This window comes from Pseudochaenichthys georgianus, chromosome 16 (assembly GCF_902827115.2).
Source record: "Pseudochaenichthys georgianus chromosome 16, fPseGeo1.2, whole genome shotgun sequence".
NCBI lineage: Eukaryota > Metazoa > Chordata > Actinopteri > Perciformes > Channichthyidae > Pseudochaenichthys > Pseudochaenichthys georgianus.
Genome location: NC_047518.2, coordinates 4023689 through 4095777, shown reverse-complemented (window position 1 = coordinate 4095777; position 72089 = coordinate 4023689). Strand labels below are relative to the sequence as shown.

General features: G+C 44.7%; 2 protein-coding genes and 1 long non-coding RNA gene across 3 annotated transcripts in view; 2 read left to right on the top strand and 1 right to left on the bottom strand.

Annotated features, from left to right (window-relative positions):
- Positions 1-34164: 34164 nt before the first annotated feature.
- On the top strand, positions 34165-36038 carry ldlrad4b (low density lipoprotein receptor class A domain containing 4b). The gene has a single exon (XM_034101823.2). It carries the CDS (start codon positions 34165-34167, stop codon positions 34768-34770), a length of 606 nt encoding a protein of 201 aa, XP_033957714.1. The 3' UTR covers positions 34771-36038.
- A 3047-nt stretch (positions 36039-39085) lies between these two features.
- Positions 39086-52096, top strand: LOC117461363 (uncharacterized). The gene is made up of 4 exons (XR_004553689.1): positions 39086-39362; positions 39474-39528; positions 50298-50441; positions 51623-52096. It is a non-coding gene; the product is annotated as an uncharacterized lncRNA (long non-coding RNA).
- Positions 52097-68653: 16557 nt separating this feature from the next.
- The window catches only part of fam210ab (family with sequence similarity 210 member Ab), a 3696-nt gene continuing 260 nt past the window's right edge, over positions 68654-72089 (bottom strand). Inside the window, exons 2-4 of the mRNA XM_034102310.2 lie at positions 70287-70721; positions 69999-70110; positions 68654-69776 (exon numbers count right to left, since the gene is read on the bottom strand). Coding sequence (XP_033958201.1) covers positions 69462-69776; positions 69999-70110; positions 70287-70687 — 828 coding nt within the window. The 5' untranslated portion in view covers positions 70688-70721 and the 3' untranslated portion in view covers positions 68654-69461. The remainder of the gene's footprint in view (positions 69777-69998; positions 70111-70286; positions 70722-72089) is intronic.

Here is a 72089-nt window from a genome sequence, read left to right as displayed (position 1 = left end):
GTAGCCAGCTAGCTGAAAACACCAACAGTAGCACACAACATTATATGCCAAGATATACACCATACATACCCCACACCCTGCAGAACCTCCATAACATGTACAGATGCGATTATGGACCTTTGAGGTGTAGAACGGAAGAAGACTAAGTTATTTCTACCTGTAATAAACTACTACTGTTTGATGAAAAATCAAATCATGGTTTGCTATGTATGAATGATATGTTATAGGAGCAAATAATTCAGGGAAGAAAGGCTACTAAGTATTTCCATCAAACTTTATTTTTACAAATGTACAAAATGAACATGTGTAAATATTAGGGATGCACGATAATTATCGGCCCGATAATTATCGGTCCGATATTAGGAATTATGACGTCATCCCGATAAACCGATAACAGTATTAATAGCCCCGATAATATACAATATATTTTTTGGGTAAAAAAAAGAAAAAATACTGCGGTGTGGGTGGATTGGGATGAGGGGCGCTTGTTTTTCACTCGGCTCCTCCCGTTTTGCCAGTACTGTGGTGTTAGTGGTTTAGGAAGAGGGGAGTTCTTCACAAATCCAGCGCTCCCTAATACTTCGGACCTGATCAGTCACCTGAAACATCGCCATCGCTACGATGGTGTGTTAAAAGCGTACGAAGACAATAATACAATACTGTGTGTGTGTGTGTGTGTGTGTGTGTGTGTGTGTGTGTGTGTGTCTGCGCGCGCGCGTTGGAGCTATGTGCAACTCAAGGCATATGCTCGAACCGGAGCTGCCTGGACGCTGCAATCATGTTGCTGAGTGTGCTGACTTCTCGTACAATGTCCCGCTGTCTGGCTTCCTGCATAAAGTCAAGTGCTCGGCGCAGTTGTGTGGATAGAGCGCTCCTCTGTTTTCATTTAAACAGCTCCTTATATCCGTTAGCGCAGCTAGCTAGCACCAGATGCTAACAACAACAATGCACTAAGGTCTCTCTCTTGCTCGCTCGGACCACACGTACACACACCCTCCCGGTCCTCCAGATGGCCAGTCGGTGCCTGCCGGTGAGCGTGGAAGTGTGGTCTGCCACAAGCGGGCGGCAGGAGCGGGGCTGTCAGCATCAGCTTGTAGATGGTATTTTAAACTCGATGCGCTCTGAAGCTACGGGGCAGCCGAGGAAAAAAAATACACATGCGTTAATCGCGTTAAAATAATTAGTGGCGTAATTTTAATTTTTGTTATCGGTATCGGTCTTGAGAAGCAGGAAGTTATCGGTATCGGTTTCAAAAAACCAATATCGTGCATCCCTAGTAAATATACATAATATATACACGGTATATCATCCATTTCACCCCTTATAGGCGTTTTCGGCATCTTGCCTAACGCAGCTTTATAAGCTGGTGCTGGGGCTTCTTAGAACGAGGCATCAGAGTGGTCATCCCGTCATGTGTTGTCCGCCAGATACGCCAGGAGTTTCCTGATCTGGCAGGACGAAATCAAATGCAAATCACAAAATATTAAAGAAACTTAGTTGTTTTAGGTTCGTTAGCTTGCCAGCTAGATTAATATGCTGACCTACGTTTGCTAGTTCAGTGTAATATGCCAACCTACTATGAACAACAGCTAGTAGTTCATATTAGGCTAGCAAGAACATGTTTACAATCGCAATCTTATACGGGTAGTTTGCTACGTTCGGTCATTCATTGGAGCTCGCATAAAAACAATGTTTTCCCTAGCATGTCTAGCTCTTAGTAGCCTTCTTGTTTAGCTCGGTAGCATACACGCTAGGAACGGTAGCTCGGTAGCATACACGCTAGGAACGGTAGCTCGGTAGCATACACGCTAGGAACGTCAACTATAATGTAATTAAGTTTAGAAACTGACCTACGGTAAATCGCGTGTGGTGCAGTGTTGGGATCAGGGGGTCACAGGTTCAAACCCCACTGCAGTCAGCATGTCGTTGTGTCCCTGGGCAAGACACTACCCCAAATGGCTCCTGTGGGGATTGCCCACAGTATTGAGTATGTAAGTTGCTTTGGATAAAAGCGTCTAACAAGTGACATGTCATAATGTAATGAGTATACTGTCTGTCACCCGGAGTATACTGTCTATGACATAGACTTACTAGATTTACCGTACGGTCAGTCGCGAAACTTAATTACATTATAGTAGAGATGTCCCAATCCGATCACGTGATCGGGGATCGGAGCCGATCACGTGATTTTTAAAAGATCGGAATCGGGAGAAAAAGATCGGGAATCCTTTTTTCCTTTTATAATTTAAAAAAAAATTATTTTATGTAATGTTACAAAACAAAAATGACCATGTTCACGTCTTAAAGTCATCCTGAGGCCTTAGTTTTGGTTTAAAATTACGCAACATGTGTTCGTCGTCCATAACATATGTCTGCCCAGTGCCCATACCATAACTCCACCACCACCATGGGCCACTCAATTCACAACATTACCCTAACCCTAACCCTACCCCTCACACCAGATACTGACTGGTTTTCGGACCCCCCCAGACCCCCCCAATAAAGCAAAACTGCACGTTTCAGAGTGACCTTTTATTGTGGCCAGCCTAAGGCACACCTGTGCAATAATCATGCTGTCTAATCAGCATCTTGATATGCCACACCTGTGAGGTGGGATGGATTATCTCGGCAAAGGAGAAGTGCTCACTATCACACATTTTTTTCAGATTTGAGAACAATATTTGAGAGAAATGGTTATTTTGTGTATATAGAAAATGTTTTAGATCTTTGAGTTCATCTCATGAAAAATGGGAGCAAAAACAAAAGTGTTGCGTTTATATTTTTGTTCAGTGTAGTTTAGGTAGTTTGAGAGGTAATTAAAATAGCTACGTGTGATATTCTAACCTGCAGTGTGTGTTTTGTCCGCTCAGCGCTGCATGTGATTATACAGAGCTGCGTGTCGACTCGTCAGCAGCAGCTGATCTCTCTCTCCCGTCAGATTAGACTTCACTCGCGTTTATGTCCATATCAATCAGATCCAGCTAGTTCTAGCTAATGATATGACTACCTGCTTATTAAAAGACACCTAAACAATAAGCGTCGCTATGCAACTGGGTGAGGCCACAAAGTATAGCACAGCATTATGCATTTGTCTACATGCCCACCGGAACCCCGAGGCATTACCAACAGATCAACGCACAATCAACCCATACAGGACATCTCTTTCTCCACATTAAGTGTTAGACATTAGAGTTGACTATTCTTGTCAGTCACATACTCTTTTGTCTGTCACATAAGTGGCGCAACTGAAGCGATATTGCGCTAAAGGGAAATTATTTTGACCGGACACTTTGACCGGAGAGATTTAGATTTGCCGGTCTTCAGCATATTTTACCGGTCATAGTCCGGTAATTACCGGCTAACGGGAACTCTGGTAGCGATACCCAGGAAGAAAACATTGGAAATCCAACGAGGCGTTTTGGGGAGGTATTTTCTATGTTAGAGTTTTACTCCCTACAGGGTGTACTTTGAGGGTTTGTGACTCTGCAGACCGTTTACATGCATAAAAACCTTCATAACACACAAGGGGACAGGTAATAACCGGAAAAGCATGACATGGGACCTTTTAAAATATGCCTGAAATAAAATACCGATTTAGATGTATAACCATAAAACTGTAAAGTACAGAAAACTTACATTTAAAGTTTGGTAGCAAATCTCAACAAATATCAAGCTAGACCCAGCCATGACTTAGGCTGTGGCCACACGAGGACGAAAACGGCTAAACGCATAGGATTAACGCAAACGCAATCGCAAACAAGCTTCCGTCCACACGCAATAGTCATCCGGATAGTGTCCACACGAGACCGCTCCGTTTAGCTCCGACCGCTGGAGAAGCTGCAGTACATATGCCGAGCCTGTACGTGGCGCTGTAACTTCCTCCACAAAAGCAGCGAAGAAGCATGGTTGTCATGGTTTCCCTTCTGTTTATTCTCCGCGGTGGGGGCCGAGGGAACCGGGCAGAGTTTTTCGCCAGTCAGCGTGTATTAAAGTTTAAATCTTACGGACAAAATTATAAAAGTGCCGGTCAAAGTCTTCTTTGTTATTTATTGAGCTTTAAAACAAATGAATAATGACTCTATATATTATAATAATATAATACACGGAGCCTCTCTTTCTCCTCCCTCTCTTCGGACAGCGTCAGTGTCTGTCTCATGCAGCAGCTGATCCAGTAATGAGTGACCCGGCCGACAGTAAAAATAAACATATTTATAACTAGTTTAGTTTGAGAGGTAATTAAAATAGCTAAGGGCGATGATCTGACTTGAAGTGTGTGTTTTGCTGCAGCGGGAGGAGCTGCAGGTGAGCAGAGCTGCGTGTCTCCGTCCTGTCAGATTAGACTTCACTCGCGTTTAGGTCCATATCGAGAGAAAGATAAATAATCTGAATTCAGGGTGCAGTTTACTTTGACGCGGGGGTGAGCAGCAGAGGTGGGGAGAGGCGGGGCTATTGCCTCATCATTATCAGAAAATGATCGTATAGGGCGTACACACGGAGCCGTTTGACCCCCCAGAGCGTTGCGTATGCCTTTCTATCCACCTTGGGACCCGTTATCGTTTCCTCAGTCGTTTAGTGCCGTATTCGGTCGTCCTCGTGTGGCCGAACGGTCTATATGACACTAAACAGTAACGCAAACGACCGTTTTCGTCCTCGTGTGGCCGCAGCCTTAGAATAAAAATATGTTAAATGTGTCTCAAAGTACAGAATATATTATCAAAGAGAATATCCTCTATCATCATCCAGGTTCATGCACTTGGCCTCTGGGAAAGGGGGGGGGGGGGGGGGGGGGGTGGGGGTGGGGTGTGTGTGTGTGTGTGTGTGTGTGTGTGTGTGTGTGTGTGTGTGTGTGTGTGTGTGTGTGTGTGTGTGTGTGTGGCAGCGGGGGCCAGCCAGACGTAAACGGCCTGATCTGTAATCCTGTTAGTGTGTAGGTGGCAGCAGGGTCATCTGTCAGGCCAAACACACATACGCACACTTGTTGACTCTCCATCAGACACATACACAAAGATGTACACATAGGCACACACATTTACACCTAGCTATAGGCACAGACACACACACACACACAGGCACTCTTAGGCTCAGCCAATATTTACCCTGCAGTCTCCCGCCAGACAGCCAATCCAATCTCTCACTAAGCTCTTTGTTGTTTGTTTGGGGTTGGTTTTGCCTCTTTATTTTGTTTGTAGAGGTGTTGTACATTTGGAATTAGTTTGTTTTTTATTTAGTTTTATTATTAATGAATTTCAATAATGAGCCCTGGAAAAAAAGAGACTTCAAACTCAGAGTCTGAGACGTGAAAAGCAGAGACCTTGGGGAGGGGAGTGGCAGAGACAACCTACGAAGGTTTAAGAAAAAAAAAAAAAGGTTTTTGGGTTTTTCCTCCCAGACAGATTTATTCTACGATCACTGCTCCTATAATTAATTTCTGAGGGAATTTCTACGCTTGGTTAGTGTGTCTCAGTGGAGCGCTATGTAGTCTGCCACCTCTCCTGAGCTGAGTGTTATGGCAGTGAACAGTGGTGCTCAACATGCGGGGGTTAAGAAAGGGCTCCTTGTTTCAGTCTGAGGGTCCCCAGACCCTGTTTTTACACTGTGAGCTGACCTGCTCACACACTATGCGGGCCCCAGCAGCTTTAGCACATGTTCTGGTACAGAGCACTGCAAACTATCCATATTGTAAAGTCATCTGAGAGGATATTGGTTTTTTCTCAGTTACATTAATATAGCAGACTGCTGAAATATTTAACTAGCCAAACTATGTCAGCGTAAGTGAGTTTCAAATTTCTGACCAACAGTCCAACCACCCAAGAAAACCAATGTACTATTGCACAGTGAAGTACATTCAAATAGGGGAAGATCAGGGACCAGTTCTGTTAAGCCTGGGGCCCCTGCCCCCGGGGGCTAAAAATAACAATATTCACGAGACTGTGTCTCAGGGCTTCTTAACATTTAACAAACTATGAATGTGTCATACCCACTTAATGGGAAGAAACTCAGCTAACGGACGATATGAACCAGTTTTACCGAAACAAAACACAACTCTTAACACCGAGCCTTTGAATTAGCACTAAGCGAAAGGGTGCTAACGCACTTGGCACATAACTCACGGTAGCAATCTTGTATACTTCATGCAACCTGCACAAACAAGATAGCATATGAAAGCTGAGATTCCACAGATTCCAATGGTATAAGCATCATCACTGTGCGACCAGAACTCACGGCAGCGAAAGCCAGCAAAGACAACACACAACTTCACTTTACGTGGCTAAAACGGCAAATACACTGAACAAAAATATAAACTTAACACTTTTGTTTTTGCTCCCATTTTTCATGAGATGAACTCAAAGATCTAAAACATTTTCTATATACACAAAATAACCATTTCTCTCAAATATTGTCACAAATCTGAAAAAATGTGTGATAGTGAGCACTTCTCCTTTGCCGAGATAATCCATCCCACCTCACAGGTGTGGCATATCAAGATGCTGATTAGACAGCATGATTATTGCACAGGTGTGCCTTAGGCTGGCCACAATAAAAGGCCACTCTGAAACGTTCAGTTTTGCTTTATTGGGGGGGTCCGAAAACCAGGCAGTATCTGGTGTGACCACCATTTTCCTCACGCAGTGCAACACATCTCCTTGGCATAGAGTTGATCAGGTTGTTGATTGTGGCCTGTGGAATGTTGGTCCACTCCTCTTCAATGGCTGAGCCAAGTTGCTGGATATTGGCAGAAACTGGAACACGCTGTAGTATACGCCGATCCAGAGCATCCCAAACATGCTCAATGGGTGACATGTCCGGTGAGCATGCTGGCCATGCAAGAACTGGGATGTTTTCAGCCTCCAGGAATTGTGTACAGATCCTTGCAACATGGGGCCGTGCATTATCATGCTGCAACATGAGGTGATGGTCGTGGATGAATGGCACAACAATGGGCCTCAGGATCTCGTCACGGTATCTCTGTGCATTCACAATGCCATCAATAAAATGCACCTGTGTTCGTCGTCCATAACATACGCCTGCCCATACCATAACCCCACCACCACCATGGGCCACTCGATTCACAACATTGACATCAGAAAACCGCTCACCCACACGACGCCCCACACGCTGTCTGCCATCTGCCCTGAACAGTGAAAACCGGGATTCATCCGTGAAGAGAACACCTCTCCAACGTGCCAGACGCCATCGAATGTGAGCATTTCCCCACTCAAGTCGGTTACGACGACGAACCGGAGTCAGGTGGAGATCCCGATGAGGACGACGAGCATGCAGATGAGCTTCCCTGAGACGGTTTCTGACAGTTTGTGCAGACATTCTTTGGTTATGCAAACCGATTGTTGCAGCAGCTGTCCGAGTGGCTGGTCTCAGACGATCTTGGAGGTGAACATGCTGGATGTGGAGGTCCTGGGCTGGTGTGGTTACACGTGGTCTGCGGTTGTGAGGCCGGTTGGATGTACTGCCAAATTCTCTGAAACGCCTTTGGAGACGATTTAAGATTGAAACTCCTGGCAGGACAAGCTCCAGCTCAATTCTCGCACTGAACAGAACAAAGTGAGAGAGGGACTGCAATATAAGAGGGAAAGAAAGAGAACTTTCAAACTGTTCAATGGTTATGATGTGTAAAGACTGATATTGTTCTATAATCGTCTGAAACTGTTAAGTCATGATGTGAAACGGTTAAAAAAGAGAAACTCAAGCTGCTGCTGCTACACTTTATTCATCTAAAATTAAGCACTTTTGCTAAATGCAGCCCGAGAGGAACATTACACATATCCACAGTATTTACTGTATATCTGTTTAGTTCAAAGTTAATTGACAATAAATATTGTTGTTTTTTAATTGTACTTTCTTTATTTGGCAGTCAGCTGTTGATTACATGCAGACATTGATAAAGCTGCAGCTACTTCAATACATATCACACTAATTCATGAAGCAAGTTAGACATGTTGAAGCTCCGGACCTTTGCATGGGGACATTTTCTCTAACTGGACCTCGTTGAATTTTAGTTGAATACCCCTGATATAGAGTGTATGCGAGCTTCCGGTTTTGGGCATGCTGGCTGCGCATAACTCATTCACCAATGGTAATGTTTAGATGGATTTAGGAACTCCCTCTCGATTCTATTGGCTCTAACAGTTCAACTACTTCATCGTTATCAGAAAATGATCGTATAGAGGCGATTACACGCAGCCGTTTGACCCCCCAGAGCGTTCCATTTGCAGATCTATCCACCTTGGGACCCGTTATCGTTTGCGGGGTCGTTTACTGCCATATTCTGTCGTCCTCGTGCGGCCTTAGTTTCTATCAATTGTCTAATCGATTATTCAACTTTGCTGCATCTCTATATTGGAATATTTAACCCACAATTGCATATTTGTCCATTAAATAGAAACATTGGAGAGGTGTAATGCAACATTTTTCACTCATTCACCCAAAATTCAGCCTGACAGTACATATCCTTTTTTCCCTTTTTGTTTATTCCACCAGAAAATAAACAACATATACTGATGTAACCACTATTGGGTCAATGATTTTAACATTACCTTAAAATAAATGAAAAAAGGAAAGAAAGATAATCTCAGTATTGTGTTGGAGTCAAGGACTTTTATGAAATAAGAACTGCAATTTTATTTTATTGACTGATTTTATTTTGTATTTAATGTGAGCAAAAACTTAATTGACAGGTTCTATGGTACGTTGTATGTCGTGCCAGATATTAAAGTAAGCTTCATTTAAGTAATTTTCAAGTTCACACAGACGGTGATTTTTGCCTTGTCTGTCCTGCATACGGCAGTTTAGACTGTATTTCATTTCTCCTGTAATATGACTTGATAGCTTTAAACTCCGTACACTGAGCTCTGATTGGTCAGCAGGCGGTGCTTTCACTGAGTTGAGCTCTTATCTGGAACATAACCTGCTCCGGAGCAGGTGAGGTGTTCAGCATGAGTTACCATGGAGACTTACCACAGTAAGAAGTGAACCAGCATCCTAGGACCTAAACTCAGAGTTAACCCTGAAGTTACCTCGCTAACTCCAAATCCTGCTTCTAGTACAGGCCTCTAATTAGTTTTTATTTATCATGTTTTTTGAGCCTGAGGACACTTGCAGTGCGGTTTGTGTTTTAAAACTGACATTTGTTTGCTTACAAGAAGCACCCGAACACTCTAAAATGAATATTCCTGTTGTGCAGAACAGAGCAGCCGTATCGTTGATGTTTGTTTGTGCTGAAGGTGTCTCTGACCCTCACACAAGTCTTCTATATATCCTGTCATGTCAGCACAACAGGGATATTTTGCCGGTCTTTCCTGGTATACCTACTGCTTATAACAGCCTGACCATCATTCTTCCCCTTTCCCCTCACATTCTTATATTGTGGCCGTGCGTGCAGCACTGTGTTTTGAGGCTCTAAGCATTGTGGGAAATTCAGCCCTGCACAGGTCAAGTTCAGGCAGCGACTTCCGAACTCCAAAGCAGCACAAAGGTCAACCCTCGTCCTTCCACACCTGACGGCACCTTCACTGCTCAGTGAATGCCCCCACCCAGCAGCATTCATAACCTTCTCACTGGCTGCTGGGCCTCCCTTTGTGTCTACATATTACACACACACACACACACACACACACACACACACACACACACACACACACACACACACACACACACACACACACACACACACACCTCTCCTCCATTGGTTCCCAAAATGCCCTTGGGACCAGGGCAGATTTGTAGTCCTAGTGTGTTTAAGACAGGCCATCCGTCACGTGTGTGTGTGTGCGATGGTGGTGGCGGGGGGTGGTTCTGCTGTCTCGGTCAACATCTATTTACACACAGTTTGACTGTTTGAGATGCTAAAGAGTTCCAGTGAATGAATGGCTGTGGGAATGGACGGGACGTATTCAATCAGACAGTACACAAGCAAACTGTCTTTTTTGCCTTGTAGCGGATTAGTTTTTCCCAGCATTCAGACAAATCAAATGCTTGGCATGTTTATTACCTTTTGTGAGCCCAGCCTCTCTACACGTCTCGTCTCTCCTTACATGAAACAAAGCAGCGATTATTGCTTTGAAATTACAAATGCTGTTTTGCGTCCCATGAAACAAAACGAGAGAAAAAACAAGGCAGAAACGCGATGCCGCCCGCTGCTTGTCAGTATTTGGGCAATCCATTTGTTTGTGTGTGCAGGAACACCCAGACGGTGGAATAATGACATGTCTCTTCAAGTGGTGTGCAGGATTTTCCTTGGATTTTGAAGAGGCTTATTTCAAAGGGGTGTCACTGGAGTGTAGTGTTGTCACGATACCAACATTTTGGTTTCGATACCGATACCAAGTCAAGAATTGCGATTCCGATTCTTTTTCGATACTTTTCTTAAAAAAAGGGAAACATGGAATATCGGCTTTAAAATGAGGAATAACAGATGATTTTAGCAGTCGGAACAACTAAAGCAGCAGTGTTACTAAGAACAGAAACGCCAAAGAGTCACATCTAATATAAATATATATAAAAGCATTTATTTTAATTGTGTAGCAGTGAGTTTAACATTTTGGCAGCACTGTTGAGCATTTTGAAAATGTATTTTCATGCCTCTGTGCAAGGCTTAGTCTTTCTATCTTTATAGCCACTGGTGTAAAGTAACTAAATTCATAGACTCAAGTACTACTTGGGTACAATTTTGAGATACTTGTACTTTATTTAAGTATTTCAATGTTTCTTTTGCTACTTTGTACTTCTAATCCACTACAGTTCAGAAATAATAGTGTACTTTTCCTCCCCTACATGTATTTAATCCCTTTAGTTACTTCACAGATCTGGATGAATGATGTGAAATATAATCAAGTGTTAAATCAGACTTTAGTTCCACCTGGAGTAAATCCACCAGCTACCCTGCAGTCTACAAAGCCATTCAGACTAGCTGCACCTTCACCAGCTTTGAGAACACTTTCATGATCGATCATTATAAAACATATCATATATATTATTCTGAAATGGACCAATCTGCACAATGACTACTTTTACTGTCGCTACTTTAATACTTTTACTTGAGGAACATTTTGAATGCAGTACTTTTACTGTAACAGAGTATTCCTACACTCTGGTGCTTCTAGTACAAGACCTGAGCACTTCTACTTTTACTGTCGCTACTTTAACTATATTTTGATGATAATACTTTTGTACTTTGGTCAACAAGCCGAGGCGCAGCGGCAGTTGCACTCCCACTTGCAGCCATGCTTCTCGTTTTCTCACATGCTCTGGCAGCTAGCGCGTGGCCGCGTGCAAGAGAGAGGGGAGGGACTTAGAACGTGCTTGAGAGGAGCGGGACTGCAGGCACGGCTGCAGTGCAAGGAGTGGAAGCAGAGCGCTGAACACACACGGCTCTTATTAAACGGCGTTTTTTCACGGGAGTACTTTCCCCCGTCATTCTTAAAGTACCGATACTAATGAAACGGAGGAATCGTACCGTTTTTAACGGCAGGGTATCGCGGTACCTTTCAAGTATCGGTACACCGTGCAACACTACTGGAGTGTGGGCGTTTTAGATGGCCCTACAAGATTACTTCAGTGGGGGGGTACTTTAGCGCCTAAGTTGCTTTTATAATCACTACTGTAAAAAAAAAAATTTTGTCATTACAATTTTCATTCAATATTAGACAAAGGAAATATTTTCTCACAAGCAGAGAAAAGACTGAATGGAGACGTTTCTACTTCAGTTTCAAGAGATGTATAGGTGTTAACTTACATTAAAGGGGACCTATCATGCAAAAGGCTTTGATAGGTCTTTGCCCTTTGCAAGGGGGCGTGGTCAGCTGCAGCTCAATACATTGTTTAATCCATCACAAGGGTTAATTGGACCTTAAGTAAATTATGCCAAAAGTACCTGCTATCCTCTTTATTCTCTGCAAAACTATGGCTCGAGTCATATGTATCAAAAGCAAACTTGGATTAGTTTACCTTGTAAGGTCCTAGAACTAAAAGACACGTGTTATTTTGTTCAAAGCCTCATTCAGGCTCCTGCTATCATGTAAAGGGGAACTCCACCAAAGGGGAACTCGGGGAGTACTACTGCACATGTCAAATAAGTTCATTAAAGCTAATGTGTCTCCAGAGGGAGCTGTGTGGAGCCTGATCAAGTGTCTCAACTGATATCACAGTCAGTGTCTGGCAAGAAAAGTCTCGAGGCGTGCAGTTACGAAGGGAGAGATGTCATAGCAGTGTAATGCTACGACAGTGTCGAACAGGGGTCGGCAACCATTGGCACGCGGCACCGTAACCATTGGCACACTAGGAATAGGTGTGCTCTCTTTAACTCCAGGCGACTTTCTGCCGCTTTCCTCCGTGGTGCTGATCCTTTCACCACGGAGGAAAGCACTTCTCAAATTCCATACCCACAAGGAGCTGTACAAGTGCCGCAGTTGTTGCGTGGCTGTGTCTTCAGTTGAAAGCCCAGTGGCGATCTGCTCATCTCTCATCAAAATAATATGCTACAAAATGCTACTGGCCATCTGTGTGTTCTGGAGAATCACAGAACGGACGATCGTCCTTATTATTATGACGTTTAAACCAATTATTTAAATTTAATTTTGTTAAATTCGGCATCATGTAAGTTGCGCTGACAGGTCCACACACTGCTTCCCCGCAGCGAGGCCCTCCTGTTGACAGTTCACGGGCGTCGAGCTCCTCTTTAAACTCTTTCTGCCTCGTAGGTCTACTCTAAATGAACCCAAAAAGCATTTCATCACCAAAGCAGGTCTGAAGTTCGTCAGTGCTTAAAATGATCTTCTTCCTTATTTATACGTGGATATAGAGTGGTGCAGGGATGACGTGTTTTTGTAGGCTTACCCGGAAATAAACTGTGCATGGCTTCCCTCGACAAAAAAGCAATGGGATCTCTCCATAGGGTTTTGGAAAATAGCTGGAAATAAGGTCTGTGTCAAAGAACCGGTTTGATAAATGCACGTTTTGTTCAGCCGGATAATCTCCACATGTCTACCCTACTTTTCTAATCGTAAATCTAATCGCCAGAAGCAAAATGCTAACGTTATGCTATAAAAGAACTACAGCAGGGTCGCTCCTTCAACGTCTCGCCGACTTCAGATCCATATTCAAACATACACATTTGAAATGGTACGAGTTGAAGCGTTTGTTTGAACACTTTGCAGGAGGCAGGGACTTGCTTTCAAGCAGAACAGGGCAAACAAGCTTAGAGGAGTGTTTACGTGTTCGGCGTAATGACGTACAACGTCCTCCATAACTTCTGTAGTCCTGTTCAGCCACTTGTTATCAACCATCGTTTTTCACACACGTAAACTCTTCAGAAATCACCAGCGGGGTCACTGCTGATGATTTAATGTCGTAGAACAAAACGTGATCCGTCTCTTCAATGCGTCTCAACCACAGACCTTATTTCCAGATATTTTTCCAAAACCCTATGGAGAGATCCCATTGGCTCTGAGACGAGGGAACCGGTAGTGGTAAAATGCCAACTCACTTCCGGGTTTTAGGACTCGTCACTGCACCCCTCTATACTTTTTAACGTGTTTTCTTTTGAGGAAAGTGTATGTGTGTATGTGTTCTAGCAGAAACCGTTCATTATAGATAATGCAATTCGATTTTCAGTTTGATTTTTGTTTTAAACGCAGTCGATCATCTAGTTGCCTAACACCATGAAAAACGAATTACTGCAAAAAGCACCCTCTGTGTAACTGGAATTTAAGCTTCAATTAATAAGGAAACGGCTTGGTGCCGCATTTGCGCATATGATGAGGCCCCCTCCGCAAGGTGACGCCCCCTCCGGAAGGTGACGCCCCCTCCGGAAGGTGACGCCCCCTCCGGAAGGTGACGCCCCCTCCGCAAGGTGACGGAGGGGGCCCCTCAAGGTGACGCCCCCTCCGGAAGGTGACGCCCCCTCCGCAAGGTGACGGAGGGGGCCCCTCAAGGTGACGCCCCCTCCGGAAGGTGACGCCCCCTCCGGAAGGTGACGCCCCCTCCGGAAGGTGACGCCCCCTCCGCAAGGTGACGCCCCCTCCGCAAGGTGACGGAGGGGGCCCCTCAAGGTGACGCCCCCTCCGGAAGGTGACGCCCCCTCCGCAAGGTGACGGAGGGGGCCCCTCAAGGTGACGCCCCCTCCGGAAGGTGACGCCCCCTCCGGAAGGTGACGCCCCCTCCGCAAGGTGACGCCCCCTCCGCAAGGTGACGGAGGGGGCCCCTCAAGGTGACGCCCCCTCCGGAAGGTGACGCCCCCTCCGCAAGATGACGGAGGGGGCCCCTCAAGGTGACGCCCCCTCCGGAAGGTGACGGAGGGGGCCCCTCAAGGTGACGCCCCCTCCGGAAGGTGACGCCCCCTCCGCAAGGTGACGCCCCCTCCGCAAGGTGACGGAGGGNGTCCCTCCGGAAGGTGACGCCCCCTCCGGAAGGTGACGCCCCCTCCGCAAGGTGACGCCCCCTCCGCAAGGCGACGCCCCTTCCGCAAGGTGACGGAGGGGGTCCCTCCGGAAGGTGACGCCCCCTCCGCAAGGTGACGCCCCCTCCGCAAGGTGACGCCCCCTCCGCAAGGTGACGCCCCCTCCGCAAGGTGACGGAGGGGGCCCCTCAAGGTGACGCCCCCTCCGCAAGGTGACGCCCCCTCCGCAAGGCGACGCCCCCTCCGCAAGGCGACGCCTCCTCCGCAAGGTGACGCCCCCTCCGCAAGGCGACGCCCCCTCCGCAAGGTGACGCCCCCTCCGCAAGGTGACGGAGGGGGCCCCTCAAGGTGACGCCCCCTCCGCAAGGTGACGGAGGGGGCCCCTCAAAGTGACGCCCCCTCCGCAAGGTGACGCCTCCTCCGCAAGGTGACGCCCCCTCCGCAAGGCGACGCCCCCTCCGCAAGGCGACGCCTCCTCCGCAAGGCGACGCCCCCTCCGCAAGGCGACGCCCCCTCCGCAAGGTGACACCCCCTCCGCAAGGCGACGCCTCGCAAGGTGACGCCCCCTCCGCAAGGTGACGCCCCCTCCGCAAGGTGACGCCCCCTCCGCAAGGCGACGCCCCCTCCGCAAGGTGACGGAGTAGGTCCCTCCGGAAGGTGACGCCCCCTCCGGAAGGTGACGCCCCCTCCGCAAGGTGACGCCCCCTCCGCAAGGTGACGCCCCCTCCGCAAGTTGACGGAGGGGGCCCCTCAAGGTGACGCCCCCTCCGCAAGGCGACGCCCCCTCCGCAAGGCGACGCCTCCTCCGCAAGGCGACGCCTCCTCCGCAAGGCGACGCCCCCTCCGCAAGGCGACGCCCCCTCCGCAAGGTGACGCCCCCTCCGCAAGGCGACGCCCCCTCCGCAAGGCGACGCCCCCTCCGCAAGGCGACGCCCCCTCCGCAAGGCGACACCCCCTCCGCAAGGCGACGCCTCGCAAGGTGACGCCCCCTCCGCAAGGTGACGCCCCCTCCGCAAGGCGACGCCCCCTCCGCAGGTCCGCAAGGCGACGCCCCCTCCGCAAGTCCGCAAGGCGACGCCCCCTCCGCAAGGCGACGCCCCCTCCGCAAGGTGACGCCTCCTCCAAGGCGACGCCCCCTCCGCGGCGACGCCCCCTCCGCAAGGTGACGCCCCCTCCGCAAGGCGACGCCCCCTCCGCAAGGCGACGCCCCGCAAGGTGACGCCCCCTCCGCAAGGTGACGCCCCCTCCGCAAGGTGACGCCCCCTCCGCAAGGTGACGCCCCCTCCGCAAGGCGACGCCCCCTCCGCAGGTCCGCAAGGCGACGCCCCCTCCGCAAGTCCGCAAGGCGACGCCCCCTCCGCAAGGCGACGCCCCCTCCGCAAGGTGACGCCTCCTCCGCAAGGTGACGCCCCCTCCGCGGCGACGCCCCCTCCGCGGCGACGCCCCCTCCGCGGCGACGCCCCCTCCGCGGCGACGCCCCCTCCGCAAGGTGACGCCCCCTCCGCAAGGTGACGCCCCCTCCGCAAGGTGACGCCCCCTCCGCAAGGCGACGCCCCCTCCGCAAGGTGACGCCCCCTCCGCGGTGACGCCCCCTCCAAGGTGACGCCCCCTCCGCGGTGACGCCTCCTCCGCGGTGACGCCTCCTCCGCGGTGACGCCTCCTCCAAGGTGACGCCCCCTGCAAGGTGACGCCCCCTCCGCGGTGACACCCCCTCCGCAAGGTGACGCCTCCTCCGCAAGGTGACGCCTCCTCCGCGGTGACGCCCCCTCCGCAAGGTGACGCCCCCTCCAAGGTGACGCCCCCTCCGCAAGGTGACGCCCCACACAGTCTGCGTGATCTGCGTGTAGGGAGGGGCAAGGTGAAATGACCTAGCAGCAGTTTATGAATATATAAATAAATTAGTGTAACCTGGACCACATAACAAGTGTTATTACTTTTGGTACTTTAGCTATTTTTCGATGGCAATATTTGTTTTCTTTTTCTTTTTGGGATTGTGAATGCAGGGCTCTTAAATTGCTCCTTTGTACGAAGGTTAAATATCTTCTACTTCTTCAGACCCTGCATATAGGGGCCACAATCTTCTACCACAGTCTGTGATTGAATATCATTTAGTACCACTGTTGATACGAACAGTAGCTTTTGGAACATTGTGCAGTGAGCAAGTGCTGTCCGCGCGGTATTTTATCATCTTAACCCAGTTTAACCTCCCAGCCTGGAGTCAAGTAGTAAAGGAAGTGTGTGGGCATCAGATCCTCTTCCTCCTCTCCTCCTCACTGCTTCTTGTTGGCTGATGATTCAGAGCGCTCTCTGATTTGAGTCCCTCTCTCTTCTCATCCAGACACACGAGTCAGACAGCGGTGTCTGATACCTACCCCACAAACCTGTCCCCCCCTTCCCTCGGCACCCACCAGCTGACCCCAATCAGGCACAGGGCCTGCTCTATTGTCTGGCTGGGGAGAGGACACACACACACACACACACACACACACACACACACACACACACACACACACACACACACACACACACACACACACACACACACACACACACACACACACACACACTCAGACAGGGGGTCAGGGGGAGATAGAGGATGTCTGGTCTGCCTCTGACTCCCAACCCCCCAACCATAACACAGCATCTCCTTCGCTCCTCCTCCTCCTCCTCCTCCTCCTCTCTGCAGACTCTGGCAGGCCCAGATGTATGCAAGGTGTTTAGGATTGGCATTGGTTAACTAAGTCGTCAGGCGACATGTATGAGTCAGCATGGTGAACGGAGAGCGTTTGGCTCCCCATGCTGACAGCTTCTCTCCGTGTATTGCAGACTGCCACCTCGGTGTTGGAACCATGTTTGCTGTGGTGAAAGCACTCTGGGTTTTTCGCAATATGGGCTGTACGTTATCTGCAATGCGCCGCTTTCTCACAAGAGAAACTGTAGTTTGAGAATGCGTTCATTGCCAAGCATGTAACAAATCAGATGCGGCCGCAACATTGAGCGAGACTACAGAGTGGTTTGCTTTCGAGCACATTTTGGAATTAGATTGTTTCATCAGCAATCTGATTATTTATTTTGTTATTTGTGTGCCATAGAGCTCCATTGTTTTCCAAAAACGACTATTAAACTCATCACTCATCTGCACTGTTGCACCATGAACTCCCACACTCCGTTTACTATTATTTGATTAATGTTTTCTAAAAACCTGAAGAGACTTGTCCATGACATATATATTTGTTCTTAGTGCTACTTCAGTATGATGGGCTTGGTGTTGAGTGCCAAAAGAGACACTGCAGCACAATCCTTATGCTCTAATGCAGAGGTGCCCAGTACGTCGACAATGCTGGTAGATCGCGAGTCATTCCTAAAAAAATTAAAATTCAGCTCCATTAAAATAGACAAAACAGGTTTTGATCCCTCCTCCCTGGGCCTCCCTGCCACTTAATTCAGGAGTTTACTTGATTGACAGAAAAAGCGACCTATCGCTTTCCAGTCTGTTAACCCAGAATGCAAAGCGATACAAAATCAGTCAAGTGCCGAGAAAACTCAAATGAAGTTAAAGAGACAAACAAGAGACAAACAACAAAATGAGTGCGGACCGAGCAAGAAGCTAAAGACAGACCACTTCCACCCAGAATGGGAGGAAGAATATTTGTTTGTGATTTCACATTCAAAGGTTATTTGCCTTATTTGCCAAAGAAAGGTAACGTGGAGAGGCATTATCAGAGTGTTCACAAGGCATGACAGCGACTTCCCTCCGAGTAGCGAGTTGAGAAAGAGAAAGATCTGTATTATTGCTACACAAACATTATCTCGCAGTCGTAGTGTCGCCAACTCGTTTCTAACATGCAGAAAGACAAACAAATGCGTCTACGGTCGGTGTATTTTCGACCTTTCCAATCCAGACGAGATCTCTCTCCCCCGGCTGTGTGCGAGGGGGCGGGGCAGTTTACACACACGCAGCTGCTACATGCAGCAGCACACGGCGGGGATGGCGGAGAGAAGCGCTCCAAGGTGTGGTTAAGTGTTACCCGTCTCGAGGTGGACGATGCTCGTTGCCAAGAGAGTTCAGCATGTGAGGTAGGGCTGTGCATCTTCACTGGTCTCACGATTCGATTACGATTATCCTGTCTTCGATTCGGTTCGATATCCTGGTGCATCACGGTGCATCACGATTCATACCAATGCGTTGCATCCTCAATTTTCTATATTACTGCACATGGCTTATTTTTCATCAATGCATACATGCAGTCAATACATATGAACTCTCTTTTTATTATTTAGAAAGTGCTTCAGAAATCAATAACATAAATGTCTTGACATTAATTTATAAACCAAAATAAATGAATTGTATAGGTCTAGCCTCCGTGTGTGAAGTTGTTGCATCCTCAAAAACAAAAATCTAATACTTCTGCAGTCTAGCTGCAGCTTCTAGCCACGGTCTTCTGTTAAGAAAGGACACTGAATGTCCTGAATGTGGCATCACACACAGGACGTGAGTCTGAACACAGCAGACAGCAGGAGTATTTACAACAGCATATACAAACTAAAATACTGCATGTGGGTGCACACTTACATTCTCTGTCTTACTGTGACATGAATCCCATGAATGTATGAGACTAAGTTAGCTTCATTATATCTCAGTGATTAAGTGAATAATAAAGTTTCTATCGGGTCACTATCAGCCTGTCACTCATTATTTTCAGGGAGGGGGCGGGGCTTGGAGGAACGGAGGAGACGGTGATCGCGGAAGCTTTTTTCCTCCTGCCTTCACAAACTTTACACACGTATATATCGTCTGAAAATTGCTAGAGGACATTCATACTTTGCATCCAAGACTTAACTAAATCCACCAAAAACCTGACATGATTGAAACGCGATTATTTTTGAAAAACATAAATCTGTGTCTCTGAGCCGCAGCGACACGGAGTGATTCGGAGCGGGTCCTTCTGCTGTTGGTTCTGGACTGGTGTTCTTGTGTTGGTGGATAAAGCAGACTGCTCAGTGTTGCTGTGCCGCTGTCACGTCTGTTCCCTGATCTCTGCGTCACCGACCGATTTGATATTAAAGTGACAGAAAAAACGTTATAGTAAAGCCGCGGCCGGAAAATCAGGAAGCAACGTTACTACTCTATAACCGATTATCTTCCGTCACTGCATCGAGAACGAATCGTCCACGTCCGCATCGCAATGCATCGTAGAAACGATTATTTTCAACACCCCTAATGTAAGGGCGGTAACACGAGCAGTTTGTCTAAACATTTAGCAAAAGTGCTCCACATCCAGACGGAGGAATGCACCGGGTTCCACTGTCTTTCTAGCAGCTCTGTAGCCCCGTCCACGAGGAACATCTCCACGTCAGGTGTTAAGGCCCTGACACACCAAGCAGTCACCAGAGGACTAGCCGACGCTGAAGTGGGCTGTTGCCTGGCCGTGTTCTCCTGCGTTTTGGCCATGTGTCGCACGGGAACACACCGCACCGACTTCAGTGCGTGAGTGGCAATAACTCTCCTTACCAGCAGGCGGCGGTAGTGTGTATTCGTCATTCAAAAGAGGCAACAACCGGAAGACAGAGAAGAAGAAGAGTATCTTTTCTCCGTAATATCATACAGAGCTGGCCTCTCCTGGATCAAGGTGATGAGCAGGTCTTCGTTTGCATCATTCCAGATCGCCATGATGAGATGAAAATGAATAGCAGTCTGTGTGTGCCTTCTTAAATCGTTTGTTTACGTCCCTCACTTCCGCTTCGCTTCTCATGCACTGATTTGCTAGCTGAACAGCCAATCAGAGTGATTATTTGGTCCGACTGCCAGACCCGATGCATGGCCGATTCAACATGTTGAATCGGCCATGCATCGGGTCTGGCAGTCCAAATAAGGCGTGTCACGGTCGACGGTGCGGGACACACCAACCTGACTACGGCGCCGCGAATGCCCGACAGCCTCTGACGGCCTCTGACTCCCAAAATCGGGTTGGTGTGTCAGGGCCTTTATGCATGCTAGCAGCAACACACGGAGTTAACTCCATTATTCAAACATGGGTTAATGATTAGAGGAAACTGAGTTATTTAGTTTGTTAAAGTTTCAGCTATTCTGTTTACAGTTCTGTCATCAGATTATTTAATACCATTTGTTAAAACACTGTTGTTTCTTTTGATGTGAAATATTATTTATGTAATTTAAATAAAAAGCAATGTTAATTTTGTTCACAATTTGTTAAGTTAATTTAATAATATATGTATCTTTGAATCAAGTATTCATCTTTATTGTCTTCATTGTTAGTTTCCACATGCCTAAAGCAACCTCAAGCTAAATCTAAAAGTTGATGGCTAAATAAGAGCGCTTGAGAAATTGTGCAAGGCATACAGTAATAGTCTGAATAGTCGATTAATATAGTACATTATTTAAAATGGATCCTATTATTGAAATGATGTATAGATAGATAAACGGACAGGGACATCTGAAGAGATACATGTAGGCTAACTGAAAGAGCTTGACACCACACAGAGCCTTTCTTACTATATATAGGAGGTATCTTTAGTTTAAATGGAGATGATCACATGGATGGCACGCTCTTCACCTGTCTTCCCTGTCTGATCTTCACGCTCTGCGTTCTGCTGGAAGCTAACGTGGCTCCTGGCTAGCGTTGCTAATGATGATTAGGGCATGGAGATCCTGCATGTGAATTATTAATATTGGTCATAGTCACAGCATCCGGCTTGGCCCTGCCCAGTGCCGTCCCAACACTAACACACATCAGCCCCGGACCAGCCGCACCCAGGTGAGGGTCCCACCAACAATCAGCCACATCATTCAATAACTATCGATTCCTAATCCTTCAAAGCAGTCAAGCATGCTGTGCATTTGCAGTTGTCATAATGATTCCTCCATAAACCTGTAGTCCCCCTGCCTGCTGCACATGGACAGCCATTCTATTTTCATGAGACAGGACTTTTAATGGGCAGAGCTTCTGGTTCCTCGTATCTCTTTTCTCCCCATGATGACTGGCTTCTCTTTGTGTGTGAGTATTTGTTGGAGAGTTCCATTTTTTTTAAGCAAATTGCTTTCCTCCAATTAACACTAAAAGCGCCAAGGTGGTCATTTTTGTGTGTGTGTGTGTATTTTGTAATCCTTCTTTAAAAGATCTGTTCTTTCACACCACGTCTGCCCTCTAAAAAGAAAGAGTAAGCACACAAACTACTAAAGAGGTATAAAGTTTGCGTGGGTGTTGCTTAGTTGTCGATATCCGTGGTTACACTCCGTCACCCAAAAGAGTTATACCTCGTCGAGTCAGAAGCTGCTTATTATTCTGCAGTATTGGCCGTCAGCTGAACTCCCCAAGTGCTTTTCTACTCAGAGACGGAGAAAAGAAGGAAGGAAGAAATCGGTGTGGGTGGAGAAGTGTGTGAGAGAAGGCAATACGGTATAAAAGGGGAGGAAAGAAGGAGGCAGAGAGGGAAACACGAGAGGGAAGGAGATCTGAAGTCAGTATTTTGTAATACTTTGAAAGTAACTACTCCATCTTTGTTAGTGCTCACTAATGGCAGAATCATATCTCCTCTCAGATACGGTGAGGTTGTGTTTTCTCACTTATATTTTTAAGAGCGATTAACTGTAAGATATTAGTGACAGGATGAGATTGTGGCTGAAGCAGAGTGCAGAGTAATGGAGGCTGCTCCTGCCAGAGGACTGAGCACTTCTTTATCGTTAGGACACCAGCTTCTCTCCACATTGAACTATCCTCCCCTCTGTTTGAACCCCTCCCCCCCGCTGCCCCAGGTCTATTTTTACTCCCTTCCCTCTCTCAGCAAGCCTCGAACATCCTGGTCATCTCCAAACCACCACCACCATCTTTGAGAAAGATGCCCCCCCTCCGCACTCCGCCTGCCTGCCTGCTTCTTCTTCTGCAGCTTCTTTTCTTTTTTTGCAGTTTCTTCTGTGTTCCGCAGCTGTTGCTCAGCACCGCTCTGAAGTTCAGCCCGCGGTCACGGCCAAGTGTTCCAGGGATGAACAAAGTTTTTTTGATAGGACTTTTTTTCCCGCACGCACTTCCCTTTATCTTGCAGATTCTCTTCATGTACAAAATGGTCCCCTGACGTCGCCCCCCTCTCTGCTGCATCCTCTATCACCGATACACTTTCTCTGTCTTTCTTTTTTGTTCTCTCGGTCTCCATCTCTCTTTCTGTGTAATCCTGCCTGCCAGGCATTACTTCACGGGGAGGGGGGGTGTGATGTGCTGGATTGCACAATGCGCGTGCATGTGGAAGGTATTTTAACAGCCCATAATGTGAGAATCCGAGGGAGTGGGAGGGAAGGTAGGAGACAGAACGAGGTGGGACAAGAGATAGGGAGGCAGACATGACTAGAGGACATTGGTATAGTAGAAAAGAAGAGGTGGAGGTTGGCATTTGGAGAAGAAAGGAGAGCAATACATCATGAAAGGAAAAGCATGGAGGGATTACAAATCAGAAGGATACATAGAGATCGAGAGGAGGAGACATAATGATGTCCATGTTGGAGTGACAGCCTCTACAGCACTGAGCCACAGCAGAAGAAAAAGCCACGCAATAGGGGTGTAACGGTTCACAGAAGTCACGGTTCGGTTCGTACCTCGGTTTGGGGTCACGGTTCGGTACGGTTCGGTACAACAAGAAAAAGCAAAAGAAAGTCCCAAATGCATAATTCCAGGTTTGTTGTTATTTATGTTTGAACAGTAGTGCAAGTTTCAGTCTCAAAATAAGGAACTCTGACATTTTGAACAATTAACTGTATTAAACAGTTAAAAACAAACCACACACAGTCAGAGGGCCATATTATCTATAATGGCTGATGTCAAACTAAAAGGTTTCATCAAGCTGTAAAACTAAAAAGGATGTCTTTAAAATATTACATCGTAAATAATAAGAAAGTGTTTCCAGAGCGCAAAGTCGTTGAAAAACATTATGCCAAAAGCTTCCGTTATTTAGTTTTGGTCTCTCGGCTTTCATGTCTATTGGCTTCTTAAAAACAGCGGGGATCAGCTGTTGAACAGCTGTTGTCTTTCGCCGAGCTCCGGTGATTGTCAAATCTGGGTGATCCCTTCTGATATGATTTAGCATGTTTGGCGTGTGTTACCATTAGCATACCGCACCGCTATCGAACAACGCCGACACACCGTCCTCGTCCGATCCACCACTCGCACACTTCATCGTTGTTGTAGTCCACAGGGAACCCGAAATGTTCCCACACAGCTGATTTAAAAGAAGCAGGGGGGTTCTAGCTCCTGTGTGTTGTGTGAACTCGCCATACTAACTTTTCTTCTTCTTGTATTTAGTTCGTTTTGTTGTTGTGTTTCTTCTTGTTCTTCATTTGTTGTTTAAGGGCGGCTGGCAAACAGCTTTTAGGCGCAATACCGCCCCCTGGAGTATATATAGTGTAGTGGATGCTGCCCTGAAGGACAGACTTTTTTCCCACTCGTAAAAAAAAGGCGTATTCGCCGTGTGACTGCATGTGCCGAACCGTGACGTCCGAACCGTGACGGTACGGGACGAATACGGATACCGCTACACCCCTACCACGCAAGCATCGCTACTGAGGAGCAGTTCTTTCAAAATGGAGACCAGTTACGATTAGCAGGAAGGGACTAAAGTGAGTTATTAAACTCACGGAGTGTAGTCACGCACAGAGCAGCAGGCTGTTTGTCCGCATGTTTGCATTGAGATGTGTTGGAGGTTCTGTGTGTTGCTCTGATGAGGTTCTGATGAGGTGTGGAAACTTCTGTTGCTAAAATGTACATTTTTATCAACTCATTTTTTGTGTATGTTTTCAATCATCATAATCATCTCCCAGAAAGTTTATATGTCTCTTAAGTTAGTTTGACTAAGAGGAATGTAAATGCTAATGCATACAACTCAAACTATGACAACGATTATTTTCATTATCCGCCAATTTCCTTATTATTTGAAATGGTGATGATTGAAATGTAAAAAAGCAAAGTGAAAACTTTAAACGTTTCAATAATCACCTACAGGGTTAATAGCTAGTGTTCAGCAGGTCGCATCGTGCTCAAGATGTCGCAGTACGTGTGAGCATCCGTCTGGGAGGGGTCTGCAACTTGGCTGCTGTTGCAACACTGCTTTGGAGCTGCATGGGGGGGCCTATTGGTGCGCTGCGTGGTGGTTGCAGATAGCTGCCTGTGCTATCAGAGAACATGTGCAGGCCGAATGCAGACGGGCAGAAGGCCTCTCATCTCCTCTCCTCTCGTTTGCTTATTTTCCACCCTTTCCTTGTTCACTCTCAGATGTGATAGGCTTTGTAGTTTGTCTCCCTGTAACATCTGTCTTCCTTAACCACGCGCTCCCCGCACCGACCCTCCCCCCCCCCCCCGTCGTATCTCTGTCCCTCCCTGTGTCCAGTATCTATTTGTTCAACCTGAGCCTTGTTTTCTTTCCTTCTCCTTTTCAGCTCTGCGTTTTATTTCTTTGTCCTTTGTGATCACGCATCTGCCTTGTTCTGTTCAGCATGCCTCGACCTGTCCTGCCTCCTGTGGTGTTGACCTGCAGCAACACAAGCACAGCAGGATCACTCTTATAGAGCGGGTTCAGCAGCACTGGTAACTCACAGGTTATTATCTGCCGGCCACCCCGACCCAGAGGTAGTCTTATTAGTTAATACAATGTCGCCATCTCTTTGAATGGAAATGTAAAAATGTCAGGGCATAACAGATGATTTATTACCTTTATGACCTCAGAGTAGAACATGGCAGAGCCTGAAAAACCGTTAGAGACGCACGCACGCACGCTTTGAGCAGCATGCTACAGCACAGGCTGAACTTTAGTTATAGAAAATGTACCTCTACGCTAATTCAGATGATGACCCTGGCTGACCCCAGGCAACATGTACACACACACACACACACACACACACACACACACACACACACACCCCAGGCAACATGTACACACACACACACACACACACACACACACACACACACACACACACACACACACACACACACACACACACACACACACACACACACACACACACACACACACACACACACACACACACACACACACACACACACTCTCTCACTCAAACCCTGATATTACTGACCCTGGGCTCTGGTTCAATCACACGAGAGAGTAGTCAGTCTTGCTTTAGGCAGGGGGGAGGGAGGAGGGGGGGGGGTGTCTAGACGCTATCCTGTCCGTCTGGCTCTGATCATGTACACACACCTTAAAGAGACTACAGACCGTGTGTGTGTGTGTGTGTGTGTCATTTGGATCGCTAAATACTGGGAAGACATCACGGAATATCCAAGAGTTCTGCGCTGTTGAGGAAGCAGAGATCTACGTGTTCCATACATTGCATAACTGCACCGTTGTGTATATGTTATGGCAATAAACTGTGGATTGTTGAAAAGAGCTACGAGCAGATGCAACCAGACCCTAAGTTAGTCTAACGATTAGGGACAGAAACTAGACCTGCTGCACTAGAGCTGCTGCACTAGACCTGCTGCACTAGAGCTGCTGCACTAGACCTGCTGCACTAGACCTGCTGCACTAGACCTGCTGCACTAGACCTGCTGCACTAGACCTGCTGCACTAGACCTGCTGCACTAGACCTGCTGCACTAGACCTGCTGCACTAGAGCTGCTGCACTAGACCTGCTGCACTAGACCTGCTGCACTAGAGCTGCTGCACTAGACCTGCTGCACTAGAGCTGCTGCACTAGACCTGCTGCACTAGAGCTGCTGCACTAGAGCTGCTGCACTAGACCTGCTGCACTAGACCTGCTGCACTAGAGCTGCTGCACTAGACCTGCTGCACTAGAGCTGCTGCACTAGACCTGCTGCACTAGACCTGCTGCACTAGAGCTGCTGCACTAGAGCTGCTGCACTAGACCTGCTGCACTAGAGCTGCTGCACTAGACCTGCTGCACTAGACCTGCTGCACTAGACCTGCTGCACTAGAGCTGCTGCACTAGAGCTGCTGCACTAGAGCTGCTGCACTAGACCTGCTGCACTAGACCTGCTGCACTAGACCTGCTGCACTAGAGCTGCTGCACTAGAGCTGCTGCACTAGAGCTGCTGCACTAGACCTGCTGCACTAGACCTGCTGCACTAGACCTGCTGCACTAGAGCTGCTGCACTAGAGCTGCTGCACTAGACCTGCTGCACTAGACCTGCTGCACTAGAGCTGCTGCACTAGAGCTGCTGCACTAGAGCTGCTGCACTAGACCTGCTGCACACAGTGTTCCTCTGCTGCACGACTCGGACGAGAACACTGTTATTGGCCTGGTTGGAAGTAGCCATCCTGTGTGAGTCCTGCTTTTTAAAGCCCATCTAGTCTCTGCTGGGAAACACAGACAGGCTGTCTGCTGTGTGAGCCAGAGAAGAAGGGGGAGATGGATGGAGAGGAAAGAGAGGCAGGAGAGACAGAGCTGGAATTGTTTGTTCTCTTGTTGTTGCCCTGAGTCCCCATAGCAGGAGGCAGGCAGGCAGACAGAGAGACAGAGAGACAGGCAGGCAGGCAGACAGAGAGACAGAGAGACAGGCAGGCAGGCAGACAGGCAGACAGACAGACAGACAGGCAGACAGACAGGCAGACAGGCAGACAGACAGGCAGACAGGCAGACAGGCAGACAGGCAGACAGGCAGACAGACAGGCAGACAGACAGGCAGACAGGCAGACAGGCAGACAGGCAGACAGACAGACAGGCAGACAGACAGACAGGCAGGCAGGCAGACAGACAGGCAGACAGGCAGACAGACAGGCAGGCAGACAGACAGACAGACAGGCAGACAGACAGGCAGACAGGCAGACAGACAGACAGACAGACAGGCAGACAGGCTAAACTAGTTCATTTACATCCATGGAGGGACTGTGGGAAGGATGCTATAACTAGGTTCATATCCACTCCATGACGCGCACGTGCGCACACAGGCACGCACGCTCGCGCACACACACACACACACACACACACACAGTGGGGTTACGAGAGACTAGCTGCCAGGCTAATGCGGCCGTCTAGATGTTACAGTGCACATCTCCCAGGGGAGATAGGGGTGTGTGTGTGTGTGTCTCTCGCTCTCTGTCCCTTCATCTTCTCTTCCGTGTGTGTGTGTGTCAACCCCTGCAATGGCGCCCCAGCAGTTTCGGGCCTTGTTGATCACGGCACCATGCCCAAGGGTTACCATAGCAACGACAGTGGCAGCAGGTGTGTGTGTGTGTGTGTGTGTGTGTGTGTGTGTGTGTGTGTGTGTGTGTGTGTGTGTGTGTGTGTGTGTGTGTGTGTGTGTGTGTGTGTGTGTGTGTGTCTGTGTGTGTGTGTGTGTGTGTGTGTGTGTGTGTGTGTGTGTGTGTGTGTGTGTGTGTGTGTGTGTGTGTGTGTGTGTGTGTGTGTGTGTGTGTGTGTGTGTGTGTGTGTGTGTGTGTGTGTGTGTGTGTGTGTGTGTGTGGCAGTGCAGGAGCTCTCTGGGTCGCAGGAGGACGTGCAGATAGAAGAGAGGCCATTGTTCTGTTATAACTGTCATGTGTACTGTTACTTAAGGAGCAGTACTTCCTCACCCAGTCATGTAGGAAGAGCTTCATTAAGGTCAGGTGCAGGAAGGTGCAGGAAGGTGCAGGAAGGTGCAGGAAGGTGCAAGAAGGTGCAGGAAGGTGCAGGAAGGTGCAAGAAGGTGCAGGAAGGTGCAGGAAGGTGCAGGAAGGTGCAGGAAGGTGCAGGAAGGTGCAGTTGTGATTGCCAGGTGTCACTGTGGGAATGCACATTTGTACTGACTGAGAGGTCGCTGAGCATTGCAGCAGGAAACGGTTAGAGCCTTTGAGGGTCACCTACTAGAGTAGGGTATCTGGAGCTCAGTTTAGCTCGGTAAAAAACACCGTGCTGCCCTCATGTTTTGCCTAACATTTAAGTTGGGGAGACATGCAAATGCTCCCTGTCATGTCAGTGTCCTACTGTCCTACTGTCCTGTACCACAGCAGCTCCCTGTCAGGCTCTGTTTATACTTATGGCCGTCGCTGCAGCAATTCCATAAGCTGCTGCTGTAGCTCCGGGTGCTGCTTGGCTGCTAGATAGGATTCCTAACAGCTGAAGCTCAGGGTCTCGTGTCTGAGATGAAAGGCATTTCCCCTGCTGGTGGGAGCAGCTCTCCCACTCTGAATCAGCAAGCATCTAGCGAGCCGTTCCCTGCACGCTCACGCTCCACTGTCAGCATACACCCACTCTCAAACCTGAGCCATGGAATACATTGTGGTGGTTTTGGACATGCTTTGAGCAAACTAAACCAGACAGGCCTGGTTTTCTCACAGAACCGTCTAAGGTCATCTGAGCTCAAATGTTAAGTATATTGAGCAATAACAATGTTAGAGGGCCTGGCTGAGTGTAAGTAGTCTCTATGGATAGTCATTAGCCTGATTTTTATAGGGCCAAGCAGAGAAAGCCTCTACTCCCTCATCATTCGCAGAAGTGAGTTTCTCCCAGCATTAACTATTTCTTGTTGCTGTAGGAATGACTTGGCTGTGTGAGTCTGTCCAAGGTAATGTGGACTGTGCACTAAAACATGCTGTTGCTAAGCTAGCGAGGAACAGTAGATTAGGAGAGTGTGGTACTTTATTTGTAATAAATACAGATTGAATGTTCTTCCACTGAAACATGTCTGCAACAAAATTCCAGTTCTAGATATCTCAGTACCTGGAAAAATATAAGCAAAACTACCAGACAGACGTGTATTATTATGATCAAGTCCTGACATGACATACAGTGGGGCAAAAAAGTATTTAGTCAGCCACCAATTGTGCAAGTTCTCCCACTTAAAAAGATGAGAGAGGCCTGTAATTTTCATCCTAGGTATACCTCAACTATGAGAGACAGAATGGGGGAAAGAATCCAGAAAATCACATTGTCTGATTTTTAAAGAATTTATTTGCAAATTATGGTGGAAAATAAGTATTTGGTCAATAACAAAAGTTCATCTCAATACTTTGTTATATACCCTTTGTTGGCAATGACAGAGGTCAAATGTTTTCTGTAAGTCTTCACAAGGTTTTAACACACTGTTGCTGGTACTTTGGCCCATTCCTCCATGCAGATCTCCTCTAGAGCAGTGATGTTTTGGGGCTGTCGCTGGGCAACACGGACTTTCAACTCCCTTCAAAGATTTTCTATGGGGTTGAGATCTGGAGACTGGCTAGGCCACTCCAGGACCTTGAAATGCTTCTTACGAAGCCACTCCTTCGTTGCCCGGGTGGTGTGTTTGGGATCATTGTCATGCTGAAAGACCCAGCCACGTTTCATCTTCAATGCCCTTGCTGATGGAAGGAGGTTGTCACTCAAAATCTCACGATACATGGCCCCATTCATTCTTTCCTTTACACGGATCAGTCGTCCTGGTCCCTTTGCAGAAACACAGCCCCAAAGCATGATGGTCCCACCCCCATGTTTCACAGTAGGTGTTCTTTGGATGCAACTCAGCAATCTTTCTCCTCCAAACACGTCTAGTTGAGTTTTTACCAAAAAGTTCTATTTTGGTTTCATCTGACCATATGACATTCTCCCAATCCTCTTCTGGATGATCTAAATGCTCTCTAGCAAACTTCAGACGGGCCTGGACATGTACTGGCTTAAGCAGGGGGACACGTCTGGCACTGCAGGATTTGAGTCCCTGGCGGCGTAGTGTGTTACTGATGGTAGCCTTTGTTACTTTGGTCCCAGCTCTCTGCAGGTCATGGACTCGGTCCCCCCGTGTGGGTCTGGGATCTTTGCTCACCGCTCTTGTGATCATTTTGACCCCACGGGGTGAGATCTTGCGTGCAGCCCCAGATGGAGGGAGATTATCAGTGGTCTTGTATGTCTTCCATTTTCTAATAATTGCTCCCACAGTTGATTTCTTCACACCGAGCTGCTTACCTATTGCAGATGCAGTCTTCTCAGCCTGATGCAGGTCTACCATTGTGTTTCTGGTGTCCTTTGACAGCTCTTTGGTCTTGGCCATAGTGGAGTTTGGAGTGTGACTGTTTGAGGTTGTGGACAGGTGTCTTTTATACTGATAACGAGTTCAAACAGGTGCCATTAATACAGTTAACGAGTGGAGGACAGAGGAGGCTCTTAAAGAAGAAGTTACAGGTCTGTGAGAGCCAGACATCTTGTTTGTTTGTAGGTGACCAAATACTTATTTTACTGAGGAATTTACCAATTAATTCATTAAAAATCCTACAATGTGATTTCCTGGATTCTTTCCCCCATTCTGTCTCTCATAGTTGAAGTGTACCTAGGATGAAAAGTACAGGCCTCATCTTTTTAAGTGGGAGAACTTGCACAATTGGTGGATGACTAAATACTTGTTTGCCCCACTGCATGTCCTCAGACAGTGTGTGCTGTGACTGCTGGGTCTGACAGCTTCTTTTCACTGGGGTCCACTGAACTGTATGACCTCACATTGGCCTCTCACTCACGCACACATTGGGTCACTGTGTGTGCACTCTATATGCTAGGTATCAAACTTCAGAATAGTTCAGTACTGATCAAAATGCTGGATAGACAAAAAATACATACAGTATAAGCGTTCCTCAAAGGTATGAAAAACATTTTCTTACTGGTCTCAAAACGTAAGTATTATATCAACGTAACTTTCAGATTATAGCCAGCCTAGTCTCTAACAACAATACTATTATGTTGGTTCTGTACTTTTACTATTGCACTGTAGCTAAATAAGGGAGAAGATGATCTGTCTAGCTATGAACATGGCTACAGTTAAAGAGGAAGTATTGGGAACGACACATGTCAGCCAATACAGTGAATTATTTTGCGACGTTAAGGAGAGGAAAAAGCCAATTGAGTGGTATTTAGCCTAATTGTATTGGGGTAGCACAACATGCATCCATCCAATCGATACAAAGCCATTTGCTGGGGCAGAAAACCCAAATCTAGGAAATCCAAATCTTCTGGCAACACTGCCTTTTAGAAAGTTCATGCAAACTTGTAAAAATATGATGAACCATCCAGATCTCTCAGGTCTTCAGGGACTGGTCAGCTTTCTGTCCCCAGAGTCAGAACTAAACATGGAGAAGCAGCGTTCAGTTATTATGCTCCAAGTATCTGGAACAAACTCCCAGAAACCTGCAGCTCCGCTGCAACTCTGACTACTTTCAAATCCAGCAAGAAGACTTTTCTTTTTGTCGCTGCTTTTAATTGAACTATTCATATCTTAGACTGCACTGTAACTTTTATCCATGTATTTTTTTTCTTTTAATGTTTATTTTATTATCTTTTTTTAATGACTGGTTTTAAATGCCATTTTCTTAATGTCTTTCATTTGTTGTAAAGCACTTTGAATCGCCTTGTGTTGAAAGGCGCTATAAATACACTTGCCTTGCCCTGTAACCTGTGTCAGTACAGATATCTGAAAGCGGTGTTCTGGTGCTGTGATGAAACGCACTCAGTGGCCTCTCCCCAGCAGAGCGATGGGACGGCTGGTGATGATTCATCTTGCTGGAGGAATACGGGTGCTGCAGACGCCGGGCTCATTGGGTTGTTTAGACGAGTGGATTACTGTTGTGATAACATCAGGCTGGTGCTGGTGATGCAGACTGCGGGCACACTGATCTGTGGCCTGCGTGAGACTGTGTTCTGGAGCCACCTCAGGTTCTTTCCACCCGCCTCAACTCCTCCTCTTGCTCCCTCCCTCCCTCCCTCATGTTCTGAGCACAGGCTAGTGGCTTTTCTGTTCTTTAGCTTGAACTGTGAAAGCAGCCGGCTGTACTTCAGAAGGCAGCGTTCAGCCCCTGTCTGGCTTGTGTGGCTCTCACTCCAGCAGAAGGCAGCGTGTGTGGTACTTACTGTATAAGGTAGGCTTACACAGGGGCCTGGTTGACTTGCTTTCCCAGAATGCTGTTCTCTGAATGAAGTCCTCCCCCCGTCCCCTCCCTGTGGTGAGCGAACAGGCCTGGGCTGGTTGTGGCTCAAGCTCCCAAAGAAGACGGTAAGCTTAGCAACGTAGCGAGCAGAATGGCTCTCAGGATGCCAGTCTCTGGTCCAGGCGCCACGGAACGTACCGGCGCCAGTATAATGGTCTGCATCAATAGGTTGTATACATGGCATGTTACAGATCAACTAAAGAACCAGCTCCTATTCATATGTTATGATCAGAAGATGGATTTGTAGATAGTTTAACGTTTGTAATCATGATACCATCACATCTACTATTCCTCAAAGCCTCCGCCTGCTCAGTTCAGCGGTCAGCAGCAGGGTTTCCATTGATGACTGTAACACCTTCACACTTGATCTGGGCTAGCTGGGCTCACAGACCTGAACCAGGACTCTTTACAGGGTCATGAGTAGGCTTTGCTTGGCTCTAAGGGTTCACAAGCGTTGGGGAACCAATGACACAGGGCTCCAGCAGACCAGAAGAAAGGCATGTGTCGGAGCTTTCCAGAAGCCTGGTTCCTGGAATGTGACTTTACCTCAGCCTCTCTCCCTCACGCTGGAGGAACATGGCTCTCCTAGCTACCACACTACCTGCTGCTTCTTTCCAGAACACTCCACACTTCTTTCCTATTATGTGTGTGTGAGGACATTGCCAGATGGGCATTTAGTGCCGTTCGGTTCAGCATTGTATCCCCTCAGTCCCACGTTAAGTATGTTGTGACGAATAGCTTTAAAACTCCTTCCCAATGTCTGGGGGGAGCATACTTTGTTGTTGCTGTGGCTTCAATACTTATACCTCAATTATACATTATACCTATATTCCTCCCAGCTTAGCACTTTCTACTTTTGTTGTTATTTTGTTTTTAAGCGCTTTGAGCACCAGGAAAAGCGCTTTATAAATGTAAGGTATTATTATTATTATTATACATTCATTAATAAGGTGGGTTTCAGTTATTGGTTTAACACTTCTCTCATCGTCCTTCGTCGAGCGTGTCTGCCGGTGTTGTTTTGCACTCATTCCTCCGCTCTTGTGTGGTTGGTTTTACTGGCTTAGGTTTCATTCTTCGCAGTGTTTTTTTACGCCTCCCTGTGGTTTGTGTTAGTTGGCCTTCTTCCTCTCAGTCTTACCCCACCCCTCCCCTGTGGCGGCTGTGGTGTGGGCAGAGGCAGGTTTGGGTGGGTTTACATTTCAGCTCAGGCTCCACATGAACCCACCCTAATGCTGATGAATAAGCCGGGGAGGATTACTGAGGCTGGGAACACTGGGAGAGGACTCACTGGACTGGGCCGGTCCCTGCTTTAACTGTGTCTCCTGCACTTATCAGTTTCTGTTCAAATCCATGTTATTTACTTTTGAATTATGAAGGTAATCGAATCTGTCCGTTTTTTGTTTTTGGAATTTCACATGCAGCTTTCTTGTCATAACCTGTTTCCTCTCCTTTCCTCTCTGTCCTCTCCTTTCCTCTCTTGAATTGGGCAGAGATGAGGAGATGGCTCTCGGTCTGAAGAGGGAAGATCTCTTGACAGAAGCCGGGGGCGATATGTTTAATGTTGTCGGCTTTTACCCGTCACGGTAATGACATGGTTATGTCTTCAATCAGGACATGCTAATACATGGGATTAAGTGCAGTGTCCTGGTTCACTTGTAACTTATATATATATATATATATATGTAACTTATATATATATATATATATATATATTATATATATATATACTTCAATCCAACAGCTGGGTCAGGAATAGGTGTATTTGAATAAAGCGATGGCAGCCGTCTCAATACAAAAGGACACTGAGGCAGGCAGGATGTTAAAGTTTAAGTTGAGTTGTACATGAATAACCCTTCATGTATCCCCCCCTCTCCCAGGTGTTGTACGCCCCCCAGGCCAGGGACCGCTTCACCGCCCCCTCTTTCATGCAGCGCGACCGCTTCAGTCGCTTCCAGCCCACCTACCCCTACCTGCAGCACCAGATCGACCTGCCCCCCACCATCTCGCTGTCAGACGGCGAGGAGCCCCCCCCCTACCAGGGGCCCTGCACCCTGCAGCTCCGGGACCCCGAGCAGCAGATGGAGCTGAACCGCGAGTCGGTGAGGGCCCCCCCCAACCGGACCATCTACGACAGTGACTTGATCGACATGGGAGGAGGGGGGAGCCTGGGAGGGGTGGGGGGAGTAGGGGGAGGAATGGGAGGGCCCAGGCCCAGGCCCCCCAGCAGTAACTCGGGCATCAGTGCGGCCAACTCCAGCAGCCATGGGCGCATGGAGGGGCCCCCCCCGGCATACAGCGAGGTGATGGGCCACTACCCCGGCTCAGCGTTCTTTCTACACCAGCACAGCAATAACCAGAGGGGGGGGGGGCCGGGGGGCCGGACCATCCAGCAGCAGAGCCAATCAGAAAGCACAATAGTACCTGCCAAGGCCAAGGATGGCCAACCAGAGGACCTGGTGTGAAGAGGGCAGGGGGGCCACACACCCCGGACTGAACGCTGTCTGTCCTCTCCACCTGGTCCCTGGAAGCAGTGTCTCTCTCTCGTGTCCTCGTCTCGTGTCCTCTCCACACTCCCACCATGCACAAAGAATCTCAGCCTGAGCTACAGATCAGAGAGGCACTCCCTCTGTCCTTCACACAGAGAGCACGTGTGGCAGGAAGTATGCACTGCGGAGGCTTCCTGTCCTCGACATGAGGAAACACTGCTAGCACCGATGGGAACCCTCCGGAGGCGGCGCTGTCCCTGGATCTGAGGGCGATGGTTTCCTTTTTGTTTGTTTTTTGGGACCGGGATCTGTGCACAAAGCGAGAGTGAGAATCAAGGCCCCACAGAGAACAAGAGACTCTCAAACCCACGTCTTCGTGCCAAGGCTCAAGAGGAAGCAACGCAACTTGTTCTAACATTCAACACACACAAAGAAAAGTTGTCTAAAAGTTGCACTATCTTTTGTTGTAAAGAGAAGAGGGAAATGATGTTATGATAATGATGTGTTTGTTTTCTTCTTTTGTTGTCCTTTTCATGAATGGATGACTGACTGAACTTTGCCTCCAAAGTGGTCTAAACAGTTGGGAGCAAAACAAGTATTATAAGCTTATGTCCTTCCTGAAAACAGCAAGACAAGCTGGTACCCAGCCTACAGCGTGTGCCCCACCACGCGTCTGTGGGGTCTGCCCGGGGGTCTGTGGGGTCTGCCCGGGGGTCTGTGGGGTCTGCCCGGGGGTCTGTGGGGGTCTGCCCGGTGACCAGCAGCTGGGCGGACCAGACCTTTCCTACTAGCTTGCCACGCCAGGAGCTGCTCCATGCTAACAAGAGCTGCTTTGTATCAAGGGAACACATCCTCTCTCCGTCCAGCCGCCTGGTCACAGCAGCTCCTTCCTCTCCCCTCTGAGCACCTGATTCCTGCGTCCATGCCCCCCCCCCTCACCGCTCGTCTCTCCATGCACACTTCATTCTGCCAGCAGCCATATTGAACACAGACCACGCCAATGAAAACACAAAACACAGTTCGGCTCTCCGTCTTCACGTTTCTGCAGCCACAGAACAACAGCACGACGACGCGAAGACTCACAGCGATCAGGTTTAAACGAAGAGTGTCTGTGGTCGAAGTCAAAGGGCTATGGGAGGGTCCTTTCTGTAGTCAAAGGGCTATGGGAGGGTCCTTTCTGTAGTCAAAGGGCTATGGGAGGGTCCTTTCTGTAGTCAAAGGGCTATGGGAGGGTCCTTTCTGTAGTCAAAGGGCTATGGGAGGGTCCTTTCTGTAGTCAAAGGGCTATGGGAGGGTCCTTTCTGTAGTCAAAGGGCTATGGGAGGGTCCTTTCTGTAGTCAAAGGGCTATGGGAGGGTCCTTTCTGTAAAGAAAACCTTTTTCAAAGTTGAGCCTTTTACTCTGCTCAACGTTGCCTTCTCCTCTGCTCCTGCGCTTTCTGTCTATCTTGTTTGCTTTCCTCACCTATGCCCCCCCCCCTACCCATGCCCCCCCCCCTACCCCCACCCAGCTCCCTCTCTACCCCCACCCAGCTCCCCCTCTACCCCCACCCAGCCCCCTCTCTACCCCCACCCAGCTCCCCCTCTACCCCCACCCAGCCCCCTCTCTACCCCCACCCAGCTCCCTCTCTACCCCCACCCAGCTTGCTTACAGTGTCTGCTGAACACTGTTCATCATCCATCCCTCCACTGTGTGTGTGTGTGTGTGTGTGTGTGTGTGTGTGTGTGTGTGTGTGTGTGTGTGTGTGTGTGTGTGTGTGTGTGTGTGTGTGTGTGTGTGTGTGTGTGTGTGTGGTGTGTGTGTGTGTGTGTGTGTGTGTGTGTGTGTGTGTGTGTGTGTGTGTGTGTGTGTGTGTGTGTGTGTGTGTGTGTGTGTGTGTCGCTGCTTGTCCATCCGCTCACCCAGAAGCTACCGGGAGAGAGATCTGACTGCAGTAAACAGCACAAGTATTGAGACAACGCGTGGTCTCGCTTCCTGTGAGACACACGCTGAATGTTCACGATGTTCCACACACAGCTGGGCGAGTCCCAACACTTCGGCTTTGACTGGACACAAGCGGCGTCCCTTCCTCTCTTCCTTCTTCCTGTTGTGTTCTCGCCTTGTTCTCTCTGCGCAGTCATAGCTTGTAAATTGAGGATATAAAGATGAATTTTATGTTTTCTACAAGGAGGTTTGCATGTTACTATTATGTGAGTAAATAAGGTGCCTAATGTTCATGTTTGAGCAGACAAACTGCTGCTTAGGACCTTCCAGCTGCTTCCTGTCACATGACTCCTGGCTGGCACAGTGGAACAGGAAGCTAGCGAGGTTAGCCCAAAGATCATCATTTCTGTCTTTTTGTAAAGTGGAGTTACAGAGGTGGCTTGCTTCCAGGGGTCTGATGTATTTAGTGGCTCGCTTCCTTTGTGCCAGACAGATGTGCTCACTCGTGAGGAAACAGCTGGAGCCGTTCCGACCAGTCATTTGTCCAGCTGTGGAGCAGACATAGGAACCCACTTGCACTCAAAAAGCTCCCACCTTCGTTGTGCCTCACTTCCAACGGTGCTTTTTTCAGTAGTCTGTCTTTGTTTGTTTGTTTGTTTGTAAGGTGCTGTATATAACTTGAATATATTATGCACATATCCTACCCAATGGGTAGAAACCACAAAAATGTTGTGAATAATGTAATATAATGTATAGACAATATAAGAATTTTAAGAAGGCAGCATCACATTTGTAAATGCCTACAGTTAAAAACGTGCTTTGTCTTTTTTTATGAGAAAACATGGTTTGCAAATATGCTTACAATATGGTTGCAACACAAATACAAATTACTACTTATAATATTTTGCTATAAATAATAGTCTGTTATGAAAAGGATGAGATAACCTCTGTATAAGGAATAGTTGAGAGGATATTGTTCACTTGTTTGTTGGACTGCTCCTCTCAGAACAAGCTCTCATGTCTCGGCAGCACGCGGACCAGCCGGTGCTTCACTTCACTCACACAGGCCTTACAGAGACTCATCAGCTGCTGCTCATGCCACCACTTCAGCCAGGCTCCGGTTGAATTTCTACTCCATTTGTAAATTGATGAACTGAGGATGTCTAGTTTAGGATCACATGACCAATACACATGAGAGCAGTCAGCACGTCTAGATATGGAAGAATACTCATAGATCTTTACTCTTTAGTTCAGCTGTCATGTTGTATATCTGCCAAAGTATAAATCTGTGGAGCACACTGGCTCCGGCTCAAGCATTTCAGCTCCGTCACAGGACCCTGACTTCAGACGCTGAGCGGGAGTGCAACATTCCTTTTTCAGTCAAGACTGGGAATGTCCTGACTGAAGAGGTGAGGTGTTAAACGAGTGGAAATGCCGTTATTTATCTTTTCTCTTTATTATAATTTTTTTTATTTTCTACATTACAATGTTATATGTGGCACAGTATTTTGAAACAAAAGTCATGTTTAATTTGTAGTCATTTATTTACAGTTTGTACTGAAATAACTCCACTGTACAATAACCGCAGAGCATGTCCATTGTTATGTAGACGATGGCCAGAGCATCCTCTCCTCAAAGATCAGTGTGTACTTTGGAAAAGTCTCTCGTACCTTCGGCCCCGCTCGGCTCTCCTCTAACACTTTGTTCATTTCCTGCACTCGCTTGAAGAACTAACTGGGGCTCAGACTGACTGGATCGGGCCCCCCCGCAGCGTGCGCCCGCTTTCCACGTATCAGAAGTCTGTACGCAACTGCTGACAACAAGTAGCTGTTTTACCGTTCCAGATTGAAATAATAACGATGATAATAATCACATGATAACGTCTCAACAGTTACCATAGGACTGCTTCCATCTTGGGTTTTGTAACATCCGTTTGCTTTATTTACTAAATGAATCCTTGTTCGCCCCCTCCCCTCTGTGCTCAAATCAAGATATATATATATGACTGTATTCAGAAACCATACAGTGTATATATATCCAAACACAGAGGTTACAATTGTTGTGTATTTTTGCCTCTTTATTTAAGCAATTGTGATGTAATAGGTTTTAGGCCTAAGGTCTGTTATTGCAATACTTTTACAGAAAAGAAGAAAAAAAAATCAAAAAATGTTGCTCTAAGTGCTGTTGTAGTCAAAGATTTTATGCTTGTACTTATGCTGTAGTCAAACTGCAGCGTAATGAATAAACTTTAAAAGTGATTACTCTGGTGTTCTCCTTCTCTCCCCCCCCCCCCCTATAGATAATGAGTGTGTGTAATGTGATTACTGCAGTCAGTGCCACTCTGTATCGTCCTCCTGCTGCTGGGATGTGCACTCAGGTGGTACGGCCTAATGTCCTTTATACTGCTGAGTCGTGCTATAAACCTATCGGCTGCTGGTAACGTGTAATCCAAACGTTTTATATCTGTCCTCTGCGTTCATTCTAAACACTTGGCAGAAATGTGTTAAGCTAAATGCTAACGGGCTGGTTTCTACGAGTGTTGGCAGGCTCTGCTGCTCATCAAACATCAGAGCTGATGTTAGCTCTGCAGGGCATTGCCCATAATGTGAGGATGGAGCTGGATGAAAAGTCAGACGATCACTAAAGTGAGTCATCGTGAGTGGATTAGATTAGTATATAATGGTAGTCCATGTTACTGACATAACTGCCGTGTTCACACATTCACAACGATGATGTTCCTTTCTCTGAGCGAATAGGTTTGCAGTGTAAACCGGCTGGTGCATTTTTCTCCAGGGGGGGCTCTACCAAAATGTAAGCAAACTTACACACAAACTCAAAACATGTCATATTACAACGCAGGGCTAGCTCAAAGGCACACAGCACTTGATACAGTCTATTATTGTAGTGCCTGTTTTTGCCTCCTTATTATGCTTACAGGTCCCTATCCTGTAGCCCTCAATGGACAGCTGTTTACTTTCCTACACGTGGCTAGTCGCATAGCATCATCCATGTGGACTCTATTTGTTCATGCCTTTTAGTTTGTTCTGATATGTGCTTTAAGTCACTCACACCTGTCTGGATCCATGCTGGGTCTGGTCCATAAACTGGTTTGATCCTGACGTTTGAAAAGGGAGGCAGGGGAAGCTAAATATAGCACTGGTGTTGCTACAGGTAGTTAGCCTTCTAGCTAAAGCAGCTCCTTGAAAAAGAGCAGGTACACTGCCTTCCTCTGTCCTTAACTCCTGCCTATGTCAGGCTGATCAGGTCCGAGCTCTTTAACTCTGAGCTTTCCCTCCAGTGTCCTCCTCTCAAAGGCTGTTTCTTTAAGTGATTAAACATCCTTCTCTATATCCACTATCTAGTTTTGTTTACACTCCGTCTCCGTCTAACTCTCATTCAAACGTCATTCACTCTCTGGTGCTCCTGCTGCCCCCGGCCCTAGTTGTTGGCGGTGTCAAAGCTGCATTGGGCGCAGTTTGGTGCGCCCCGAGCTGCTCCTACCTGTTGCATTGAAGAGCTGCTCCTACTAGGGATGGGAATTTGAAAGCAAATGTATATTCGAATATTCGACCCCCCAAAAAACGGTTAACCGGTTAACCGAAATGTACATATCCTATTTTTTTACATTTTTTTTCAAGATTTTTTTAGAAATACATACATGTTCAAATAAGTGTAGAAACCAAGTCGATTTTGTCAAATGTATTGAACTGGTGATCACAGTTTGACAGCTATAGGCCTACAGCTTTCATGTGTGGAGGCGATTCACAATCAGGCCAGCTGTAGAGAGGACCCTCTCAGCAGGAACGGAGGTTGCGGGTATAGCAAGGTATAGCATATATATAAGTTTAATTTGGCATAGTTTGACCTCTACACCGCACTCACTAACCTGGTCGAAGTATTTCCACACATTACTCCTTTTTGACGCCATGTCTGTTGTGTAGGACTCTTCTTAGAGTGTAAATAATTACCGGACTATGACTGGTAAAATGTTGAATACTGGCAAAACTAAATCTCTCCAGTCAAAATGTCCATGTACTTTGCCGCCACACACGGTTGCCAAGCTGCGCTTATTGTTGTTTAGGCTGGCCACTCATGTGTCGCGAGTGTTGACAGGGGGCGGGGGAGCACGCTCAACTGTTAGCGCCGGAACCTCGCAACGGCTGCGGAGCTCATTTGCGCCACATTTGTGCCTAAAATTAGGTTTGAGTCTGCGTGATCTGCGTGTAGGGAGGGGCAGCAGCCATATCATTGGCTAGAACTAACTAGATCTGATGGATTTGGACATAAACGCGAGTGAAGTATAACCGGACACGAGAGAGAGATCAGCACCTGCAGCTCTGCCCGCTGTGAGGGGCCGGTGAGCAGAGCAAAACAGACGTCACCTAACACATTTAGCTATGGCATAGTCGTATATAAATACATTGAATTATTCAATTTGATAATATGTAATCAACTTAGGCATCACTCCCAAAAAAAAATTAATAAACAAAAAAAAAAAATAATAAAAATATTCATAACTCGTATTCGAATACCTGAATCATTTCGAATATTCGATTAATCGTTCCCATCCCTAGCTCCAGAGCAGGAGGAAGAGGAGGAGATGAAGACATTAGTGAAGAAGAAGAAATATATGTGAGGAATAAAGATGAAGTACCAGAAAGAGGGCCAGAGGCAGGGATCAGGAGGCAGAGGAGACTCTAGCTGGACCACATGGTATGTTCTTATTCTCCGTACATGTTCCATTACAGCAGCTCAACAATCTAGCAGCTCTTAGTATTGACACATATTGATTGAAATGTGTTGCTGCACAGGTCACCTGTAGCTCTCTGAAGAGATGGGTGATGTCATTTGTGTACTTAATTATAACTAAGTACTTACAGTATGCAGAATTAGAGTATTCTCTGAATCGGGTGCCTTTTGGGTCTTTATATCTTTGAAAAATTAAACCAAAATGTTTGGTCAACATCTGGTAGTGGACTACTTACATTTTCCCACCTCAGGCACAACATATAAATAATTACTAGGAATTTACTTGAAAAAATTTAACAGGGTTGAAGTTTTTGACAAAAAGTAGCCATGAGACCTTGTTTAGCTAATATATGGCACCACATGGAAGTCAAGGACATTACAAAATTGTAATATTTTGTAATAAACAATTATTTACTATTATTAATTCATATAACAGAGTTGAAATGTTGAGCTTGTCAATCTTAATCTGAAAATACAAAAACTGAAATATAGGTAAGAGTAGAAACTGACACTTTTGTGATGTAATTCCCTCAATGCAGATCACACATGGACTGATCCATTATTTGAATAGGAGGGTAAATGGTATGGCGTGACGGGGTTGAAACAAACTGAGGGACGTGTGTCAATATTGCAATTTCATAGATAATTCAAGTATTTTTTCAGAATTTATTTTTGATCAGTTAAAGTTGACAAGCATATGATTATATTAGTTGCAACATTTTGGAATAATTGGCCATTTTGATTTGTTTAATATTAAATTAATATGTAATAATGCTTAGTGAGCACATGCAAATATGTCTGTCTAATACTAAGACAACACATTTTTTAAAAACAAAATATATATTTAATTTTACATTGTAATGCAAAACAACCTGTTCCATTAATTAATTGCTTTAAAATACATTTTGTAGTTTCCTTTCATTTAAAAGTAAGCTTGGGGGACTCAAAGGGCACCCAATTGTTTGTCTGAACACCTTGTTTCTTTTGTGCATTAAGAACACTTGTGTTAGGGCATGAATTAACAATAAATAGGTTATATACAGTATAAAATACCACGTACTGTCCGCCCTCCCATGCCACCCTGGCATGACCTTTTGCCCCCCCATGTAAAATGTTCTAGAACCGCCACTGGTACCTTCTTCATTAAATATTTTTTTAATTCAATTTAAATATTTTTTTTATGACAATCTAGAACAGGGGTGCCCAACTAGTCGATCGCGAGATGTGTCTAAAAATAGAACAACAATATTCTGTTTTATCGTTAAGTAAGGGATAATGTGCTGCGACGCGGTCATTATGGGGAAAAGAACACCGACAGGCTGATCAGGAGCCCGACGCGAAGCGGAGGGATCTAGATCGGCATGAAGGTGTTCTTTTCCCCATAATGACCAAGTCGCTGCACATTATCCCGCTTATTACATGGCCACATTCTCAACAAAGTAACGTTATGACTCCCAATATTAATTGAAATGCTTTTATGGATTTAGAAAATGATTTTATTGATTTAAAAAATAGTTTTATGTATTGATTTAAATTGACATGCATCCGCGAAGAAAAATAGTCCGATGTTACTGTTTGAACTAACGTAGCAACGGCAGGAACTGCTTCGATAGCGTTTTTGAGGAGCTTTCTGATTACAGATTTGAAAACATCGCTGCTTGCTTTAAAAGTAGCACAATTCATTATGTCAAACCTTGGAAAGTATCTCGATATCCCTGCCCTGATGCCAAAGTAACTGCACACTGTATGTTTTGCCATTTGATGTATATGTCTGGACCGCTGCGTAAAAAGGAGGGTTTCTGCCCGTTACTTCTCCGCTGTTTTCTTGTCCCTCTTGTCTTTTTCTTTTCTTCACTGGGGACTCATCAGCCACTAACTATTACTCCAAATTACTGTGCTCTCCAAATATATTAAAATGAATGTTAAAATCCTCCATGTTGCTATCACACGACAGCGGAAAACTAAAGACAATCAGACAGTTTGCTTGCTTTTCAAACTGTTACATTTGAAAAACAGTGAGAGCGTCTCTTGTCAGTTTGAAAAGCCAACGGTAGGACCTGCTTGCGTTTTTGAGGAGCTTTTTGATCACAGATTTGAAAACATCGCTCCTTGCTTTAAAAGTAGCACAATTCATGATGTCAAACCTTGGAAAGTATCTAGATATCCCTGCCCTAATGACAAAGTAACTGGCAAGTGAATATGTGTCGCCGTTTGATGTCTATGTCTGGATCGCTGCGTAAAAAGGAGGGTTTCTGCCCCGTTACTTCTCCGCTGTTTTTCTTGTCCCAACTGTATACAGTTAAATCGACCGGACTTCTTTCTGAAGATGTGAGCGTCCTTAACAACGGTCAATAAGTGCTTGACAGCGGTCTGTCTGTTCGGTATTAACAACGTGTCACGTGTTCTGAATTGACCAATCAGAATCGAGTATTCAACTAAGCCATGTAATAATGTCCTATAACATAATCTTCCTGTGCCAGAATAATGCACTTGAACGCATCAAAGCTTTGTGATTGGCCGGCGTGACCCCATGTGTCGGGGCGTGGCTGGTGGGCAGTGGGCACTAGTTTGCTGACGTTGTCCGTGGCAACAGGAGTGACAGTCCGCACACACACAAGACCACAATTATGGCAGAAGCAAAAGAGCCCAAAATATATAATTTTCACTCCGAGTGGGAGGATGATTATTTTTGTATCTATTCCAATTCAAAGTACATCTGTCTCATCTGCAATGCGAGCGTGGCTTTATCGAAGAAGGGTAATTTAGGAGCGGCATTTCAAAACAGTGCACAAACGCTCAGGGGCGGTTCTAGGGGGGGCCAGTGCCCCCCTAACACTGACCTCTGACCCCCTGTGGCCCCCCTAACAATGAAAAAAAAACGCAGGATTTTGTTGCTGTAATGTGAGATTGTGCAGACACCCTTATGTAAAGTAGAGATGTAACTGTTTATTGCCTTTATTTTTATATAAATATGGTGTTAGTGCAAACATTGCACTATAATTAAGCTGAAGCTAACAGTAATAACTATAAGATCTATCTGAAATAAATAAGTGTACTGAAACAAATACCAATAACTGTATTGTATTGTTTTCGTATGCGCAATTACTTCATACTGTCTAGTTCTCTTTTTCGTCCTGCATTTATTGTGCCCCCCTCAGAAAATAACTGGCCCCCCCAGTCAAATTGGTCTAGAACCGCCACTGCAAACGCTACGAGACGGAATCCCCTCCTAATTCTGCCCTACGCTCCCAAAAGGGGAGGGGCCTGAAAGGACAGCTAAATGCACAGCAGTCCATTTTCACCAGGCCCAACAACAAGAGCAAGGCTGCTCCAGAGCATCTCATCGTGTCAGTCACGTTCTTGCAAAACACATTAAGTCTTTCAAAGACGGCGAAGTTGTGAAAGAAGCATTCCTGGAGGCTGCCGACGCACTTTTGGGGACAGTAAAAATAACAGTAGCATTTCAACAGGTTTTTGATATAATAAAAACTCAAGTTAGATACCGTTATTAATCAGCTGTGATTTGTAGTTTGTTTGAACTTATTCATTATAATTATTGTACAAAAAGGTATAAGAATGCAAACTTAAATTGATTATAGTCTATTATCAATTCAGGTTAAGAAACTAGTGTTGCTTGCATCCTATTTTAAAAGGCATTTCTTTTTATTCTCTACTAAAATGCAACAAAAAAATGGTTTGATTCTCTTAATGTTGTCTCTTTTATTGCACTTTGGCAGCAGATTCCTGAGTAGCTTCAGATCTGAGTTGTCTTATTAGTAAGCCTAATTTATACTTTTGTAGCAACACTATTTTTATATAATGGCAAAGAAAGAGTTCAGAGTCTTTTCTTTTTTCCTGTCTCACATGTGGCAGCACTGTTCAATGCTTCTTGAAAGCATTACCCACTGTGACGTGTGAATAAACTCCAACTCTGTATCAACAACACTGTTGTGTAACTTCAGTTAAATACTTGTATGTGTAGATTAGAAAGAGGTGAGATAAAGGATCGGCAGTATTTTATGAGGTATTCATCGTATAAGTTTTATACAAGTAGAAGTGGGTATTTACCTGGTAGTAGGCTGTCAGTAATGGCTACGCCTCTCTATTTGGACTGGTAGATCTCGGCAGACTGGAACTTTAAAAGTAGCTCTCGGTTCAAAAAAGGTTGGGCACCCCTGATCTAGAATATGGGAGGAGGTGCGCGCACCCCTATGGGCCGGCCGCCACTGGTGTAAAGTAAAGGTGAGGGTTCAGCTTTACAACCCCCCCCCCCCCATCAGATGGAGATTCCTGTTGTTCCAGCAGCAGGTCAGATCCAGGTAGCACTGAACTTCTTCCTCCTTTGATTTTTTTGTGAAACAGTAGTTGGCAAACATCATCTGTAGCCAGAAGCAAATGACTCACTCAGCCCCGTAAATGAAATGTATAAAACATAACCGTTTATTTATAGACAGACCCCATCTGGCAAGTTGTCATGACATTCACCGGAGTGTAACCAAACTAATGTTCAAAGCACTTACTGCTGTCCTCTCTGTGAACTCCTGCTGACTCACTGTGTTCAGACCACACACACACACACACACACACACACACACACACACACACACACACACACACACACACACACACACACACACACACACACACACACACACACACACACACACACACACACTAGCCGCAGTCTGTTCAGAGATAGGATGCAGAGTCTGAACCTCTGCATGTCAAACAGGAAACAGGAAGCAGGGCCTAAATGTAACATGAACAGCTGTAACTGAGGCAACAAAGCTCTTTGGAATCAGACCAAGCAGATGTTTATTGGTGAGCTGTGAACATGAAGGTCCTTGTTCACTGAGAGGAGATGAGCTCCTCAGAGCCTAGAGAAAAGTGGGGACAGATCTGAAATATTATGTTTTTAATGCACAATGTTTTTGTGCATAAAGGATATTTTCATGTTTCAAGCTCCTGAAATGAATGATAGCATCGAGCGTACGTGTTTATCTGCATTAAGCCTCCAAACATGTGCGCGTAGTGTTGGACTCTAATATAAAAAGGTTTGGTTTTACCTAGGGCCGGGACTTTAACGCGTTAATTACGATTAATTAATTACACAAAAATTAACGCGTTAAAATTTTTTTGCATTTTTGCACAGCGGAACGTTTCTCACTGGATGAGTTTCAAGCGTACCGATTATACTGGAGGACCAACTAACGTTCATGACTTCAGCATGGGACTTCAAACAACAACAAACCACGGTGATCAATAGTCAAACATGAACGAACAAGCTGATGAGACCGCTTTGGTCGGCCCCGTGGATGGGACATTTTGTTTTAAAAAACGGACGGATGGAAGCGTCGATAAGAGCACGGTTGTGTGCAAATTATGCAAAAAAGAATGTGCATATCACCGCAGCACATCAAGCCTAAAGTATCACCTAAATGCAAAGCATGTAGCAGCTAGCGTGGACGTTAGCCCGACTCCGAGTGCAAGGAACCACACCCTGACCCAACCCACACTCAACCAGATGACTGGTTTCAGGGCCAGGATAAGTAAGTCCACGTCTGAGAAAATAACCAGCTCACTGGATTGTCTCTGGGCTCGACATTAAGGACTGCCCGATGGCCCGAGGCCATCTAGCATTTAGCTCGGGCAATGAAGCCTCACCTGCTGGTTGCCCGATCGGGCAACCTATTATGCCAGTATCATGCAGCTCGCGGATCCAGTAATGAGTGACCCGACAGTAAAACTAAACATATCTACAGTATAACTAGTTTAGGTAGTTTGAGAGGTCATTAAAATAGCTACGTGTGATATTCTAACCTGAAGTGTGTGTTACTTTTGTTCCGCTCACCGCTGCATGTGATCATACAGAGCTGCGTGTCGAGTCTCGACTCGTCAGCAGCAGCTGATCTCTCTCTCCCGTCAGATTAGACTTCACTCGCGTGTATGTCCATATCGATCAGATCCAGCTAGTTCTAGCTAATGATAGACTACCTGCTTATTAAAAGACAACTACACAATAAGTGTCGCTATGCAACTGGATGAGGCCACAAAGTATAGCGCAGCATTATGCATTTGTTTACATGCCCACCGGAACCCCGAGGCATTACCAACAGATCAACGCACAATCAACCCACACAGGACATCTCTTTCTCCACATTAAGTGTTAGACATTAGAGTTGACTATTCTTGTCTGTCACATACTCTTCTTGTCTGTCACATAAGTGGCGCAACTGAAGCGGTATTGCTCTAAAGGGAAATTATTTTGACCGAAGATATTTAGATTTGCCGGCTAACGGGAACTCTGACGTGTGCTTCGCGGATGCGCTCGGCTCCTCTCGACTGCTGCTCGGGTCTGCTCGGTCAGCTTCCGGATGAGGAGGCATTCGTTCGACCAACTTACAGTAGTTAACATTACAAACATGTTTAACAGGGGCCATAATAGTGTAAATAATGTTTGTTTTGGCAGTTATAACTGAATGTAATGTTTTCTACTTTTTTCCATCTGGGAAGGCATTTGCCTTCATCAGATAGAAAGTGTTTTGACCAACAACTTAAGTGTTTCTTATAGCTATGCAGGAAGCGAGCAAACACAAACAAGAACAAACAAACAAGTGAAATGAAGAATACAATTGAAATTGTACAATATAATATTGTGGTGGTTCATCTTATAATTCAGTCTAGAGAATGCACCAGACAGCATCTAAGACCTGCAAAAATTAAAAAATGTCTAGGGGGAGGCTCCCCAAACCCTTCGTGCCATTTCGTCCGCATGCATTTTTCAGGGCAATCTCTATTGGGCTCAGGGCCATCTGTAAATTAGCTTACATGGCCCTGTGCTTAAAAATGCGATTTAAAAAAATGCGATTAAAAATGCGATTAATTTCGATTAATTAATTACAAAGCCTCTAATTAATTAGATTAATTTTTTTAATCGAGTCCCGGCTCTAGTTTTACCAAATGTTAATGATGAATCATATTAATAAAACAGTTAACATACTAATAATACTGTCTCTTTCTTTCAATTATATATGTGAGCATTTGCTCAACAAGACATTAAAATGGTTATTAGAATAATATGTATTAATTATTGTACTTAATATCATTAATAATTATATGGCTTTTAGTAAGTAAGTTATATAGCCACATACAAACTGCCTTGATAGCATGTTTTTGGAACTGAGCAAAAACATTTAGGGTTAAAAAAACATCTTGCAATTTAGATTTTTTTAAATGTTATTTAATTTTTAAATGTTACAGTATGTCCACTGTAGAGGACGTCAAGACCATTTTAGTTTGAAAAGACAGCCAAAATTAGCAGATAGACTATGTAACGTATTATGGTTATAGAGTGATATTAATACAATAATACATTCACCTTTATTTAAAACATGAATAAGTCATTGATCTGAATGTTACTGTTTATTTGGTCACGAAAAAACTAGCTTGTTTTTTGGTGAACTTTCCAGATCTTCAGAGACTTTGTAGTCGATGTACTGAAAGTACCTCACTGACTCCAGTCGGCACGGGCTGTAGGGTCATCTTGACTAGTGTTATGGATGTGGTCTCCATCTGACCTGCTCACAGAAACAAAGCTTGCATTCCTGAGGCCATTCTCATTTGTCATAGCTCCACTTAAAATAAAAACAACAATAAGACATACGTGCTACTCTATCCCAGGTGTGAAAGCCTCATGTCTCTCATCATCCTCATCTCTCTCTAAATCTGAATCTCCCTGAACTTTCTGGTGCAGAAAATGTCTGCTTCAGTTCCGTCTCCTGCAACAATATTGAGTCATTAAGTCCATGAAGACGGTCCTGACGTCCACTAGAATGGACATTTATGAAAGAGCTGTTATTTCAAAACTTGAATTGCTTTCAGAACTAATGATATAGTTCCCCACATGTTAATAAACAAGAACATATATGATTTTCATGGTAAAAATAACAATTATTCAACAATATTTGACTTCTCCTGCTTCTATAACATTTTGTTTTTGGTATGCCAGCCATTTTGGATGAAAAGAAAGAGGAACTTCCCAGCATGCAATTGTAACCGATGACATATCACTGGAAAGCCCAGGATGTCCTCTGTACAGCACATAAGGGATTGATAGAGTAGCTCAAAAGAGTAAAAGGAGATGCATGTGAACAAAATGTCCACGATGCTAGCATCTGAGTGTGGCGCAGATGGATGAAGAAAGAGCCCAGATGAAGGGGTTCAGCAGAGGGGTCATCCTGCTCCTCTTCCAACAGGTCACATGACAGCTGGGCGGATGAAGCGCTGCTGGCTTCTTGTGTTCTGCTGGAGGAAGTGGACCGCTCACTATGTTTGCTCATAGCCTTAGTCAGGGAGGTTAGTGATTGTATTTTGGTTTCTCTATTTTACTTCAGGCTGTTTGCTTTGTGGTTCCAAATGGATTGACCTCCTTGCAGTATGTTGATGGAGCAGGTTCACCCGGTGGCTACTTCAGATTTGGGACAGATTGGGGCTTGTTATAATGTATGAATTGGGATTATTCCATGATCTCAAATAATCATATCTCGTCTAAATGTTCATGGATTATTCCACTACGGCTGAGTGAGAACATGTTTATTCTGTTTGATGTTGTCACTTAGATACGACAGGATCTAAAAACAACGTGCTGTTTGTCCTGCTCGAAGAACAAAGTCCTTGCAGAGCTGTGACCTCCAGGACTTTGTATCGCACAACGTCTGTCAGCCAGATCCCAGATCCCGCCTGACCTTTGTAAAAACATGTAAAGTGGAGAGAATCCCAGACTCTAGACAGCTCGGACAGTTTCCCTCCTGACCTGTGCTTCACCTCCTCAGGCTTCACAGAGGCATCTGGACACTTGAGTCGTGTTTGGCCCCCGAAGCACACCTGAGGAACACAGACTGTCTTCACTCTGAAACGATGTCAGGACGCGCATCGCTCTTTCCTCTGTTTCAGCGGCCCTTTGGGAGAACAGACAGGTGTGTGTGTGTGTGTGTGTGTGTGTGTGTGTGTGTGTGTGTGTGTGTGTGTGTGTGTGTGTGTGTGTGTGTGTGTGTGTGTGTGTGTGTGTGTGTGTGTGTGTGTGTGTGTGTGTGTGTGTGTGTGTGTGTGTGTGTGTGTGTGTGTGTGTGTGTGTGTGTGTGTGTGTGTGTGTGTGTGTGTGTGGACTGCATAAACAGTAGTTCATTAGTTTGGACAGCAGAGGTCATTGTTACTCACACAGAGCAACACTATCATATTTACATAGATTATTATGTGATGATTTAATTGTTTCCTTATGTGTAACACAATATAGAATGTTTGTAATGGAAACGGAATGTAAAAGGTTGTTAATTAATGTAAAATCATTGTTTTCCACCTGTGCGGCTTAATCCCACTCCCTTGTTGACCCTCAGTTGATGAGGCTGTGATTGTCTCGGTATGAAAGAGTCCTTAAGACTAGATTGTTTGTTCTTTTGGTTTGAAGCCGCACGGTTTTCACAAGTGACTGTTCTTTAGTTTCCTCGGTCCAGAGTGAAAGGGAAATGGTCCCACCCAGAATCTAAACCCAAATGTTTATTTGAGGCAGGTAAGAAGCAGTGCATTTAAATGTTTTAATTCATTCCTTTTTTTTGTATGAACAAGGTACATATTATATAGTTGGTGTCAGTTAGATGTATAATCTACGATAAAATATCGATACAAATTGTTTTACGATGTCTAAAGTTACTGATAAATCACGTGTTTCCTGCTTGGGGCACAGACATCTTTGCCCATTGACTCTCGGGTTGCAGTCGAATAGTCCAAAAATCAGCTCCTATCGTCTTTTCCTATCCACTATAGGCTACATGCACTAGGGTCTGAGACGTACTTCCGCCTTAGCCGTAATACGGCTCGGCAGCTTCCGGTTTGCTTCCGGTCTGCGTAGCTGAGCGTCCACAAATGTTTTACTGTTTAAATCTATGGTTTAAATTTGAGTCGACGGAAGATTTTCAAAACGGAGCATTTGCAAAGACAAGTAAAGAACTACTCCGAGCACTGCTGTGTCCCACTTTGTACGGCGTCAACTAAATACAACGGTGTCCTAAGTTTCCATGGCTTTCCGACCGAACTCGAGCTGCGAAGACAGTGGCTGGTTAAAATACGACGCGATAACTTTACAATCTCCTCTCACTCCAAGGTCTGCAGTCGTCACTTCGCTACGGATCAACTAATAGAGCCATTGATGACCGTAGGAGGCTTGTGAAAGGTGCTGTACCAACTCTGCTTGAGTGGAATCACTTCACTGCTCAAACACCGCGGGCTAGTGTTTGGGAGAGAAGGGAGCGGCCCACTGAACCAGTCTCTCGGGAGGAGCAGGAAGAGCACATGGATGTCCGTGACCATGATTACTGCTCAGCCCCTGAAGCAGCTTCACTGGACATGTCCTCTCAAGCTACAGAAGACAACTCCAACAGGAGGAACTGCAGAAGCAACTGCAGGAGTTAAGAGTCCATCGAGTTTGGCTTCCAGCGGTTTGCTGGCTCCGACGACAGCATCCGATTCGACACCAGGTCATGTTTTGGCTAAATTCTATCCACGTTTTGGAGATGGGTTAGCTTCTAAAGAATCCTGTTTACCTGCCGTTCGACTGCTGCATGCAGTGTTGGAATAAGTAGGCTTCTCAACTTAACTGAAGTATAAGTACAAATACTATGGTTTGAAAATACTCCTGTACTGAAGGTTAACTAAATGTGGTGGAGTAAAACATACTAATACTAACAACATACTGATAATACTTTACTACAAGTGGAAATCTTCAAAACCTTACCAAAGTAAAAGTACATGTCAATATCCACTGCGTTTCCCCCAGTTGTTAAGAATGAAGAGTAAAAGTAGTCATTCTGTGTAAAATGTTCCCTGTTTGTTTTAGATTATTATTACTGCTGCTTTAATGTAGTGGTTACATGTTACTGCTGTATATTACTATACCTGCACCAAGTGCCTTCTTAATCAGGCTATTTGAACTGTAATGTATTATAGCAAACAAGAGGAAAGCATTAGCCCATGTGTTTCAGTTAACGAGTCATTAATGACTGACATGTGTCTTTTGTGAACAGGTTCCCGAGCTATACCCACCTGATGGCCTTCTGGTTTTTGATTGAGCCTTCCATTTATAAAATGGTTCGTGTTACAAGAGCGATATCAGCTGCCAAGAGGAATGAAGAAGTGGTTACACACGCACGTCCATCAACGGCAGTGGCGAGCCGTGACTTTTATACCTAGGCCCTCTGACCCCCCTTCCCTCGAAAAAAAAGAAGAGTTATTACGTCTCAACGTATACTTCAGCGGAATATCAAAACAGTGGCCCGGGGTGCAAAACGCATCAATGACAGCGACCTTTGATGATAAATCACTGAAACACAAAGTCCATCCTCCTGTCCTTCTGGATGAAGCACTTGCGGGTCATGCAGCTGATCCTTTGCCACTCCAGTTTATCATTGTAACTCAATCTTGAAAATGACTGTTAATAATTTTGCAAACGATGTCATCACTATCACTGAAGTGAGCCATCATGAACGAACTTATGCTAATCATAAATCTATCGATCATATATCTATCGATTAGATTTATGATTCAAAATTAATAAAAGTAGGGTAGACATGTGGATATTATCCGGCTGAACAAAACGTGCATTTATCTAACAGGTTCGTTTTCCACAGACCTTATTTCAAGCTATCTTCCAAAATCCTATGGAGAAATCCCATTGCTTTCTGTCGAGGGAATCCGAGCGAAGCTTACTTCCGGGTTTTAGAACGCGTCACTGCACCACTTGCATAGACCTCACAGCGGGCGGAACTTGTCATAAAGTCCGCGAAAATAAAGCCCGCCCATTTAGAGGGAAGATATGATTGGTCAATTGTACTGTCACTTGACATTACTCTCTCGTTGAGTTACTATAGCTGGCCCTCTGTGAATGTAGAGAGGGACCAACAAGCTCTCCCGTCTTCACTCGCAGAGACGGCATTTAACCCTTCACATTCCAACAGAAACTGAACAAGCAGATTCGAAGGATTTCTTTATTTGGAAATGTTATTTTAAATACAATTAAATCGAGTTATGTCGGTAACACTAATGCAAAAGTAGGGTAAAAATAATATATATAATAATATTTAAAAAAAAATGTTGGGTTTTCTTATGTTTTCAAATATTATTTTTTAGAATATCTTAGGCCCTCACAGAGGGCCTAGAGGGCCCTGACGGCTCGCCACTGATCAACTGTAGGCTACGTTTCTTTTAACACACAATCTAAACACAAACTGAAGGGAGAATGTTTCTCCGACATTTCATTGCTTTCGTGTAGGCTAAAAGGCTATAGTACTCGATCCTTTTTGAATACATCAGAGAACTAAAACAACTTCATGTTTTCCCCATGGTGTGCTACACCCATGACATTAATATAGTACCCTTTTTTTGTTTTTATCTTCCAGAGACAGCTGCTTCAGCCAATTGACGAGTTCTTCCTTTTTCTCTGCTTCCTGTCGGCGGGTTTCAAAGAGAGGGACCTCGCAAACCGCTCCAACGTACACCAGTCCACTGTGAGCCGCATCATTGCAACATGGACGAGATTTCTTACAACTTTATTGGGGTCACAGTGCATCTGGCTTACACCTGCAGAAGTTCAAGCCCACCTCAGAGGCATTCAAAGATTTCCCAGACACACAGGTGATGCTGGATTGCACAGAGCTGAGGTGTCAAACACCATCCTCACTCCTCCTCCAAAGTGAAATGTATTCTACATACACATCTCACTGCACCATGAACGCCCTGGTTGGCATAGCCCCACATGGCGCAGGGACATTTGTTTCCAGTCTGTATGGTGGTTCTGTCAGCGACAAGGAGATGTTCAAACAGTCTGGAATAGCTGCGTTGTTGACTGAAAACATGGCAGTGATGGTAGATAAGGGCTTCCTGATCAGCTATTGCTGCAAATGCAAAGTGTACTGCCCACCTTTTCTGTCAAAGCAGAAGCAAATGCCAGCCTATCAGGTGAGGGAGGCCATTGAGACTGAGGGTTCATGTGGAGCGTGTCATTAGGAGGATAAAAGAGAACACACTTTGTGATGGTGTCATCCTCCCAGGGCCGCCCCTGGCTAACTTGGGGCCCCAAGCGACATTGTGAGATGAGGCCCCCCCCCCCCCCCCCCAACCGACAGGAGTGAAAACAAAAATGTTGGAAACAAAGTAGGCTACTTTGCAATAATTCCTGTTTATTATTATTATCAACACAGTTACTTTTTTATACACTGAGGTAAATGGTAAATGTGCATGTATGTCGTTCAGTATACGTTTACAGGTGACTACGTCTGCATTTCCTGCCAAATACTAGCCTCAAAAAGATTAAAATATAATTAATGCAAATAAATTACTTCTGCTAATAATCATAATCAATTCAATAATATAAATACTATATTATTTTATTATAATATAGTTGTAATATAGTCAAGACAAAACATGCTTATGACATGCTCAAAACTGATATTTCTTAAATCTGTATTCTAGTTCCCTCTGTCAGCAATGTGTCAACAACTACACACACATTCCTATCAGTATTTCTCTGTGTTGTGGTTGACATGATGATGACTGTTAGGAGTTAAGGGGGAGGCTGAGCATCACCATGAAATGTGCAAATTGACATAAAAATGAATAAAAGGGGGAAAAATGCTCCATGTTTTTTAGGCTGTAAACTTTAACTGTTATGTAAGCCAATAGACAGACAGTGAATCACTCTTCCTCCTGTACATTAGCAGATCAAAGGCATTACATACTTGAATGAATGGTAAATAAAGAATGCTGGAAATAACTATCTCCTTTAGCCTGTATGCTCTGCAGAGACTGCCTTCTTCATGTCGTGAATTGCAGCTGATGTTTTAATATGGCATTTGACTTATACAACATTCGCAAGTTGTACATTTGACTCATACAATAACCCACCTTCGAGTGATGCTCTAGTTTCTTCATGTTTTGTTTTTTTCCCCTCTTACATGCGCCGGACTGAAACTGTCTTTTCACCGACATCTCTTCACCTGCACTAGTGGCCGTATCAAAGCCGTGATTGGTCAGATGTGGATTCATTGCAACGGTGTCGGGTTACAGACGTGCTCCCGTTGTCACCTCTCACTCTCGCGGGGGGTGCACGGAGAACTGAGCGGAGAACTGCACACAGCAGCTGCGGCCCTCTGGGCGGGGCCCCCTGCGCAAGGCGGGCCCCATGCAGCCTGCGTGATTGGCCTGTAGGGAGGGGCGGCCCTGCATCCTCCTGTCCCATGCCTACAACATCAACCAACTGTTTGCAGTAGCATGTATGCTGTCAAACTATCAGAACAAAGCACTGGTCAAGAAATGGGTGAAATAAGACCTTAGGCGCTTTCACACCGCAGTACTTTTCCCACAAAGGTTCATGAGAACTTGGTTCATGAGAACTCTTTAGTTTTCATGAACTAAGTACAGATCGCGTTCACACCGGAATAAGTCCCTGGGGGAGGATTAGGCAAATGAAGCCGCTGACGTCACTTCTTCTTCTTCTGCTTTGGGTTTACTAGCAGGCCGCAAACCACTTCACGGCCTATACTGCCGCCCAAAGAAGCTGCTGGGACTCCGCAGGACTCCCTGCGGATCGTATAGGGGCGGATCCTATAGTGAACGACGGGAGCCGGCTCTCGCCCGCGAACGAGCCGTTTTTTGTTTTGTTTTTGTGGAGGGATCTAGATCGGCATGAAGGCACATTATGCAATGTGCAATGTGGACATTATCCCGCTTATTACACATGGCCACATTCTCAACAAAGTAACGACATGACTCCCAATAATAATTGAAATGCTTTTATGGATTTAGAAAAAGATTTTATTGATTTAAAAAATAGTTGTATGTATTGATTTAAATTGACATGCATCCGCTAAGAAAAGTAGACCGTTGTTATTGTTTGAACTAACGTAACAACGGCAGGAACTGCTTCGATAGCGTTTTGGAGGAGCTTTTTGATTACAGATTTGAAAACATCGTTGCTTGCTTTAAAAGTAGCACAATTCATGATGTCAAACCTTGGAAAGTATCTAGATATCCCTGCCCTAATGCCAAAAGTAACTGGCAACTGAATATGTGTCGCCGTTTGATGTCTATGTCTGGACCGCTGCGTAAAAAGGAGGGTTTCTGCACACGGAGGACGGAGATCTCTTTTTGTCGCCCTCTTCTCCCCGCTGCAGCCTAGCAGCTGATCTCAAAGCACGCTCCCCTCTCCTGCAGGGAGAAAAACTATATTTATATACTTTATATAGGTTGATACAGTAGCCCCTTTTTTTAAATAGTTTTTATAGGTGTTGCCATCTGTTTTGTGTAGCGTGGTTCTACAAGCAAGTCAATGCATTCATTGGGTGGTATCAGAGAGGTACACGGGTCTGTAAATGCAATGAAAACATTTGGCCACAGCAAATAATTTATATTACATTACACTTCACTGAGCGGAAGGAGGAACCTATTGCGGTGAGCACGTTGCAACTTCCGGTTGTTGTTGTTGTCATCTCCGGGTATCCCGTGTGCCTGTTCTGTTGCTGATAGCTTATTAACTTAAACTTAATCGATCGTTTTAAAACTCTTGATCACGGCAACTGCCTGACGTTGTAATCACACGTTACTACAGCTTAAGCACTCACAACTCTCCTTCTCTTAGCGACTGTAACTCCACAGTTGCCTACACTCTTTTCGGGTTTGCTAACGGTAGCTACTTTAGCTTGATAGCTAGCCATGGCTCTTTCCCCACCTTCTGGTGCTATTTCCTGCTCTTCCTGTCTCATGTTTGGTTACTTCCCGGCCTCCCTTACTGGTAAGGATACATGTGTTAAATGTAGTATAGTTGTTAGGTTGGAGGCGGGAATCATAGTCATAGAAGCCCGGCTCCGCATCTTAGAAAGTAACTCAGCTAAAGTAAAGCCCATGTTAGCATGTGCGGACCGGCAAAATGTAGCTCCTCTTAGCCGTCCCCCGGCAACTCCCGAGCAGCAGGGAGGCTGGGTGACTGTTCAGAAGGGGCATACCGCGAAACCCGCAGGTCCCCACCAACCCGTTCACGTATCTAACAGATATTCCCCACTCAGCGAGACACCCGCTGAGAAGCCAACTCTGGTTATTGGTAGCTCTATTATGAGACACGTGAATTTAGAGACCGAAGCCTCCACAGTCACATGCATTCCGGGGGCCAGAGCGGGCGACGTTGAGGCGCATCTTAAACTGCTGGCTAAAGATAAACGTAAATACAGTAGGATTGTTATTCACGTCGGTGGTAATGATGTTCGTTTACGCCAATCAGAATGCACAAAACTTAATGTGGAGTCGGTGTGTAGTTATGCTAAAACAATGTCGGACACCGTAATCTTCTCTGGTCCCCTCCCCAATCTGATCAATGATGACATGTATAGCCGCATGTCATCATTTCAGCGCTGGTTGTCTTGGTGGTGCCCAGCAAACAATGTGGGCTTCGTAAATAATTGGACAGCCTTCTGGGGAAAACCTGGTCTGATTAAGAGAGACGGCATTCACCCTACTTTGAAAGGTGCAGATCTCATTTCGGCAAACATTTCAGGGCTTTGTGGACGTAATCCATGACAAACTGGAGTTGAGACCAGGAGGCGGAGTCGCAGTCTTACACGCTTCTCTGCGCTCTCTCCTAGGCAGTCACCCATAGGAATCCCGAACCCAATAAAATACCCAATATTAGCGGTGTGTGTGTCTGCCCAAGGACAATTGAAGGTAAAACCTAATAGAGGTGTCATACATAATAACCTAATAAAAGTAAATGTAACAACTACTACAGTGCAACAAAACAGGAAGATTAAATGTGGTCTCTTAAACATAAGATCTCTAGCATCTAAAGCAATATTGGTAAATGATTTAATATCAGATTATAATATTGATATATGCTGTCTCACTGAAACTTGGTTGAGACATGAAGAATATGTCAGCATAAATGAGGCCACTCCACCCAGCCATGTCAACACTCATATTGCTCGAGGCACGGGCCGAGGAGGTGGAGTTGCAGCAATCTTTGACTCAAGTTTACTTATCAATACTAAACCAAAATGTAATTATACCTCTTTTGAAAGCCTCGTTTTTAGTCTTACGCATCCGACCTGGAAAACTTTGCAGCCAATCTTATTTGTTACAGTGTACCGTGCACCAGGTCCTTATTCAGAATTCTTATCAGAATTCTCTGAGTTTTTATCAACTTTGGTTCTTAAAACAGACAAAGTAATTATCGTAGGTGACTTTAATATTCATGTTGACGATGATAAAAATAGCCTTACTGTTGCATTTAACTCTATATTAGATTCTGTTGGTTTCTGTCAGAGTGTAAATAAACCAACCCACTGTTATAATCACACTCTCGACCTTGTTCTGACTTATGGTATTGAAATTGAGCAACTATTAGTCGAACCGCATAATCCTGCTTTATCCGACCATTTCTTAGTAACTTTTGAAGTACTGTTACTAGACTACAAAGCATTAGTCAAAAGCTCTTGCAGCATAAACCTATCTGTTAGTGCAATAGCCACATTTAAGGAAGAGATTCAACCAATACTTAATTCGATAGCATGTCTGCATGTAGGGGAGGAAACTTATACAAAATGTACACCACCCCAAATTGATCATGTTGTTGATAGTGCTATAGATGCGCTGCGAATAAAATTAGACTCTGTTGCTCCTTTGAAAAAGAAGAAAATAAAACAACATAGATTAGCTCCATGGCATAATGCCGAAACCTGCAAAAGTCTAGACAACTTGAAAGGATATGGCGTTCCACTAAACTTGAAGAATCTCGTTTAATTTGGCATATTACTCTCAATGAATATAAGAAAGCACTGCGTAAAGCGAGAGCAGCCTACTACTCTTCATTAATAGATGAGAATAAGAATAATGCAAGATTTATTTTCAGCACTGTAGCCAGGCTGACAGAGAGCCACAGCTCGATTGAGCCTTCTATTCCCTTAGCACTCAGTAGTAATGATTTTATGTGCTTTTTTAACGATAAAATTGTTACTCTTAGAAACAAAATTAATGACCTCTTGCCTTCGACCAGTATAGTGTTATCAACAGCTCCCGGAATCGTTCTAATATTACACTAGATAGTAAACTAGAATGCTTTTCAGCCATTAACCTTGAACAATTACATTCAATGATTCTCTCTTCTAAACCATCAACGTGCATGTTAGACCCAATTCCAACTAAGCTGTTGAAGGAAGTTTTTCCATTAATTAGCACTTCTTTATTAAATATTATGAATATGTCTTTATTATCAGGCTATGTTCCACAATCATTCAAAGTAGCAGTGATAAAACCGCTTCTTAAAAAGCACAACCTCGATCCAGAGGTTTTAGCCAACTATAGACCTATTTCTAATCTTCCGTTCCTCTCAAAAATTCTTGAGAAAGCGGTCGCAAAACAGTTGTGTGATTACTTAAAAAACAATGATTTATTTGAAGATTTTCAGTCTGGCTTTAGAACACATCATAGCACAGAGACAGCTCTGGTTAAAGTCACAAATGATATTCTAATAGCCTCAGACAAGGGACTTGTCTCTATTCTTGTTTTGCTCGATCTTAGTGCTGCATTTGATACTATCGACCATGATATCCTATTGCAAAGACTAGAGCACTTAGTTGGCATACAGGGAACTGCTTTAGGCTGGTTTAGGTCCTATCTATCTGAACGCTCTCAGTTTGTACGTGTTAACGATGAATCTTCCACGCAAACCAAAGTTAGCCATGGAGTGCCACAGGGCTCAGTGCTCGGACCTATTTTGTTCACATTATATATGCTTCCGTTAGGCAATATTATAAGGAATCATTCTGTAAACTTTCATTGTTATGCGGATGATACTCAACTATATATATAATCATCTAAATAAAATTCAAGACTGCCTTAAGGACTTAAAAACGTGGATGACCTTAAACTTTTTGATGTTAAACACGACCAAAACTGAAGTTATTGTACTTGGCCCGAAGAATCTACGAAACAAATTATCTAAAGACATACTAACTATGGATGGCATTAATTTGGCCTCCAGTGAGACTGTAAGGAATCTTGGTGTTATATTTGATCAGGATTTATCCTTTAACGCCCACATAAAATCAATTTAAAGGACCGCCTACTTCCATCTACGTAACATTGCAAAAATCAGGCATATCTTGCCTCAAAACGATGCAGAGAAACTAGTCCATGCATTTGTTACTTCTAGGCTGGATTATTGTAACTCTTTCTTATCAGGGAGTACCAAGAAGTCAATCAAGTCGCTTCAGCTGATTCAAAATGCTGCGGCTCGTGTACTAACCAGAGTTAGGAAAAGGGACCACATTACTCCTGTTCTGGCTGCCTTACACTGGCTCCCTATAGAACACAGGATAGAATTTAAAATTCTTCTTCTCGCCTACAAAGCCCTTAATGGGCAGGCGCCATCTTACCTTAAAGAACTCATTATACCCTACTGTCCTACTAGGGCATTGCGTTCCAAGAATGCAGGGTTGTTGGTTGTTCCTAGAATCTTTAAAAGTACAATGGGAGCCAGAGCCTTTTCTTATCAAGCTCCACATTTGTGGAATCAGCTTCCAGTTTGTGTTCGGGCGGCAGACACCCTATCCGTTTTTAAGAGTGCGCTTAAGACCTTCCTTTTTGATAAAGCTTATAGTTAGGGCTGATTAGATTCAGCCCCTAGTTTTGCTGATATAGGCTTAGTTTGTCGGGGGACATCTTACTTCTTCCTTCTCTCTGTCTATACCCGTGTACACTCATGTTCCGATTAACCCAGCTTCCCCAAATGTCTTTCTTTTTGGTGTCTATATACGCTGGGATCCGGAGTCATGGATGATCCTGCGGTCCTGTGTCCTGGATCGCGAGCGCTGGATCTTGAGTCGTGGCTGTGGTCCTGGATCATAGGTCCTGGATGGATATCCTCGTGGATTCATCTTCCTATTATACACACATGCATTTCCAAACATTTGGACTACCTATGTTGCAAATGTATTATCTTTTCAATTTACACACGGCATCTATTGCACGTCTGTCCGTCCTGGGAGAGGGATCCCTCCTCTGTTGCTCTCCCTGAGGTTTCTCCCATTTTTCCCTTTAAACTGGGTTTTCTTTGGAAGTTTTTCCTTGTACGATGTGAGGGTCTAAGGACAGAGGGTGTCGTATTGTCATACTGATATTCTGTACACACTGTGAAGACCACTGAGACAAATGTAACATTTGTGATATTGGGCTATATAAATAAACATTGATTGATTGATTGATTGATTAAACATGTAATTTTTAATTTTTAATACTTCAGTACAAAGGATGTCTTGAATAATTTAAGTGATATATGTGTACACATATAAATCATTAGTCAAAACAGGGCTACATTTGATTTAATTAAAAGGTATAATATGTGGTAAACTGAAGAGCCCTTTGGGAGCCGAAAGAGCCGGCTCTTCTTGGTGAGCCAAATGATCCGGCTCACCAAGAAGAGCCGGAATTCCCATCACTAGAACAATGACTTCTTCTGCGAGGATTTATAAAAGCAGCTGGAATCCCTTAAGTTGCTATTGGATAAAAAAAGTTAGGAAACGCCCCTATACGATCCGCCCCTATACGATCCGCCCCTATACGATCCACCCCTATACGATCCGCCTCCTTGCTGCGGTCTGCAGCCAGACCCATCTCCGTATTTGAGCCAAAAGGGGCGTGTCCTGTACGGGACTTTGTTTGTCCCGGACTCTCGAAAGGGAAAAATAAAAAATATGTTTCTGTTTGCGCGCAATGCAGTGTGTCTGGCTGCGTGCCTCTGTGTTTGTGTGCTGTATGCGAAGGGCGCTAGTACTGCTCAGTTGACAGGGCAGGCACAATGCTCGCACGTGTGTGCGTGTGAGATTTTCTCCGGTGGGCCGCGGCATCATTGTTTGTGTGGCATGTCAGCCTGTTCAGTCGTGTGGGAAAATGAGCGCTGCCGGTGGAGGAGGTGATAATGAAAGAGGAGAAGAGAGAGAGGATGTAGTTCAAATATTTATTTTTTAACATTTTGGACAAAATAGCCAATTGTACATCGAGGTGCCCAGATGTCCCTCGTGCCCACCTATCCGATTTGAACATGCTGATGTACAATGTGATGTAGTAGCCTAATGCAGGTGTAAGATCATTGTGTTTGTATTGTGTTATAGGTATGCATAGTTCTCTATGCATTTTGAGGGTTTTGGGGGGTTTGACCAGAAACAGACAGGACATTTCGAGATTTAGGATGGCCCAAGACACTACACTACCCATAATCCCCAGCTATCGTTTGGGACTACAGTCCCGTTGACAAACCCTGTGATGTTGCGCCAAGGTTACGCCGAGCGTCAAGCTCTTTGAAATGGAACGAAACCACGGCAGACTATTCAAAACTGGACTCGAACACCCCACCAGAACTACACATGCTGGCTATTGTGTTTCGCAACATGTTCTCTATGGCACGTCTCTACTGGGAATTGTAGTTTTAAAAGACGTTTTTCCCAAATGTAGAAGTTGACAGTATTAAACTGTGTACAGGTTTAGGCGATAGGAAACACATTGGTGTGTACACATTTAAAACATGTAATTACTAAATGGGTGAAAATCGCTTGTATCCATAATGGGCAGCATTAATATATACCCACACGACAGCTCATTGTTACTTTGTTATTCTACTCCACTACAATTCAGAGGTTAACCTGGTATTTTTACTCCACTACATTTAGTTTAGTTACTTTGCAGATTCTGATTAATGATGTGGAATATAAACAACCCTTAAAGCAGACTTTAGTTACACCTGAATACAATTCAGGTAAGGTGATTGTCAAGTGCCAACAATCAGGAGAGATATTTGATAGTTGGTGCTTGAGAAGACTAAACATTTATCTGCAGATCTTTATAAAGTATATTCATTACTCGTTATTCTCTACTAATAGTTAATTAAAAACTGTATAATGGCTATTTTGCATATCCCTTTCAAGATTTCAAGGTTTTCTAAGGTGTATTGATCTTATACACAACTTGGGTCGCAGGTTCCTCAACAGACATCTATCAATATGTGTGTACCTCCACCATTAAACTGTCATATTCTGCACATTTCTTATTCTATCTACATACATAAGAGTATAATTAATGTGTATAATATCATTTAAAATAAGTGTTTCAACATAGTTAACATTGCAGGAAAGCAATATTTTAGACGTTAAGTACTTTGTCAGGCTTAATATTCATCTGTAGATAGATACCCCAGAGCTTTTTTCTTGTTTAAAAGAAGACCTTAACCCAAAGTATTTTTTAATGTGTTAATAAAGGTTAATTTGTTTTTCTGTTTTGCACATCCTCCTATTAATATCTTTGTACATCCAGCACTAAACTGTTTTATTGTAGAGATCACTTAGTATCTTCTTGACTTTTTATATTCTATATTTCTATCATTGACCTTCTACTTTCCCCCTATGAAAGTATGTACTCTTAATATTGTTTTGATCAAATAAGATTATTCAACAAAAATAATTCAATAACATGATTTAACCACTAGGCGGTGCACACAAGGTACACACAGCATACTAATAATAACTTTGTATTATTAGTGTAGACACTTATGTATAACATCTGAAGATGTGTAGTTTTATTCATGTTTTTACATAATTTTACAGGATATTGCTATACTATTTCTCTTGTTTTACTTCTACACATTAATATCTGATTTGTAAAACATCACAGACAGAAAGGCATAGGCTATCCGTCATTTAATAGTACGCTATTGAAATTGTGATTCCATAGATGTGTCTCCCATCACCCAAATCCCCTGACTATTCTCTCAACTCAGTATTTAGATTCTTATATTCAAAGAAAATCAGTAATATCTTTAAAAACTACAAGTCCTTTTCTATCAGCTGTGCACCGTTGTGGTGTAAATATAACCTATATACCAATTGGATCAAATATAAAAGTCAGCCGAATTACTATTGATACTGCAAGGAGACGTATTTTGTGAAAAGAAATTGAAGATGTTGTTTAATTGTTGATATATTTATGATCCACGTCAAGTATTCAGTTTTGGCAGCAGTTCTCCTGTTTGTCTCTCTCTATAAATAAAGAATTACGGCAGATGTGTAATATGTAATGCAGCCGAACCGTGTATTACAATGCCGTTATGTGATGACTTCCAAAGAGAAAAGCAAGCACACTCTGAATTAGGTATTATTTTATTTTTCGTTGTCGGATATCATATCTCCATATCATATCAACACCATATCCCAGCATGCATTGCGGCTAAAACATCCAATCAAAAAGCTTCAAGCTGAGGATCTTGGGTAATCAGTTTAGTGGGTTTGTGGTGTGTATCGCTCAAAATGTCCCGTCTGTTTCAGGTGACTTTATTTACGGCTAAAAAGCCCAAGATTATAGAATTAAATGAATAAATAAAAACAAGGATAATTGTGTGTTATTGTTGAGTAAATAACAGTGTGTTATTTAGAAAAGAATAATAAATTAGAAGGAAAAGATTTTAAAAAATACAGATTTCAGTATTTTGAGGCTCTGAGCCCCATTTCTTTTCCTCACAGACGGAAAAAAAGTCAGACATTATACGATTTAAAATAAAAACAAATAAATAAAAGATAAAACACTGGCATGTAATTTACGTTAGAATAAATAGAATGGTTTTGAATAATAGAGAGTAAATCTACTTCACTTTACAGCCCCGCCCACTTTTGGGGAAACCAGCGCTGTCATTTGAACGGCGATCAAGCCTGAAGTCACAGAGCTCTTCTGATACTGTCCTTTCTTCTTAGAGGAAGTACAGAAACACGTAACTCTGGATTTGTTTTAATGTTTGAGGTGCAATGAACGACACAGCAGCTTTTTGGCATGTTAAAACTATTATGTTCTGCCTCGCTCATGAGAGTAACAGCTGGCGAAATTACAGCCTCGCCTACTGATTTTAATTTAACCATATATCGAGCCCGATTGTCGATTTCAAAGGTGTGCTCTAAAATGATATTTATAAATAACTAATTATCATTATTATAAGCAAGACAATAAATGGCAAAGATATGTAGAAAATAAACGTATTTAAGTTACATTCATAACTAACGTAACGTGGAAGAAAATATTCTTCTAGAAGATATGTAGAAAATAAACGTATTTGAGATACGTTCATAACAAACGTAACGTGGGAGAAAATACGTTTCTAGAAGATATGTAGAAAATAAACGTATTTGAGATACGTTCATAGCTAACGTAACGTGGGAGAAAATACGTTTCTAGCTAAACGTAATTGAGAATGCAGTTTAGTTCTGTGGGAACGTAATTCTTAGGAGACAGGGTTGTTGGGGGAGAGCATTGCAAAACTGGCCCCGGTAATGGTACAAATCTCAACCTGTCGTCCAATGGACAGCTTCCCCCCCCCCCCCATCTATGTATATACTCGCATTTTAGACTATGTTACTAACTGTATATCTGTAGACTTGGTATGTCTTAAATGTCCGGTTAGGATGTATTAGAACGAAATCTAAAATGAAAATTGTAAATAAGCAATCTGTATGTAAAAAACCACCTGTATGTAAATTGTAAATAAGCCATCTGTATGTCAAATATGTCTTATATGTCTTATATGATATGATGAATTGGAAATGGGGGACCCTGATGTAAACAAGACGAAAGTCTTTCTCTGGTCTGCATCCCCTTAACAATTGTATTTTTTGAGCTGTACTGTACTGTACCCAATATACAAGCTGTTAATAAACTTTTCAATCAATCAATCGGTTCCCCTCCTCGACTCCTCCGCTCGCATCTCCTGTGGGCGGGACTAAGACACGAGGATAGGAGTCGAGGAGGGGAATTAGAGAAATGAGAAGCCTTTATAGTATTCAGTGGCCGTTTCTCAATCTCGAGGATGCTGGCTTGCTAGTCGCGTACTTCCAAGTCACTTCTTTCAGAAACGAAGCAAGTATGCTTCAAGCAACGGCTTCGGAAAATGAAGAAGAATGGAACAGGCTAACAAGTGTGCCACTCTCTCTAACGGTTTCAACATAAACTGTACCGAAAATAAATACCTCACGATGTCTATCTAATTATGAACTTGCTTTACTTTCACGGAACACATTTTTGGTGATAAGAAATGTAACAAAGTAACATATGTACCAACACATGTTCTACGCCACGACATACTTACATTTAAATGCGTGCTGCGTCGGTTCAGCAATTCTCCGCAAGGGTTTTTGGAATTGGTCCGTGCGCAAAGCATTGTGGGGATTTTAAGGACGCGAAGTCTACCCATGTGCAGCCTCGACATTTCCCCCAAACCAAGGACGCGGCCTCGGTGGAATTCCAAGTATGCTGGGGATTGGAACAGTCCTTCGGCGGTACTCGATGACGTAGCATCCTTGAAATATTGGCTTGGATACCAGTATCCTCGAGATTGAGAAACGGCCAGAGAATACCCTGGAACATTCAGATAAAACAAACAAATCGATTTAAATATATAAATAAAATGTAAATGAAATGAATAAATGAGAATCGTATCTGTGTTGTTGATCTGTAATATTACAGTTGCGTTGATTTGTTTGTCTTTCTCGGTCCATGCACTACGCATTTCAGTGGTTGTTAGTAGTGCCAAGCTGCAGTCAGTTTTTTTGAGCACTCAAGAGGTAGCATTTAAACAAACAAAAAAACACATTCGTCATACAGTGGAACATTCACTCTATTTAGTTCTGGTCTCAAACTGTGTGCACCAGCTAATAGCTAACTGTCAGCTGTTTTCTGCTGGGCGGGTTTGTTGAAGGGCCCCCTCAGACAGTGGCGGCGTCAGAGATTTTCTCTAGGGGGTGCTGTGGAGTAGCTTGACGTTTCATAGAGGGTGCTCAAACATGAAGGGTTTCCCATTAATGCACCAGCGCTACAGTTGAATTTTCTACTGCAACACTCCCCACACACACACACAGTGTACCCGCGACTGTTACAATGAAGGCTCGATAATCAGCTCACATAGGTGTAAGCAGGGGTAAAGTGCTATTTTTACAAGTGGGTAGTGGACCTCACCTCCTCTAGTGGGGTCCGGGGGCATGCTCCCCCGGGAAGATTTTTTTTAAATATTGAAGTTAAAAGCATCAATCTGGTGCACTTTGAGAGCAACATTAAGAGATCTATGGATACATCTCTCAACACCCATTTGAAACAGAACTGTAAACAGATTTTCTATTTCTTTATAGATATTTTACAAATCACTCCCCTTTTAAAACAAACCGTTTGAGACCCACTGAGATAACTAGAATAAAGTGAACTATCTAAACACTGAGAGTCCTTTACTTCACCTGAGCTGAGGTTACCTGAGACTCTCCGTCTGACAGGAGAGAGGTCCCCTCCACCTTGTTGTTGAAAAAGAAATACCCACCGGTGCTCTCTCTCTCTCTCTCACTCGCTCACGCAGGCACCCAAAATGGCTCTGCCACACACACAGAGCTTGAATGAAACACAGAGACCCAGAAGTAAGCTACTTGTACTCACGAGGCCTATTATGTGCAGAATCCCTCTCGCTTTCAGGTGGTTTTGATTGAGTGTCCACACTTGGACGTTTAAGGACTAAAAAACAATCCATTTTTCACTCTGCTGTTAGCAAATAATGTGGCGCTCTAGCTAACAGGAAGTCACTCAAGTGTCACAAAGTAATTTAGCCTATAGGTAGGTCAAAAACCAAATGGGTGCTGGCCATTGGCCTAATCATATCACCTGTGTTGGCTTTATGTTTTTGGTAAAAAATGTGTTTTTCACATTTGCATTGACGTAATCAATACTTTTTCTAAGTTAATTTAATAAAAATAATAAAAACAATTTTCAAAAAGAAAAAAAAAACATTTCTTGGGGGTGCTTTGGCAATCCTGGGTGGTGCTTCAGCACCCCCTAGCTCCACCCTGGCGCCGCCCCTGCCTACAGATGGAAAATAGACTGAAGACTGACGGAAGAGCCAAAAGAGAAGCCCGGGGATGCGAAACTAAAAGTGGGAGCTGCAGTGTTAATTCTCTGTAAGATCCTTACTGGGGGGGGGGGCACTGTGAGGTAGCCACAATGAACCAAACAGTTGCCACATTTCTTGGCAGAGAAGTATTAATTGTGCTAGTTGCTAAGACACACAACCTAGGAAATGCAACGTACAAACTTTGATGATTTGCATTTCACTTTATTCAGTTGTGATTTTAACCAGACTGTAGTTTGAACTGCTGACAAGAACATGTATGCATTAATACAGAGGTACCCAAGACATCTCATGGCACACGGACAGCACCTCTGCCCACGTCTTACAGTGTGCTGCTGTTCCCATGTGGACGTGTATGACCGATATGACATGTGCCGTGACCTTTTCTGTTGGAGGAGCAGCTCTCAGTTCATACACATCTTTCAGTCAACACTTGAAGTGACAAAGACACCTAAATTATATAATATATTAGCTAGGACTATGGGATAAAAATACAATAGAAAAACGTAATTTCTTTCCAATTACATTAGAAAAAGACACCAGGAAGGCTTTGATGAACACACAGGTAATCATGAGCCTGCATTATTTGTATTTTCCTAACAGAGCTATTGGCACTGATCTTTCATTCTGAATTCTGTTTGCACTGACGAGACTGTTATTTGTGTACAATGTAAGCACAGAGCTCTTTTTGTCTTCCTGAATGTATTTAAAGAGAACTTAGCTTCTCTTTGTTTTACATTGCAGATCACCTGAGCCTGTGTGAATCCATTCTGAGAGGACTGATCCAGAGTCTGGACTGCTAGGGACTGAGTAGGACATCTGAAGAGACACCAGCTGATAACTGAGATGTGTGAGGCGAAATGTAAGGACAGGAAGTCTCTCTCCGAGCAGTCATTAATGCCTTCTGTTACTTGCCCTAAACTCACTGATTACTGCTGAAATCAAAACTTGATAATATACTTAAAAAGGTGCAATCTGTATATGGGACACACTAATCGTTTTTCTTTCTAAAAAACGTTTTTCTGTCCGAAACTCTGTCTTTGGTTTCCTGCAGTTTCTCGGAAAACTTGTCCTTGGTCTCTTCCATCTTCTCAGAGAAACGCTCTTTTGTTTCCTCCATTTTCTCAGAAAATCTCTCTTTTGTCTCCTCCATTTTTTCCGACAGTTTGTCCTTTGTCTCCTCCATTCTGTCTTGGATGTAGTCTTTAACCGGCGGTGGTGTGGTTAAATAGCCATGCTTGCGGAGATACTGAACAGATAGTGACGTGCCACCAAGAGTCATTGTATATCTAGCAGGGGTTGCAATCTGTGAAGAACAAAGACAAATAAAAAAAATCACTTGCTGGATATAATGTGTATTCTTTTTACAATCTCACTGAGTGAGGAAATGAGACGTATGCTAATACAAGCTGGAAGGTCAGGACATGTGTTTGCTTATTCACCTTAACACAGGGTTTGATGCTGATAATAAGTACAGATGTTTAATGTTCATTTCAATACCAACCCAGAGGATGCCAGGATAAATTACCTTGTACATGGCATATGCAGTCAGAGCATACCCACTTGTAGAGTCTCTTAAAAGGCAAACTATTTTCTCTGGTAGACCGATAAACTCCAGGAAGGGCACTACATTCACACCTCTGAGGGGAGGGGAAACACAGGGAAACATTTCCATTAGCTGCCAAAAAACTGTGCTTTGTTAAATCAGCATGACATTTATACCATGATTTGTTAACTTTGCAGATAAATACATTGTAGAATTGACAAAAGATGAATTCAAATAATTTCAACAAACTGAGAACCCCACATGACTCACTTCATAGCAGCGTAATAGAAGGTTCCAACCCAGACGGAGGAGGTGAGGAGATGAACAGGGATCATCACCTTCCCGTACTGTTTGAAGGTCTTCTTAAACCTCTGCACCAGACCAATGGACTTGTCCTGCAGGGGGTCCAGGTCCACAGCCTCAGGAGCAGCTTCCTGTGTCTGAGGGGTGGCGCTGGCCTGGGGCTCCTCTTGGTGTTTGGGCTGATGTGCTGCATGGCTGGTGGCTGAGGTGGACAGCCAGCAGCGGCCGGTGGGGGGGGGCAGTGACAGGCGGAGGACACAGCAACAAGGTGCTGCTGGTGTCTGATGCGCGGGGCCGCCCAGCAGGAAGTGGCGTGATGCTGCCACCCGACGCAGAGTGCCATGAGCGAGAAGGCGCTGCATTATCATGCTGTCCTCTCTGCTGCTGGGATGTGACAACAGACTATAGGATGAGACCAAAAACAAACGGTTAACTCCACTTCTAGGCAGTGACATATTTCAATGATTCAATTCCTGTTTAGCGCGGCAACAAACAATTCTCCCAATTATTGGATTGAGAAATCAGTTTCTCATTTATTTGTCAAATGGAGGAACAATAGAAAATGTCCATCAAAAATTCAATGAATCTAATCTAACATGTTTAAATTGATTTGGTCAACAGGGACTTTCTGCTAACAGACTAATTGTTTAAGCTCTACTAGCCTTCCTTATTCACTCTGATTAAAGTGAAACAAGACCATGATGAGTATGACATACTCATAACTATTTTTCAGTTTTTGTCCCGAAATTGGACATTAATGTGGCTGCAATAAATGGAATTGAAATGCACTATTTTGTTTTTATTTAACTCCGATCTTCCCTTTATGGATAACCTCAAGGAGATCCATTTTTGATTTGTGCTAGAAAATGTACATCATTGTCATCATCAGCCCTAAAATACATTTGTATATTATGTGGACACTGGGTGACCTCATCGACTGGCTTTATACTCTGCATTAGTTTATATTCCATAGTAAAGTTGGCTTTTGGCTGAATATATATTATGACAAATAGCCCTGTAACAGCCAAGACAACTGTAATATTTAGACAAGAACCAGCCATACCCTACATTTCTTCCTGCCATTCTATGACGTCATTTCGTTGCTTTAAGTGATTACACGGGTTTAATTAATGGAGGATTAGAGTTCCAGAACATACATGTGTTAGGATTGCACAACCACACATGCAGCACCTGAAGCAAATACACGATTTGCTGAGTTTCAGGCACAAAGACCCAGAATGTTCATCAAACAGACCTAGCACTAACTGAAATACTGCTTAAATGTAAGCGCTGGCCTACCCAGTCTGTTACTATACAAGGTAAGGTTTACTACGCGACTAAACTTCTGCTTACAACTTGAAGCCGCTAACATTAGCCAAACTTCGAGCTAGGCAAAGTTTCTCACAATATGACCGGACGTGCTTAGATGTATCTTCACAATAAACGTACTGAAATAGACATTAGGGGGAAAAGGCAGTAGGAATTTGTCCAGGACAATTTGGGAAGTTCTGACCGGATGTCCCTTCCTAAATGAATGTTAGCTTTACAGAGAGAGCTATCTTAGGCTAGTTGACATTGGCCAGTGTTGTCTGGAGGACAGGAGGAGGCACGTTTTACTTCCTAGATTGCCAGGGCCCTTTTTAGCGGGAGGCGATGTAGAGAGCCTTTTATAACTAAATGCAGACAGGGTTTCTTCTGTAGACACGGACTAGCATGCGGCCCTGTTGAGGCCAGACTCTGAACAGATGCCAACTTTGGCTCCTGACGCCC

Coding starts and splice junctions, on each gene's coding strand:
- ldlrad4b (XM_034101823.2), top strand. CDS start 34,165: ATGTATCCCCCCCTCTCCCAGGTGTTGTACGCCCCCCAGGCCAGGGAC.